The 72089-nt window shown below is 44.6% G+C and overlaps 2 protein-coding genes across 4 annotated transcripts; both read left to right on the top strand.

Annotated features, from left to right (window-relative positions):
• Nucleotides 1–11759: 11759 nt before the first annotated feature.
• LOC123144326 (uncharacterized) lies at nt 11760–19759 on the top strand. 3 transcript variants are annotated; one of them, XM_044563427.1, is made up of 14 exons: nt 11762–12079; nt 12173–12370; nt 12526–12610; nt 13450–13525; nt 13993–14047; nt 14156–14169; nt 14825–14930; nt 15932–16041; nt 16144–16233; nt 16357–16437; nt 16765–17571; nt 18557–18737; nt 18812–19106; nt 19205–19759. In XM_044563427.1, the coding sequence occupies exons 1-12, from the start codon at nt 11899–11901 to the stop codon at nt 18647–18649; spliced, it is 1896 nt and encodes a 631-aa protein (XP_044419362.1). In that variant the 5' UTR covers nt 11762–11898; the 3' UTR covers nt 18650–18737; nt 18812–19106; nt 19205–19759. The 3 variants fall into 3 exon arrangements, with proteins under 3 accessions (XP_044419361.1, XP_044419362.1, XP_044419360.1); XM_044563425.1 differs by having other exon boundaries at nt 13993–14169; XM_044563426.1 differs by having other exon boundaries at nt 11760–12002; nt 13993–14169; nt 18557–19106.
• Nucleotides 19760–34424: 14665 nt separating this feature from the next.
• Nucleotides 34425–35336, top strand: LOC123142550 (ethylene-responsive transcription factor 5-like). Its single transcript, XM_044561417.1, has one exon. The coding sequence runs from the start codon at nt 34425–34427 to the stop codon at nt 35334–35336; it is 912 nt and encodes a 303-aa protein (XP_044417352.1).
• The last annotated feature ends 36753 nt before the right edge of the window (nt 35337–72089 follow it).

Here is a 72089-nt window from a genome sequence, read left to right on the forward strand (position 1 = left end):
TCGATTCAGGTTGATGCAGCGGCCAAGATCAACGAAGATGAGGTGCTCTACTGCGGCGGCGGCGGCGGAGCTCGAGCAGCAGCGGAGTCGCGAGAGGAAGAAGACGACAGAAAGGGGGAGAATGAAGAAAGACCTAAAGGTCGTGCTTATTTATAAGGAAAAGACTGACAGAGAGGGCGCGAGAAACGAGGAGGCCAAACGTGGTTATCCAGCTACTCCGATGCCTCGATTTTCGGGATGGTCATTAAGATAAGGATCCGTTGTGATATGACAGAATAAAAAAGGAATTTAATGGAAGATGACGTCATGGCGGGTTATCATGAATCCAGAAGATGACGTCATGGCGGGTTATAACTTTTGCACAGACAGAAGCCAGAAGGTTTTTTCTTAAGGTATTGAAGATTGACATGAACCGGTTCAAATCAATCTGGGGCCTAATGTTGGGGATATAACTACTGGTGTAACCCGCCCAGGAGGGGCCGGGTTACGCTATGGCAATTCATTATATGAAGCCCAATATCAAGCTTGAAGATGACGGTTCAATAAAGGGCCTAAAGCTCGTAGGCGACTTAAGGCCCGTAGTGATAAACCGTCGTAAGGCATGACTTGTGTTGTAAGGCAAGATTAACTAGTCACCGAGCCGGACACTGTTTATGAGCCGGTCGGGACTCTGTAGGCCGCGGGGCGTCAACCCGTGTATATAAGGGGACGACCCGCCGGTGGCTTAGGGCAAGTAACATCAGATCGGTAGCCAGGCATAGCGGATTCGCTCCCTGGTCATCGAAACCCTAGTAATTCCACCTCAACTGGAGTAGGCTTTTACCTTCACCATAAGGGGCCGAACCAGTATAACCCTCGTGTCCTTTGTCCCGCTTTAACCCCTTTAAGCTTCCTAGTTGCGATGGCTCCATGACTAAGTCCTTTCACGAGGACATCTATCATGACTATTCCACGACAGTTAGTTCATAATCTTTGGTGAAAACTTGAATGCTGGCTTTACATATTTACAACAACAAGAGCAAACAGAGTTTGTAAAAGTTTTTCTTTATCACTTTCAATTTATCAACTGAATTGCTTGAGTACAAGCAAAGGTTTAAGCTTGGGGGAGTTGATACGTCTCCATCGTATCTACTTTTCCAAACACTTTTGCCCTTGTTTTGGACTCTAACTTGCATGATTTGAATGGAACTAACCCGGACTGACGCTGTTTTCAGCAGAATTGCCATGGTGTTATTTATGTGCAGAAACAAAAGTTCTCGGAATGACCTGAAACTCCACGGAGCTTATTTTTGGAAAATATTAAAAATATTGGCGAAAGAATCAAGGCCAGGGGGCCCACCACCTGTCCACGAGGGTGGGGGGCGCGCCCCCTGCCTCGTGGGCCCCCTGGAGCTCCACCGACCTCAGCTCCAACTCCATATATTCGTGTTCGGGGAGAAAAAAATCAGAGAAAAAAGATTCATCGCGTTTTACGATACGGAGCCGCCGCCAAGCCCTAAACTCTCTCGGGAGGGTTGATCTGGAGTCCGTTCGGGGCTCCGGAGAGGGGAATCCGTCGCCGTCGTCATCATCAACCATCATCCATCACCATTTTCATGATGCTCATCGCCGTGCGTGAGTAATTCCATTGTAGGATTGCTGGACGGTGATGGGTTAGATGATATTTATCATGTAATCGAGTTAGTTTTGTTAGGGTTTGATCCCTAGTATCCACTATGTTCTGAGATTGATGTTGCTATGACTTTGCTATGCTTAATGCTTGTCACTAGGGCCCGAGTGCCATGATTTCAGATTTGAACCTATTATGTTTTCATGAATATATGTGAGTTCTTGATCCTATCTTGCACGTCTATATTCACCTACTATGTGTTATGATCCGGCAACCCCGAAGTGACAATAATCGGGACCACTCCCGGTGATGACCATAGTTTGAGGAGTTCATGTATTCACTATGTGTTAATGCTTTGGTCCGGTACTCTATTAAAAGGAGGCCTTAATATCCCTTAGTTTCCATTAGGACCCCGCTGCCACAGGAGGGTAGGACAAAAGATGTCATGCAAGTTCTTTTCCATAAGTATGTATGACTATGTTCGGAATACATGCCTACATTACATTGATGAATTGGAGCTAGTTCTGTGTCACCCTATGTTATGACTATTACATGATGAACCGCATCTGGCATAATTCTCCATCACCGATCCAATGCCTACGAGCTTTTCACATATTGTTCTCCGCTTATTTACTTTTCCATTTCTACTGTTACAATCACTACAAAACCCAAAAATATTACTTTTGTTATCGTTACCATTACTTCCATACTACTTTGCTGCAGATACTAAGTTATCCAGGTGTGGTTGAATTGACAACTCAACTGCTAATACTTGAGAATATTCTTTGGCTCCCCTTGTGTCGAATCAATAAATTTGGGTTGAATACTCTACCCTCGAAAACTATTGCGATCCCCTATACTTGTGGGTTATCAATATTGCTTCTATGTCTTATGGCACAATGTCCGAGAGCACTATTGATGATGATTTTGTTATGCCTATTGCTTGTTGTGATGATTATGATTGGGAAGATAATGATACTTCTTATAATCTTGGAAATCTTTTTGGCATTTGCTTGGAAGAATATGATAATAATGTTTGCTATACTATTGGTGACATTCATGCTATTGATAAGAATGATTGTGATGATATGCAAAACCACAAGCTTGGGGATGCTATGTTTAATGAGTATGATATGTTTGAAGATTTATTTGCTGGAAATAATGCTTGTCCTAAGCTTGGGGATTTTCTTAATGAATATGATCCTTTGATTCCTTCTACTTACGATAAGAAAATTTATTATGATGATAGTATGCCTCCTATTTATGATGATTACATTAATGAAAGTGGGTTTGGAAGAGTGTCAACTCTAGGTAGTAGTGATCCCACTATTTTGAAGGGTGTTGAATCTTATTACAATATTGATGAAAGTGGATTTGGAGAGGTCATGACTTTGTTTAGTGATACATCCACTATTTTGGAAGAGGTTTCAATTGATTATGACAATGAAGTTGCTATCTATGATGATTATTATGATGACATGTATGCCATAAAGAGTAATAAATTTTCTATGATTGTGCATCATTAAAAGAGTGTTGTATGTGATAGTTATATTGTTTAATCCATTCATGATGTTTCTGAAAATTATTATGAGGAAGTAACTTATGCTCTTACATATCTCAACAATATCAAGTTTCTTCTCTTTGTGTTGATTGTTTTGAAGTTGCACTTATTTTGCCTTCCTATGCTAGTTGATTCTTGCTCACATAAGTTGTTTGCTCACAAAATCCCTATGCACAGGAAGTGGGTTAGACCTAAATGTGCTTGCCATATGCTTCATGATTCTCTCTTTATGTTTCAATTCTTATCTTTTATGCGAGCATCATTGAAATCTTCATGCCTAGCTTAAAAGGCATTAGAGAAAAGCGCTTGTTGGGAGACAACCCAACACTTTTACCTACTGTTTTTGTGTGTTCACATGATTATGCTACTGTATTGATCATGTTTTATAGCTTTTGTTTCAATAAAGTGCCAAGTAAAGACTTTGGGATCATGTTGGGTGATAGTTGATTTGACCCTGCTGAAAAACAGAAACTTTTTGCTTACGAAAATAATTCTTATTTTTAACAGAAGAGTGCTTTTGAGTTGATTCTTTTTGCATAAGTTTAATATACAAATTTCTCACGTGTTCCTACTTTTTTCGTAATTTTTGGAGTAGCATAAGTATGGTTTGAGTACAGATTACTACAGACTGTTCTGTTTTTGACAGATTCTGTTTTCAATGCATAGTTTGCTTGTTTTCTAGTTTCTATGGCTTATATTGCTCAATATAAATTGTGGAAATGATATGCTACAGTAGGAATTGTGTGGAAACAATTATGAATCTTTTCTTTGACTGTACCAAAGTGAAATGGTTTGCTCTTTATCATACTAACCTATCTCACGAACTTCCGTTAAGTTTTGCGTGATTGAAGCTTTCAAGTTTTGGGTGAGATGTCGATATGAGCAGAATAAGGAGTGACAAGACCCTAAGCTTGGGGATGCCCAAGGCACCCCAAGTTAATACCCAAGGAATATCCAAGCAACTAAGCTTGGGTATGCCCCGGAAGGCATCCCCTCTTTCGTCTCCAACATTATCGGTAACCTCACTTGAAGCTATGTTTTCATTCGTCACATGATATGTGTTTTACTTGGATCGTCAATTTATTTTGTTAGGATTTGTTTGCTGTTATTTAAAATAATGTTTTGCATCATTCTTTCAATAAAAATGTCAAGTATAGCCTTTGCCATGCTTATTTTGCAAGTCTACATGTTGCTGTTTGAAAACGGAAAGTTTATCGGTGTTGCAAAAATTCCCCAGAAAATTCAGAATGTGATAAAATGCTGAAACTTTTTGCACAATAAGCTCTGATAAATTTTCTACAGTGTGGTAAATTTTCATAATTTTTGGAGTTAGGGAAGTATTGATACTCTTGCATTCTTTACAGACTGTACTGGTTTGGCAGATTGTTGTTATGTTTGCATTGTTTACATATGTTTGCTTGTTTAATGATTCTATTTGAGAATAGGAGTATTAAATATGCAGAGGCATTTAGTATGCAATGTTGAATAATAATTTTAGCAATTTGCTACAGTAGAGAACGATAAAGATTTTGCATTGGTTTATACTAACTTATCTCACGAGTTCTTGTTGAGTTTTGTTGGATGAAGTTTTTAAGATTTAGGGAAACCGTGATATAAAAGGAATTAAGGAGACACAAAAGCTCAAGCTTGGGGATGCCCAAGGCACCCCAAGATAATATTTCAATAAGTCTCAAGCATCTAAGCTTGGGGATGCCCCGGTAGGCATCCCACCTTTCTTCATCAACAATTATCGGTTAGTATCGGTTGAACCTAAGTTTTTGCTTCTTCACATGATGTGTGCTGTTCTTGAAATGTCATTTTTTTCATCTTGCTTGCTGTTTTAATAAAAATACTTAGATATGAAACTTTTAAATAAAAGAGAGTCCTCACATAGCTATCTATTTACTTAACTACTCGCATGATGTTCACTTATATCTTTTTGGAGTAGTTTGTCATTTACTCTTGTGCTTCACTTATATCCTATGAGTAAATTGTTGACTAAATTGAATGTCATGGAGTTGAAATCATTTCATGCCTAGTGGTAGCTTCACATTGGGTTTAGAAAGTGAAACCTTTTGAGGCTTGACAATCACAATATTGGTCATACAAGCAATTCACGAATAATTAGTATAAGGGAGAGAACTTTCACATGCAAATACACTATCATGGAAATCTTTTGTGATTGTGAGCCCCAATCAAAATATTATATGCCAAAATTGTTGACGTTGGACAAGGAAGAAAACGTAATGATTTATGTTTGTTCATATTCACATAGAAGTTATATTGTCATAGATCCTTCAACATGTGGTGCTTGCCCCCCATCTTTGCTAGCCAAAAATTCCGCACCAAGTAGAGATGCTACTTGTGCATCCAAAAACCCTTAAACCCAATTATTATCTTCAAGAGTCCACCATACCTACCTAGGGATTGAGCAAGATCCCTCAAGTAAGTTGTCATCGATGCAATAAGGCAATAAAAATTGCTTCTAGAAGTGTAAGATCATTTAGCGTAAGAGAAAATTGAGCGTTGTACGAACTTGTGATGGTAAAGCAATAAAAGCGACAGACTGCATAATAAAGGTTGCCATCACAAGGGGCAATATAATTCTTTTGCACTAAGGGACTGAGCATACAAACAAATAAGCGCATGACAACCTCTGCTTCCCTCTGCGAAGGGGTTATCTTTTACTTTTCAGTATTTATTTTTATGCAAAGAGTCAAAGTTTTTCTCTCTATTCCTTTTTATTTTTCTCTTTTGGCAAGCATCATGTGGTGAGGAAAGATCTAGGCACATATGTCCAGTTGAATATGGGTAGCATGAGTTATTATTGTTGACATCACCCTTGAGGTGAATACGTTGGGAGGCGAAATCATAAGCCCCTATCTTTCTATGTGTCTAGTTGAAACGTTTTGCTCATGTGTATGTGGTGAGTGTTAGAAATCATAGAAGACTATATGATGATTGAGTATGTGGAGCTCTTACTTAGACTCCGTTGAATAAGTTGAATTGCAATTGCTTGGTGACTAAGAACATAGGTTGTTGGGTTTCAAGTGAGTTCATTGTTCAAACCTTAACATGTGAATTGGTTGCCACTATAACATGGGAAATTTTATGAGAAACAATTGCTGTTATGATGCTAGGAAAAGTGATTGAAATTGGCATTGATCAAACTTATGCACTTTGATAGCATTCACACTTCATAAATTATTTCTTTTATCATTTACCTACTTGAGGACGAGTAGGAATTAAGCTTGGGATGCTGATACGTCTCCAACGTATCTATATTTTATGAAGTATTCATGCTAATATATTATCATTTTTGGATGTTTTACAATCATTTTATAGCAACTTTATATCATTTTTTGGGACTAACCTATTGACCCAGTGCCCAGTGCCAGTTATTGTTTTTTGCTTGTTTTTTACATCACAGGAAATTAATATCAAACGGAGTCCAAACACCGCGAAACTTTTTGTGGATTTTTTTATGGGCCTGAAGACTCCCGATGGACCAGAGCAACATCTGGGGGGTGCCCCGAGGGGGGCACAACCCACCAGGGCGCGCCCAAGTGGGTTGTGCCCACCTCGGTGGCCTCCCGTACCCCTTCTTTGCACTATAAATTCCCAAATATTCCGGAACCCTTCGGGGTTAACCTAGATCAGAAGTTCCGCCGCCGCAAGGCTCTGTAGCCACCGAAAACCAATCTAGACCCATTCCGGCACCCTGCCGGAGGGGGAATCATCTCCGGTGGCCATCTTCATCATCCCGGCGGCCACCACGATGAGGAGGGAGTAGTCCACCCTCGGGGCTGAGGGTTTGTACCAGTAGTTATGTGTTTAATCTCTCTCTCTCTCGTGATCTATATCATGGGCTTTGGTAACATAGATGGATCATATGATGTTTCTCCCCTCTATACTCTTGTTGTGATGAATTGAATCTGTACCCTTTGAAGTTTTGTCTTGTCGGATTGAATATTCAGATATGAGAACACATGATGTATGTCTTGCGGTATGAATACTTGAGGTGACAATGGGGTATCATATTTATTTACTTGATGTATGTTATGGCACTCAACTTGCGGATTCCCGAGGTGACATTGGGGTAATCTATACATAGAGGTTGATGCATGTTTTTATTATCTTTTCTCCGATAGAAACTTTGGTGTCTCTTGCAGTTCTTTGTGTGGATTTAGTATTATGAATATGAATTTGCTTTGTTGTTATTTTAGTACGAACTCTTGATTAGATCGATCGGAAAGAATAGCTTGCGTTATTTAGTACGAACTCTAGGATAGATCGAACGGAAAGAATAGCTTTGAGGTGGTTTCGTACCCTACAAACAATTTGTATCTTTGGTTGTCCGCTAATAGGAACTCGGGAGTGATTCTTTATTGCACTTTGAGGGATAATCATATGATCCAACTATATTAGCACTGTTGAGAGATTGCACTAGTGAAAGTACGAACCCTAGGCCTCATTTTCAAGCATTGCAATACCGTTTTTGTGCCCGTTTACTATTTGCTACCTTGCTGTTTTTATTTATTCAGATTATAAAAATATATTTCTACCATCCATATTACACTTTTATCACCATCTCTTCGCCGAACTAGTGCACCTATACAATTTGCCATTGTATTGGGTGTGTTGGGGACACAAGAGATTTCTTGTATTTGGTTGCAGGGTCGTTTGAGAGAGACCATCTTCATCCTACACCTCCCACGGATTGATAAACCTTAGGTCATCCACTTGAGGGAAAATTGCTACTATCCTACAAAACTCTGCGCTTGGAGGCCCAACACGAGTCTACAAGAATAAAGTTGCGTAGTAGACATCAGGAGGTGGCAGAGAACAAGAAGAAGAGGAAGATGCTAGGTGCAGTTGAGGTTTGCCGGTCAGAGCGCCTGAAGAAGATGAACAACTGAAGATCCCCAAGAAGTGAAGAAGATGGTTAGTTAGGTATGCTGAAAGTATACATATTTTTAGCATATAAGTTATAACTAGAGATGTTTGGTTAGGTGTGCTTGTATAATGTGAGCACATAAGTTAATAGTACTGTCTGCTGGTCTTCTTTTGGTAATGTGATGTGATGGCTGCTGCTGAACTATCTATTTGTGGACAAGTACCATGAAATGCTAAAGTGTTGTTGTCATTGTTGCGACTATGTTGATGTTTTGTTTCTGTGTGTTGACATTGTTACTGTCATTGTTTGTTGTTAGGTATGCTGAAGTGTTACAGTGTTGTAGGAGATATGGTGTTGCTGTTTAACTGAATTTTGTCAGTTAAATGAATTATGAGAGTTATCTATGCCAGTCAAAATTCAGTTAAGCATTTTTGTCTTTTGTCAGTAAACTGTTAGCACCGTAAAAATGCATATGGGGTTGACTAGATTTTGTCAATTAAATGAATTCTTGCAGTTATTATCTATGTCAGTCAAAATTTAGTTAGCCATTTTCCATGACTTTTGTGAGTACACTGTTAGCACTGTAAAATGCATATGTGGTTAGCTGCTAAATAAACAAATTCACTTGACAAACAAAACCATCCAACTGGAAATTCAACATCTAGTACAACATCAGTTCAAACAAAAACGTTCAGCATCTAGTACAACATCAGTTCAATCAAAATCATTCAACATCAGTTCAGTCAAAATCATCCAGCATCCCCTTAAGCTTCCTTATCTTCTCCTTGGTGTTCTCTTTGTGTTTGAACAAGTCACCAATCATGTATTCAAGCTTTCTCTTCTCTTGCTTTAATTTATCCCTCTCTCCAATGACTTGGTCCCTCTCCTGCATGACTTGGTCTCTCTCTTTTCTGCCTTAGCCCTGAATACCTGATGAATGCTTGTTACTGTTTTGTCATTCATCTTCCTCTTCGCAAGCTCTTCCTTAAGATTAGCCATATCAACTTGTGTGCTGCCTAATTGGCTAATTGCCTGCTCCTTCTCAGCCGCCATAGCAGCAAAATCAAGTTTGAAATTGCTAAGCTCTTTTTCCATCTTCTTCTTCTCTTCCATAATCTTCAAGTTTTCCTCAACATTCAGAACATTTTGTCTGAGATTCTGTTTTGTCTCCTCTTCATACATGCCCCATATCCTAGCTAGGCCCATCTTCATAGCATCAGGCCACTCAGGGTCAACCCACTCCACATAGTTGCAGCTAGGTACTTCCTATCAATTTAAAACAAACAAAAATTCAGTTGACTACTCAAGAAATTCAGTTAACTACACATAGCACATGAATGGCATACAAATTCACTACTCAAGAAATAACTAAAATTTGAACTTAACTAGACCTCTTGCTTTATCTGAGCTTTCTAAACTTTTGATAGTGTGACTGAATTTGTACTAACCTTCTGGCCAGAGGCTAGGAACCTCCTGCCAGTATCAATTGATTCAAATGCCACAAGCTTCTCACACAAAGATCCATGCTCACATGTAAAGCTATGCAGATATGTCGCCAGGCCTCTCCATTCCTCACATAATATTGTGGCAGGAGGCTAAAACAAATACAGATTGGATTCAATCCACATATGGAGAAGAGAAACCCTAGCTGCTGGTAACCCTAGAAGGAGATGAGGAGGAGATGACCAACCTTGCTGGTAACCGAGTCGTCTTCAGAAGAGCTAGGGAGATCATCCCACGACACCATGGTTGATGCTGGAGGAAGAGGAGAAGAAGGGGACGAGTGGTGATGGATCTGGTGGTGGAAGAAAAAAGAAGAAGATGAAGCTTGTGGCTGGGGAGGAAGAAAAGGTGGATCTGGTGGTGGTGGACCAAAGGCACACGTAGAATGCAAGTTGTAGGGTGCCAGTGTGCATGGGATGCTCTTTAGTTCTTTTCAGTTCAGAAAAGACAAAGTTAACTGAATATTTTCTAGTTAAGTTCATTTACATTTCATTTCGTTTAAGCTCAGTTAACTGAATCTTTTTCAGTAAAGTTCAGTTACATTTTGGCTATATTGTTCTCCATATCATGATTTGCTGTGTAAACATAAAATTTTCAAATGACAACAAATTGGAAGATTAAACATTGACACTGCAGTCTTCATATTACTTGATAGATCTCTATCCATTACAACCATACAGCTAAAATAATATCATGTTTGCTCAATTAAGAACACCTTCAGCTGAGACACCTACTCATTTATCAACATCTCACTTCTTCATAATTAAAATGAAAGACATCACACAAAGCACCACAACACTAGCCATAACAAGCTTTAGCACTAGTAGGATCTCTCTACCTAATCCAAGAAGCATAGCAACTTGCTGCTTGGTAACAAGGTTCTTCTCACTAGGGCCGTCAAAATTCACTCTGCCTGCAATGCCTCTTCCAGCCAAGGCTCTTCCGGCTAAGTTTCTTCCTACCATTGAGTCAGTCCTCTTCCTCTCAAGCTCTTCCCTTCTGTCCTCGGCTGCACCTATTGCATCTACAGCAACATTACCAACAAGAACTCTAGTTTCAATAAGATGCTGCACATATTCCAGCTCCCAGCGCCAGAAATCACAGGTGACCTACAAGAAAGATACAAGTTAACTGAATCACCTGTTCGTGGGAATTATTTCAAAACAACCAAAGCAATTCAATGTGTGAAAATGACTGAAATAGCTATGTTAATTGTAAAAGTTCAGTTTAACTTGGAACATAGTGACCACAGAAAATGTGTCCAGGATGACTGAAAAACTTCAGTTAACATGAAAATGTTCAGTTACCTACTAAATTTGCAATAGTCACTATTAGTTCAGTTAACTAGTAACTAAAATAAAATAATTAACTACTAAAATTCAGTTTACTAGATAACTGGATTTTTTCAGTAAACTAAGTAACCAGGGCAGATTCATGGCTACTGAGCAGATTCAAGACTTCTAAGTAGATTCATGGCCACTGAACATATATCAGCTAGTAGGGCAGCATCAAACATGAATTGAACAGATCAAGATAGCTTACATTGTGGTGGGTGCACTTGTAGAAAACCCAACCATCGTGCTCATCGGTGCTAGAGCGGTAGCACTTGATAGGGTCGCCACAATCGGGGCATCCGACCAATGGCACCTCAACAGAGCGGCTACGCAGACCAGAGCGCAGACCAGAGCTGGAGCTTGCAGATGACATGTCGACGACGCCGTCGGCGAGGGGGCGGTAGATCCAGGCGACGGCAGCCTAGGCGGTAGTGGCTGCGGCGACGACGGCGACGCCGCCGACGACGGGGGATTTGTGGTGACTAGGGTTCGAGAGGGGAGAGGAGAGGAGAGCGGTCCGACCAGGTATGGCGAGGAGCGAGGGTGGGGGCGGCCAAGTGTTGCTCGTTAGTTTAGGAGCAACGTGCAGTCCAACCAGGCGGGGGAAGGAACGTAAATACATCGATTTTGGAAAAAACACCCCCCAATCGATCGGCCCAGACCAGGTGTTGATGAGTTGGTGATCAACGCACACGTGGACATGCCAGTCAATTGTCAAATCAGCCTGTACGTAAAAAAACCGTAGATTGGACCGTATATGACTATCTGAGACAAATTCAGTGACTGTATTTTAGGTATTTGTAAGTACGAGAACTAAATCGGCCAACGCGAGTACTAGTACCTCCAGTGAATTTTTCTCTTTGTCGGTCCAGACCGATTTGCCAAGGGAAAACCCTCCCCGTTATCTTTCTTCCCCCCTTTCAACTCCGGCGATGCTCCTCCTCTACTGCCGCCCCTTCCCCTCTCCCTGTCCTCCACTCCGCCGCCTCCTACGATGCCGCTGCACCTATTCTTCCGCCTCCTCCTCCATTGCTCCGTATCACCAATCCTTCGCCCGTCGCATGGCCCTCGCAGGCATCCACCCCCACCACCGCATTGGTACGCCGCTCCCCGCCGCCTCCACTTGCTACTTCGAATCCAGTGCCCTCTTACGCGTGTGGGGAAGGAAGAAATACGTATAATATAGTATCAATCAGATTACGAGAAGTGCCTTTTTATCTGGTGCTATCTAGGATTCTTACTTACTGCAGATTCCTGTCTTCTTGCAGCGGTTGGGGTATCGGGTGGGCCGGACTCTACGGCGCTGTGCGTGCTGACGGCGGCTTGGAAGAAGGCGGCGGAGGGCAGGTCCGGGAGGAAGTCCGAGGGATTCGTGGAGGGGCTCTTGGGGGTCGTGGTAGACCATGGGCTGCGGCTCGAGAGCGCCGACGAGGCGCAGCTAGTGCGTGACCGGGTGCACGGCATGGGTAAGCTTATGACATGCAACTTCTGTATTATTATTTTTGAATAAAAGCTGGTTTACAAGAACTTTGGTAGAGCTGCTGATACTTAGGTGTCTCGGGCTGCATTTGCATAAGACATGAAAGTTGATGATTCTTGAGGTGTTACGACTCTGTTGTAGGTGTTATGTGCGAAATTGCCAGATGTGAGTGGCCTAATGGGCGGCCAAACCTAGGGCATCTGCAAGAGGCAGCCCGCGAAATGAGGTACTGTCTGTCCTGTTTTGCCCGTTATTGATATCAGATTATTTTCACTTGATACAAACTCAGTGTTCATGGCTATTTATATGTTGGAGGCATTGAAATATAGAGTTAGTTTGGCCAAATTTTCTTTAAGTTCATTCCGCTGTTCTACTTTACCATGTAATGCTTTGTGTTCTTTGTCAACGATATCCAGATATGAACACATAAGTGTGCTATAGAAGCTCGAGATAAGTAGGATATTCATCACATCAGTACTGTGGTTATATAAAAGGACCTATGTTGGTCGAGCAATCTTCATAGTTGTGGCTTCTGCTAAGACACAATTGTTTTTCTAATCATTTCAGACGGGAACACATTTTTGGCGTCTGCTAAGACATAGTTGTGACTCTCTGCTAAGACACAGTTTGTCCCATTGTCATTTCATAGTTGTGATGGAAATTATTGTTGTGTTGGTTGTGGAATATTCACGTATATGTACCTAAGTGTCTGAACATTCTTTGTGGAGTATTTGCCTATACATGTAACTGAATTTTCTTCAGCATCGTTGACATCCAGAACTGTGGTGGCTAAGTGGCTACCTTTGCCTAGGTCACATGTGTCCTCTTGCCAAGAAAGAATTGAAATACTAAAATTTGACATGTTGTACACTGACCACTAAAATATATAAATCTATTAATATACCACCATGATGGAAATGATACTTGTGTTCTTCGTGGAATATTTGCCTATATGTACCCAGTGTAGTGTATATGTTCTTTCAATTCTGTCTGCCAGTTTGTTCGCAAAAGAACATCTTAGTCCATTTTGATAAAGCCTGACGCAACTTGTTCTTATGAATTCAGGTACCAAAAACTGTTGGACATTTGTATAAAGCAGCAAATAGGGGTGTTGCTTATTGCACACCACTCTGATGACCAGGTCTGTTAAGATGAAGATGTGTTCGTTTTTTGTTTTAATGGTGAAGATGTCCGCACTCACAAAGAATTACTTCTATTAAAGAGCATGAAACTAAATGACAGCTGTCGATATATTCAAAGGCGTGCAGTAATTTTCAAGTTTCTCAGCTTATGCTAGTACAAACCCCACTAGAATTCATAAAAAGTGAGTTAGCTTTAGATATGGCACTATTGTGCATTCATACACCACTCTATCTTGATTTGCCCACTTAGTTGCTAGGGTAAATCTACATGGGCATTTGATTGCATGGATGAATGGTATGGAGTGAAGACATAAAAGCCTTTTAGTTTAATTTTTAACAATGTTCATTGTGATGCCTGAGGATCAGTTAATCTAATGTATAATTGCATCTTTGATGATCTACTTGTCAATCATTGCCACTGCAGACTATATTTTGTATCTGAATGGATTAAGTCTTCCAATTGCAGGCAGAGCTCTTTGTTCTGAGATTATCTCGCAACAGCAGGGTTCTAGGTCTTGCTGGTACAGCCTTTGTGTCCCAATTGTTTGCACCTAATTTAAAATATGATGGACATAATTTTTGTCGTTATGGCATCCTTCTTGTTCGGCCCATGCTTGACTTTTCAAAAGATGACATGTATAAGGTAAGCTTTTGATAACGTCTCATGCTATTTGGAATCAGTAATTCATTTTAGTCCACAACTTTGTGTAAATGGGCTGACAAAGGCCCAATCCTATTCTTATTATAGTTAGGGATGACATGGCACTTGAGCAAAATCAGATTTTGATCATATGATCACATTTTGAAATCGATGGGATTGTTTTCCATTTGAAGTTTCAATGGAGCTTTTTAAATGTCATTGGGCAACTTTTACAAGTTTAGATTAGTATTGATCAAACACATGATTAAATTTTAGGTTAAGTAGGGCTTGAAGTGCCATATCATTATGATGATTAGTTGGTAATCAAATATATTTAGGCCTTTATTGACACACTTATACAGATTTAGGAGGTTTAAATGCCAAGTTTACCAACCCAAGTAACATTTTACCAAGCCTTTTATTTTCAGAGTTTCATAGAGTCAGCCTATCTTTACTGAATGGCATTCTTACCCACATCACTAACAATTCTGAAGGAGAAATGATAACTTGATAAAGTTCATATGGACACTAAAGCTTCTTTTATCTGGTTTTGAAAATAAAGCCTTCCATAGAAAAATCTCTATTGATTTGAGCTGTCAGTTATTTCAAAATGAAAATTTTATGTGCCTTTCACGAATTGGTAAACCGTTCTCCACAGATATGTCAAGGAAGTAATCATTTGTGGGTTGAAGATCCAACAAATAATAGTATGCAGTATGCCAGGAACCGCATTCGAGCATCTTTGAGATGTTTATCCACAGAAGGTTTGCAGTTGCACTTAGCTACCAATATTAATTTGTTTATAGTCCTCGTGTGTTGTTTTCATGATCCTCATGTCTTCTGGTTGTTATCAAAATGCTATATGGTGTGAGGAGGATGCTTGTCATCAGGTGCATAGCTCATTTTTGTATCAATCAACTATGCTGTTGACTTGGAATATGTATTGACAAGCATTGGATAGCTGATTATTGTTTGGCTGAGCATTCATAGTTCCTTACATGTTATGTTAGACATGCTTAATTCCTTGAGGTTTGAGTCTTAGTGTTTTCACACAATTAACTATGATAAGTGTCATACTTGGTTATTGGGACAAACTTGATCCATTGTCCATTGCCCATCCACAATTGTGTAATTCCCTTGAATAGATGAATAATAATGCTCATCGAATGGAGCTTTTTATCTCCTGGAATCAGGATAAATTTTCTGTGTGATTTATTGGGTTTTAATATTTCTTGCTTGGGTCTGATTCTATTTTGAACATGAAATCTTAATATTGTATAGTGAAGCATGTTCTGTGTCTTAATTACACAAAAAATGGAGTCAGTAGGAGGAACACAGTAGTTAAGTTAATCTTACTCGTTTAAGGTGGTTATTCAATCTGTGGTTCAAAAGAGAGCATAATTATGTTTTCATGGTATCTAATTCTTGATAAAGTTGTCTGTGCTAACTAATTCTCCCTCCAAGTCATAATATAGATCGTTAGAGTTGAGCATGATAATTAAGGGAGTGAAATGAGCAGACGGCATTGTCAAATGAGCAGTCGAGCATGCATAATTAATTGCATTATCACCATTCTTACTTTTCTAATTAGAGTTACTTGTGAATTATATGGGAATGGAGACATCGAGTAGAGCTATTAACCAGACACATATGAGGAACATGTTTGAGTTAATCACAAGATTTCTACCTACATATTATGTGTGTGTGCGCGCCGGGGAGGTGCGGTGTTTATATGCATTCATCTGATAAGACCTTTTATCTTCAGGTACCTTTCAGTCAGAACTTCAGAAACTGATATACGCATGCCGGTTGACACGAGCGTGTGTCGACAATGCCTGCAGTATGGCTGTCAAGCAGTCTATCACAATAACGGAGGTCTGCCCTTCTTCTGTACCTGGATTTGAAGTCTCCTAGTACCATGCTATTATTGAATTTCCTGGACTCTTTTCCCCCTTAAAATTCCTTTATTGTTTGCAGTATGGGTATGCTGTCATTGACCTAGAAAAACTTGATGCGCAAAATGTTGATGATCTTTCTCTTTCACAATATTTAGCTTGTGTATTACAGGTACATTTTAAATTCATCATAGTTTGTTTATAGTAACACATATTGTCGAAAGTTTTTCTATTAAAGTTTCTCATCAGATTGTTTGTGGGATGGGATGGGATATTGATATTTAGTTGTTTTTAGTTTGTTTCACAGAGGCACAGGCCAATCCGTGGCAGATCTGCTCGATTGTTCATGGACTACATTCGTAATACACCTTGCAAGGTTCTTTCTTCTTACCTATTTCAGTGTTATCTCACAAACTTCTAAATGAGCTACATATGTTGCTTCCTTACAGTCTCCCTTAAAAAAAGAAGAGTCTCAGCTTGTTATTCTTTAGGCCTATCCTATTGTACCAAAGGATATAATCTAGGGTCCGATATCTTATAATGAAATGAATTATGCAGTAGTAAACAGCACATGTGGATTCTCTTTACGGAAACATTATTGGGCTCTATATGCATTTATGCCTGTCACGATTAGCTATATTCTTCAGCCTCTAGCATAAGAAGATCTTATTGATTCACCGAGTAATACTTCAATCTCCTGCAGGGTGCCCTTACTGTAGCTGGTTGTTACCTTTGTGCTTTTCCGAAGTCTAAAGGTACAAAAGTGCTAGTCTGTTCCTCTGTTGACTCGATGGAGTCATTTTCTGTTGAGATGTCCTACAAGTGTTCCTATGAAGAACAGCCTTCACCAGTACCTGAGATTGATCAGATAGCACGTGAAGCACGCGTACACTCCAACGATTTTTTACAGTGCTCAAGCATACCTTTTGTGAATTATAGTTCTTCTACTGATGTTCTGAATAGAGCAAAGGATCACAATATAATAGGTGATTTTGTGTTAGAAAAACTCCTTTACCTGCAAACAGAAGAGCATCAGAATTTTTTTGCAACAAAACATAAAAATGAAGAACAGTACTTGGAGAAAACAAACTTTCCTGATGTGAAAGTTCTTTTTCTCTGGCCTGGTGAAACATGTCACTTTATGAGCAAGTTCTTGATTACATGGAATGCTTTGGAGGTTGTTTCAAATGGAATATGCTCACAAGACAGTAAAAACCTCCTATGCCAGCATTGTGCAGTGAATCAGGATGGAAGTCTTGCAGTTCGTCACATGTTTGATACCGATTGGTTGTTCCTTGCTGAAGTTTCTAAAATCCGCTCAATGGAAGAGAATCAGAATGTCTCAAAAGTTTCCATTAATAAATTGGAGGATGATGGACTCATGAAGCACTCTAGATATTTACAGTTATCAGCAATGAAAGCTCTTGAGGTCCTGAAATCTATTCCAGCTTCTGCAAGACGAACACTGCCAGTATTGACCAATTCTCAAGGTGACGTACTGAGCATACCAGTAAGTGTCCATTCAAATCCCCTTACATGTCTCCCTGCCTGTAATTTTGACTGATTTCATGATATTCTATTCTAAGAAAAGTTGTCTCATCCATCAATCCTTTGGAGGCCTAGTTCTAGTAGATTACGTATGAATTAATGGATGGCAAGAGAGACGACCTATCTACCTACTTCATGGTTATAATAGAGTAGTGGGGTCTCGTACAAACACGGTTGCTCCAAGGAATATTGGCAGCCACTGATCTGGCATTCTGGCCTGAAAAAGTACAGTTGGTTTTCAAGTTCTGTGGAACCAGAATAGTTGAATGTTTTAAAGCTTTGGGTATTGTTATTTGTTAGAGATTAACATAAAATTACCAGAAGAATTGACCATGTTTCTAAACAAAATCCATTTACTTGATCTGCAACATATTATCTTATTCTTGCTTCTATTACCATGCATAACCTTAACAGAAAATTCAGTAGCTCCATGATTCTGGAGGCCAGCAGATAATCCACACACTTGAGGCTTTGGGTGATATTTGTATGTAGCTTTTCTAGAACTTGCTGACATTCGGTATGATATAGTTGTCAGCTCTATGAAATACAAGTATACATTAGACGGTGAAGGCAGCTTTCTTGGCTCTCCGTATCAGCTAGAGATGACAGTAAAAACATGCAAGACAATGAGTTATTTCTAGCAATTATTGCTTGCATTCCTCTTAAATTGTGTGATGATGATTTAATCAGAAAATGTATAACTAGGGGATGGCATCTGGTACAACTGTGGTAATGCTTTCCCTTGTTACTCTAAGAGACCATCCATTAGCTAAGGCAGTCGTCTCTCTTTTCCAACTCAGCAAAAATCCTATGTGATATCTCTGGGGAAGGATGACATCAGTCCATTGTACAATCCCTTAGTAATGTTGCAATGGTGCATTCATGGGTCAATTTCGGTCAAAGAAGCTTTACTACTCTTGAGCTGATATTCTTACTTTTTTCATTAGAGTATTGGCTTCCAATGTTGCCCAAGCCTGTCAATCAAAGCATTATTCCATCCAAGAGTACCACTTGGTGGGGGATACACTTCATATTTATGATGGCTCGAGCTTTACTTTTGGCAAAAAAAGAGGACTTATCAAGGACATTGAGATATGAGCAACTTCCAGTATTTCAGAAATACTATTGGTAACTTCTCTCACTCGGTCAATTGTGTTTGTGCTTATTTAATCTCAATATATTTTCTTGTCAACCTATTTCAGGTGTTGAATTGCTACTGTCTGAACCTTGGCAACTCTGGGCGTGCTAAATGAATGATTGCACGCCACAGTATTGTGCAGACCGATGGGGAACTTGGACTGCTGTAGAGCATATGCCTGTTCATATTGCAGAGGAAGACCATCTTTTGGCTCAATACCTGTAACTTACGAACGAGTTGCATCGAGATTCAAGGTGTGCAAGAGCTACAAACATATGCTAACCAGCTTGAAATTAGGATGGGAATTGTACTAAATGATAATATCCAGTGGCGGTGATGAATCACTACATCAATTACAGGTGAAGTTGGTCTGATGCGCTTGTATATACTTATCTTCTAAATAAAGTTTAATATATTGTCAGGGACTTCCTTATAATTTATCCACTCTTACAAACAGGGGATTTTGTTCAGACACTTACTGAACGTCAGGATGACAAAGATTGTAGTCTGATGGTCGATTTGTGAATGCGGTTCAGGTTGTTATGGGGCAGTAGCAACTTCAGCTCTAACCTTCGTGGGCTTGTGCTAGGTGTTCTGGGATGAAGCCACTGTCAAAGTGCTGAGAATTTATTGGCGATACCACTGAGAAGTCAGTAAGTCACTGAGGAGGTAATTTGGCTTTGCTAACTGGGAGAGGCATATAGGCCAAATCGTCAAAGATAATTGGAATAGGTTGAAACTACTACTGAGAGAGGCAAGAGTTATCAGTCGGATTCTACTCAACTAAATGTCATGGGTACTAAAACAGCTGCAGTTTTCACCAACGATTGGTGCCAATATATATATTTCATACCCTCAGTTTCTCAACAGTGTTAGGGTTATTGTGATCTGTTGTAGTGGGACACTGATGACCTTAGCCCTAAGGGTGCAAGCGGTGGCCCGCTAGAACCTGCATCGTGCTTTTCAACATGCAGATCCTTGGTGTGTCTAGATTTTTTTTACTAATTCTGCATCTTTTGCCTAGCGAGACCCAATCTTGCATGCCTACTTTTAGCCCTCATACATATCTATCGCTACTGAAGCTTGAGAGTTGAGAAGAAAAACTTTATGGACCAAACATGGGGATGACATCTTTCTATAGAAACCAGTCTTTTTGGAGTTCATATGTTAATTGTGGTGTGCATACAGTTTGCTGATTTATATGATTACTTACTAGGTGCAAGTTGTCGTGCTCATCCACCTTGGGAATTAGATGATGCCCTATGCGTTGCTGCGAGAATAGTGTTAAAATAGATGTATAAATATGTGTTTAGAAACAAGTAAAACTAGTGTCATTGGGCTGCATTTTGAAAACAATAACACCTACGAAGTATGGGCATGATTTATAAAAAGAGACTTTTGAACTAAACTTCACGCGCAAATGTGAAGCATATATATATTGTCCTTGACCATATAAAAATTAATGGAAAAGTTAAAATTCAGATGGACATGCATGACCTTATCCTTAAAAAACACATGAATGACTTGATCAGGTGGCATTATTTGCATGAATATATCAGTAGAAAATTATAACTATACATGCATGACTTGTTGATGCCACAACATTGGATTGATGTTAGGCAACCGACCCCACCTGGGTCTTTCCTCTTCGCCAAAAGCCTATTCTCTTCGGTGATATTGAATAATAAAGTGAAGAGCCATACCCTACACCTTGTGTCCTTTGTGTCTCCCTTATACTTTTCGCATCTAATACTCACGGGTCACACCATAGTCTCAACATGTTATTTGCACAAAGTTCTGCCAAGACTCGAGACGATGAGGAGACCACTTTGATGCCAAAAACCTCTCTTGGGATCTTCTGTAATGTCCCCTCCCCCCTCCCCTCCCGCGACACGCCCGCGCGCTCCGGGGGGAAACCCTAGGCGCCTCCTTCTTCGTCCCCGCCTCCCTTCCCTCCTCCTCGTCGCCGTCGGCGAACGCTGTCGGGCAAAGCCCTGTGGGCGCGGCGGCGGCGGGGCCCTTCTCCCCCCTGCTCGTGGGACACCGACGCGGGGTGGCCTCTTCAAGTGGCGACGCTGGGCGGCCGCGGGGCTTAGCGGCAAGGCGGCGGGCTTGCGGGGCGGCGGGGTGGCCGGCTCGTGGCGGCGCGCCGGCGTCCTGGATCCCGCGCGCAGCGGGACGGCTGCGGTGCTCCCGTCTCGGGAGGTGGCGCGCGGTTGGCCTCCTGCTGGATCCGGCTGGATCTGGCGAGGGGGGCCGGCCGGCGGTGCGTGCTCGGCGGCGCCGGCGGTTGGAGTTCGCCGGACGACGCGGGTAGGGCAGCAGCCGGGCGTGGGCGGCGACGTGGGGAGGTCTGGCGCTTGGTGGTGGCCTCCCGGTGTCGTGGCGGCCTCATGGTGGCTTGGCGGATCTGTCTGCGGCGGCGGCCGGCTTCTCCGGCGTCGGCTTGTCTGCAATCAGACCGTGTCGTCCTTGGCCTCATCTCCTCGTTGCCCGGTCGCTACTCCCATCAAAGGGCTGGCCCTTTCCCAGCTGCGGTCCATCGTTTGTCCCGCGCCCGGTGCAGCAGGACCGAGCTCGTCTCGCGCACAGTGCAGCCGGACCGAACTCGTCTCGCGCACGATGCAGCAGGACTGATCTCTTCCTCCTCACAGTGCTGCAGGACCAAACTCGTCTCGCGCTTCGGGCTGCAGGACGGGTCGATGGATGCTAGTGCTGGCCGACCTATTGGGTCTCGACGCTGGGGGTTGCCTAGGGGTGCGAAAGGTGGGACCTTTCCGCTTGTCTCTTTGGTTGGGGTAGTGGCGTGTCTCGGGGGCGGTGGTGTCAAGGTCTTGGATGCCGGGGCGGCGGCTCTGGTGGTTGTAGCACGGTGCTCTTGGGCAGAGCCCGTGGCTTGGTGTTGCCCGGTGGCCATGTCCGTGTGGGCGGCGTGGCAGCCGAGGTGTGGCGTTCGATGATGGTGAGTGTTGGCCGGGGTGAAAACCTGCTCTATGTTCGGACGGACCGGCGACGGCGAAGCTCGTTCCCTTCTTGAAGGCGTCGTCGGGGCTCTCACTGCCCGTCGTGCGGCTCTGGGGGAAATTCTGATCCTCGGATCGGGCGGTGGCAGCGCTCCGGTATCGTATCCCCCTGAAGGCCGCCTTGGAGTCCACGGTTCGCTGTATGCGACTTCATCTCTTCGTGGTGGCAGTCTAGGGGTGGTGTTGCTGCGCTCAGCGCTTATGTATCCTGCCTTGGGTGTGTGTGATGATGGCGTACGTTTGTACTGGGTGTTGTTGATCTTTGCTTTATATATAAAACGGGGGCGAAAGCCTTTTAGTAAAACGTCTCTTGACGGGACAATCGTCTACACTATGCCGACTATCTTTGCAACAACAAACCAATCTGCATTGAACTTCTGGTTTTCTTTTGTTCTTTTGGTACTTCTTTTTACTTATGTTTATCCGCCAAGAAGTCACCGTCTGCATGCATCATCACTTCCTGGTTTGATGAAACCTAGGTCTCTAGGAAGAAGACCATTTACAATCCAAACTGGATCGATTTAATCAGGGGGCGGCTCCCAGGTCGGAGCTATGTTTTTTTTTTCGAGAAAATTTCCGACCTATTCATCTTCAATCATGGCAGTACAACGAATACCAGAAATAATAAAAATTACATCCAGATCCATAGACCACCTAGCGACGACTACCAGCACTGAAGCGAGCCGAAGGCGCGCCGCCGTCATCGCCCCTCCATCGCCGGAGTCGGGCACAACTTGTTGTAGTAGACAGTCGGGAAGTCGTCGTGCTAAGACCCCGTAGGACCAGCGCACCAGAACAGCAACTGCCGCAGATGAAGAATAACGTAGATCAGGAAGATTCAATCCGAAGACACGCGAACGTAGACGAACAACAACGAGATCCGAGCAAATCCATCAAAGATAGATCCGAGCAAATCCACCAGGTCGGAGCTATGTTGGGGCCAAACCGGGCCTTGGCCCGCCCAGCCCAACAGAAAATAGGGAAGAGTGACAGGAAAATTGAACCTGAAAAACAAGTGATGTGTGTAGTTTCTTAGCATGACCCGCCCAACAATCAGTCCGGAGCTCCGCCACTAGGCGGCTCCATGCAACTTCGGTAATGGATTGTAATGGTTGGGCAGTAAAGTGGTTGTCCGTGGTGGCTAGTAGGAGTAAAATGGGTATCCTCGCCTCAATCTCATTGCCGGAGGTGGACGGCGACCGTGGCTGAGGTGATGACCCCACTTGGAGATGGTGGTGATGGCGGTGGGCGTCCGACTTGGCAAGGGGGCATGCGGTAGATCGGGAGCTCCACGTCTATGTGTTGGCTACGACGCGCCACCTGTCTGGCGCGGTTCAGCGTGCACATGGTTGAATGATCAGGCATGGAAGACTCGAGCTTCGGTGGCAACAGTCAGATTTGTCGAATGAGTTTGGTGCCTCCGCGGTGACTATGTCAGTTATAGGACGGAGGGCGCCCCACGCTTCCGCTAGCGCCACTACCTTCTCTTGTTAATGCCGGGGGTGGCGGGACTCTCCTCCTCGGGAGGTGGTCAGCTAGGTGACTCTGTGGGGCATGTGCTTCTTTGGTCCACGAGTGTCGTGAGAGGCGTGAGGCTCCTTCGGTGGACACGAATGTGGTTCTATGGTGAGTATTGGCTCGTGCAGCTTTCGAAAGAGGATGGTGCTTGGGACAACGTTTCATGTTTGAGGTGAAAACTCTTTGTTCGCTTTTGTTGGTCTGACTTAGTAGCAGTGAACTTACACCATTATCTTGTTGAAGGTGTTGTTTTCATGTCAAGTTTTGACCTTCACTGGCTGGTCTTGGCATTCATGATGAAAATCCTTGTCTTGACCATCTTCGGCCAGATGCGGCGACAATTATGCTAGGGCGTTGTCCCTTTTTGAAGGCGTTGCTGTGAAAGAAGTCTGACTTAGTCGTAGATGTTTTTTTCGTACCTTCTAATAGGTTTGCCATAGTTGGTTGTGTCTTGTATTCTGCATGTTCATGACTTTAGCCTTATTGTTATTTATCAACTTTAACAAAATATATGGTTGTGTTTATACTGGACTGCAGATCGACTTCAAGCTCGAGGATGGCCTCACAACGACAAGTGCAAATTATGTGACCAGGAGCCTGAAACTGCGGATCACATCGTGTTGCTGTGCTCTTACTCAAAAGAGGTTTGGTTCCAGTTCCGGCAGCCAAATGCTGCGTTGTGGGATATTGCTGCCGTGGCCCAATCCATCTGGGAATGCTGGGACAGATTATGCATTGCAAACCGGCCAAAAGAGACAGTAAACGAGGAGATCACATTGGCGGCATACATATAGTGAAACTTATGAAAGGAGCGAAACAGAAGAATTTTCGAGCTGAAGGAATTATCGGCTATTGCTTTTATGGGCCTAATTCAAGAGGATGTTAGATGCTTCAGGGAAGCCTGGAGGGAGAGAGTGTGAGTGTTCTTTGTCGCTTTGTTTTAGTGTGTATGAGTGGCTTTTAGTACGCTGATATAGGAGTGTCAAAACTCGGACTTTCCCCGAAGGGGAATCCGTTCTGTACCCTTTTGCTTCCCCTACTATAATGCAAAGGCAGAGCTTCTGCCATTCACGTCAAAAAAAGATTATTTCTAGGAGTCCCTGCATCAGTAGCATGGGACTAGTGTGGACGTAGAGGAAAAACTTAAGTATGGGAGTGGAACCTGTCTTCCTGTACGACCATCCTGATTCTCTTGATCTATCAATTCTTAAAATTTTGTCATAACCAAGGCACATGGCCTAGATCGAAAAACTTCGCGTTTTGTTGGTCGATGGTCTAGGCCTCTAGGGCTCCTCTACTTGCTACGCAGCTTCCTTTCATCAGGAAGAGACCGGTGTCTCTACTCTGTATTGTTGTGTCCCCCTGATACTGCAGCAACAGCCTGGGACTGTCGTGTGGACGTAGAAAGGCAGCAGCCAGACAGACACTGGGGGGCTGTTTGGATTGTTGCCCACAGCCGCCCGTCCAAAATATTGGCCGTTGACCAGGCTGGTTCCATCGTTTGGATGAGCGCCGATTTTTTGGCTCGCCCCAGCCCACCGTAGCGCTCCTAGTGTATATCTGCGCCAATATTTTGGTGAGGCTCTGGCGGCCAAATCGACCGCCAATTATTTGGCGTGCCCTCCGTTGGCGGGGCTGGCTGGGGTAGAAACCAAACGGCCCCTGGAACCAAATCTGTATCCTCGTGTGCCCCTGTTAGTACAGCAGCAGGCAGCAGCATGGGACTGTCGTCTGGACGTAGAGAGGCAGCAGCCAGACAGACACCGGGATAAATCTGGCCAGACGGACATCTTAAAATGTACCTGGATGAAGAAAATATTCGAATTACCGTGAAGTATAGTGGGCGACGTGCGATGACCACCCGACGAATAGTCAAGTTCCGGACCTATATTTTGCTATAGTATATATACTTGCGGGGCAGAGAGTATTCTGTATGAGCATCTACAGTCACGGTGGGCTAATTCGCCTCCTCAAACTCCAGCGGACACGCCTGGACGCATCTACGAACACTGACCGGGCGCATCCGCAGACACTGACCGGACATGTAACGTGAGCTACTCTACATTATCAAACAACGAGAAAAAAAAATCAGCTGCAAACGGACATAAACAAACTTGACATTATCCAAAAGATCATCTGAGTTCGTCTCCGGACAAGTTCTTAAACATCAACGCTGGGGACTACACTGTCCTGCCGGAGCTGAGCGCGGGCCGGGAGGGTCTAGCTCCAGCGTCCGCGCTGCACCGGCGCGGGAGCTGCGGTGACAATGAAGATCCGGAGCTGCCCCCGGTGTCCATCTTGGACCGCTCCAAGGCAATGCGAAGGGCCAGCTCCTCATCGTAGTCGAGGTCGGAGCCGGAGTGGCTGTCGGAACTCGATATTGCGCCGGATTGAATCGGAATGCGGGAAGGAAGAGGACAGGATGGAGCAAGGGAGGCAAGTGGAGTGAGCTAGGGTTCAGAGCTAGGCGCCGGATTGGGGATTTTGTGGGACAACTGTGGGGGCGGTGATGGGCCGGACCTGTCAAGTAGACGTGTCCGGGCGTGCCCGGGCCGCCCATATCCGCCCTAGATTTGGGCTGGATATGAGGGGCGCTGGATAGCCTGCGCGTTTGAGGCCAGTCTGGGACGCCCGGATGGGTCATTTTTTTATGACTGGTCCGCACGCCCAATCGTTTAAGATGCGTTTGGGGCGCCCGGCTGTAGATGCTCTAACTAAACTTTTTTTTATTGATTGACAAAGCATTTCTTTTATTTTTTTAAGGGAAGGCCATCATGGCTAGCTTTATTGATTGAAAATAGGGATTACATCGTCCACAAGTTTCGAAACGAGAAAGCTCGGAGGCTCATCCGTCCAACTAAGAAAAATCTTATTACAATAACTGTAGTTAGCTAGCACATGCGCCGCTTGGTTACAAGAACGTGGGCAGTACTGAAATTTGACCTTCCCGATCAATGAAGAGAGATCCACACACTCGGCAAAAATAGCTGATGCTTCATCCCACCATCTAGCTTGGCCATCACATGATTCTATCACCATCGTGGAGTCCGATTCTGCTTCAATCCGGGGGAAACCAAGTGAATTTGCAAAAGCCAATCCATCTCTCATCGCAAGGGCCTCGGTGGTAACTACATTAGCTGCATGGGGTATAAATTTGCACTCCGCCGTTAGGAATGTTCCCTTCTCATCCCTAATCATAGCTGCTCTAGCACCTAAACCTTCATCAACATAAAAGGCAGCATCAACATTTAGTTTGATAAACCTGGGTTCTGGTATCCTCCATTTTTCTACAGTAGTATTCACCATCTTCTCATTAGCCATGATGGTAATTATTTGCTATCGCCAATACGGACATCGGCCATTTAAAAGTAGGAGGAGGCGATCCATCGTGAGTGAATTGCCGACGGATCCACCATAGATACCAGCTTCCCACCACTATGACTTGCTTAACATCCAAATTAGGTTTCAGAGGAGCCAGGCTAGGTCCACCGAGGAGTAAATGTTCCAGTATGATAGAACCCGAACGATTCACCGCCCGGGCTTCGGCAATTGTTTCCGAGATGCCTAATCTGCTCCAGAGTTCCCTTGCGTGTATACAATCAAATAACAAATGCTTAATATCCTCCGCACCGTGGTGACAGATTGGGCATGCACCATTTGTACCTACATGTCTGTTAGTAAGGATGGATTTAAGCGGCAATATCCCGTGCAGCGCTCTCCAGCAAAAAATTTGGATTTTACGTGGGATGCAAAGTTTCCAGAGTACACTCCACACTGCCGGTGTGTTCGATCTGTTTGGATGTGTCAGTGCAGTTGCTTGAGCCCCAAAAGTTCGAATCCACTGAATACGGTACGCTGTGCGGACAGAAAAATTCCCTTTCCGATCAGGGTGCCATGCTATAAAGTCATCAAAGGAATTGTAGTTTAACGGGATTTGTAAGATCCTGTTAACATCTACCGGATTTAGGATCGACCGAAACAAGTCTTCATCCCATGAACCGGTGTTGGGGTCGATGAGCTCTTGAACAGTGGAAAGAATAGAGTGGCCTCTCAATGATATCACCTTCCTGTCCGGGCTAGCTGGGATCCACGGGTCCCTCCAAATGTTCACATGCTCTCCTGTCCCAATTCTCCATATGTATCCCAGCTTGAAGGTCTCTAATCCTTTTATGATACTTTGCCAAGTAAACGATGCTCCATTTTTTAAGCTAGCTTGGAGTAGACTCCCATTTGGAAAATATTTTGCTTTGAGCACTCTAGCACACAAAGATTCAGGACATGTGATCAACCTCCAGCACTGTTTTGATAGCATTGCCAAGTTGAAGGAGTATAAATCTCTAAACCCCATGCCCCCTTCACCCTTAGGGTAGCATAATTTCCACCAAGAAAACCAATGCATTTTCTTATATTCCTCATCATCACCCCACCAATACTGGGAAATTAAGTCTGTGATATCCTTACAAACACCTTTGGGTATACTGAAAACAGACATGGCAAAGACTGGGATAGCCTGCGCTACCGCTTTTATGAGAATCTCTTTGCCACCAATAGATAATACCTTCTCCATCCATCCTTTCAGTCTTTCTTTAATTCTTTCAACAAAATGTTTGAAGCAGTCACTTCTATCCGCCCCACCATTGCTGGTAGCCCAAGATATTTATCAGACAATGCTTCAGTATCAATATGTAATTCCTGGCATATTTCAGCCCTTACCACCATAGAAGTGTTAGGACTGAAGAAAACACTTGACTTTGACAAACTTACCAACTGGCCCGAACTCTGGCAGTAGTTTCCAGAACATGCTGTAAGGAAGCTGCATTTAAAACATCTGCTTTCATAAGAATTAGAGAATCGTCAGCAAATAAGAGGTGTGATACCGACGGTGCATTTCTGCACACTCTAACTCCTTTTATGCCACCAGCTTCTTCTTCATACTGCAATAGACTGGATAGGCCTTCCGCGCAGAGAAGGAATAGGTATGGGGAGAGAGGATCCCCTTGTCATATACCCCTAGTAGGGGTAAAATTATCTGTTTCTTGGGAATTGAATCTTACTCTGTAGGAGACAGAGCTAACACAAGCCATCATGAGTTCAATCCATTGACTATGAAAACCCAGAGCCACCATCATGTCATGCACAAACGACCATTCCACCCTGTCATAAGCTTTATGCATGTCCAACTTTACCGCACATAATCCTGTTTGGCCGACCCTTTTATTCTTTATTTTATGCACACATTCATACGCTATCAGGATGTTATCTGTGATCATCCTCCCAGGGACGAAGGCACTTTGGGTGGGAGAAATAATCTCAGGCAAAATGTTTTTCAGACGGAAAGCTAGCATCTTAGAGATTATCTTGTATAAAACATTACAAAGACTTATAGGGCGGAATTGTGTTACCAGCTCGGGAGAATCAGTTTTGGAGATCATGACAATTGTAGTCTCATTCCAATCCGCCGGAATTATTCTGGAATTGATTGCAAGAAGAACCTCCTCTGTTATTTCATCTCCCAAAATATGCCAAAACTTTTTAAAGAATATTGCATGGAGACCATCTGGACCGGGAGCCTTAATATCCCCAATACTGAACACAGCTTTTTTAACATCATCAGCAGTATAAGGTGCCATCAAAAAATTGTTCATCTGATCAGTGACTTTGTGCTGTACTTTGTGTGAAATCTCTGGGTCTGTGTGCTGCACTTCTGACGTGAATAGATGTGTAAAGTAGTTCAATACATGCGAGTTCAGTTCTGGCATACCTTCAAGACAATTGCCTCCAACATCTTTCAGTCTTTTTACAAAATTCCTTTTCCTTCTAGCTGAAGCATATGCCTGGAAAAAATCAGTGTTGTGATCACCACTTGTTAGCCAGGTTGCTCTGGATCTTTGCATTTCCTGTATTTCTTCTAGCTCTAGCAAGTATTCGATTAACTCAGCTAACTCTTTCCTTTGTACATCATTTTCATCGTTCATAGGGCCTGCCATAGCCTTCTCAAGCTCCCTTTGTGCTTTGCGAAGGCGCTTTTTGGCTTCTTTAGGACCCTCTGATCCCAGTCATGGAAGCTAGCATGCATCTTATTGAGTTTTTCATGTATGTTCGTGACAGTGGGATCTGTCCCTGCCTCGCTCCATGCATTCATCACTGTTTCATCAAATCTCTTTTCCCTCAGCCACCGAGCTTCGAATCTTTTGGCATGAATATTGTTTGTTCCACTCGGTGGCTGTACAGACATTTCTTTTATTAACGCATCATGAAGGTTACAAAACACAATGAGTCCTTAAAGGTGTAGGAAAACTCACCCGTGCTGATGGCTGTTTCCCGCTCTTCCCCCTCCTCCCTCCTTCCTCATCACCGGCGGTTCCCTATGATTCTCGGAGCTTGCCCCTTCTTCCCCTCCCTGTTCGATGTGCCGTCTCCAATTTGTATGTGCCTGATTCGTGGATCCGCCCCCCCCTGTGGTTGCAGCTCCCAACAGGTTCGGGGCGCTCGCATCTCGCGCATACGACAACCATTGATGAGAAGGTTGTATGTCATAGACCGGAAGCGGCGCGATGCCTTCTTCACATTTAGCAATTCTCCTTTGGCTGACTAGTTCTGTGGGAGCAGGCTGTTAGAGAGGTGGATGACAGCATTGGTGGTTGACATCGAGGTGCATTCCCTCTAGTTAAAAGTCTGCGAATTGTCCTTCCGACTGGATCAAGCAGTGCCAACCTCCGCACGTGGTTTCCTTATGGAAGGTGTTGGCTCAAAGTTCTACTTCAGGGGGTGACAACCCTAAGTTTTCCCTCTAGAGGGTTAGCCAATATTCGCGTGCAATTGCCGATCCCTTCTTGAAGGTGTTGCGTTGGAATCTTGTGCCCTTTGTTAGGTCACATGTCACCCGATCAATGCCGGGTTTGTTGTAGGATTATGCAGTTGTTGTCACGAGGCATGTCCTCCATAGTTGGTCTCTGGTTTGTCTTTCTCTTTTTAAACCAATTTGTTCAGTTTAATGTTTAACATTTCAATTGTGTCTAATTACATACTATACATGTATGTGTGCATACATCGATCGATGAGGGATCCAGAGTTATCCTCATATTTCAAACATGTAATATGATTGTGCATCATGCAACAAATGGGTTGCAATAATTAAGGAGGGAAATGACATATTTGAATCAGTTTAATTATAATTGATTTTATAAAAAAACTTCTAAATATGGTTTTCAAAATTTTCAAAAATGGGGCTCCAAGGAGGCCGTCCACTATAACTTGACACTCATGTTTAGTAGCCATTCTCACCTTGGGTATGGCTACTTTCCCCTAAGCCATATACTGATATTCTTTTAGCTGAAGGCATACTGATTTTTGACATGTCGAGTATACACAAGTATATCTGTTTTTTAGCTGAAGCCATATACTGATATTTGTTTGGTATCTTCTTTTAAAAACTAGGTATTGCCCGACCTTAGAATAAGGCCCTTAAGTTAAGGTTTAGAGCAAGCATAATAGGAATGTAAAGGCGCCACATGAAGGTAAGCGCAAGCGGAAGTAACGTTTTACAAGGCCAACAATGACCCATCTCGCATCGCAGCGCGTAACATGACGAAAGTTTGTAGCCGCCTCCAGGATGATTGCCGTTGCATGATGGTAGCAGCACCAAGGACCATAGCCGCCCTAGCTCGTATTATCGACCCTTGATGCCGCCTGAAGCTGATTGCATTTGTCACGAAGGTTGTTGATGAGGCTGTCAAGCCAAACACGGTCCCATTGTCTCCTAGAGCTCTCCGTAGCTGCAATAGGATCACAATTTTATAAATTAGATCAGCCGGGTGTTTGAATACAACTCCCTCGATCAGAGCTTTGTTGTGAGCGTTCCATAATGCAAAAGACATGGCACCCATCCCAATCCACGCAATTCTAGCGTCTTTGCCCGACGTGTTGGATATGAGCTGAAAAAGATCGTTGAAACTCGCGGGATTCCAATCATCACATCCGGTCGTCTCGCGGATCACACTCCAGATGAACCGAGCCACAGTACATCGGAAGAGTATGTGGTTACTATCCTCATCCATCCGACAACAAGGGCACTTTCCATCGCCCAGGCCATGTGGTTTCCTAACTTGGTCACCACTGTATTCTATTCCGAGCTAATTGCCATAGAAAGATTTTAACATGCTGAGCTGAAATTTGTTTGGTGAAATGTATATACTGAGACATGTTAAGTTGTTCTTCGTCACGAGATCCGATTGAAAAATACTCTACACTATTGCTTAACTCGATCTTTAATAGTTAACCAGTTAAACAAGTCGTCGCTATCATCGTTGTCATTGGGCGGTCATGTTCGTTAAGATATTTGACTTATTTGTTTGTTCAACAATTATATGTTTGACTTAACTAGATAAAATTGTCAAATCAATAGGAAATCTCATTGTTTTTTTTTTCGGGGTAGGAAATCTCATTCTTGATCTGTCACTAGGGTCAACTGGAATTTATATGTACAGTACCATTGGGGGGGGGGGGGGTACTACTTGGTTGACTTATAAAATATATTACAAGCAGATATGTACACGCGAACCACCTCTGGTTGGATGATTATGTGGACAGTGGTATCCCCAGCCCATCAGGGTTCAAGATCGCATTTATCCTGAAATAAATGAGGCGCCTATGGTGAGTTCGATGATATGCCGGCTCAATCTCTCGGAGGTGCTCATAGGGATAGTGTGTGCGTTCATAGGAGTGAGTGTATGCACATATACAAGAGCGCTTTTGCGTCTGTACTGTTAAAAAAAGCAGATATGTACACGTGTACATGATTGGTTAGTCTCCAGATCCATCCATCAGCAGCTTCTTCTTGGTCCTCCTCCCGTCCCTCCCGAGTCGCCCCCGTGCGGCGGCTGGGAGGCCCCCAGATCCCGTCGCCCCGACTCCCCCTCTCGTCCTCCTCCTCCCTCGCCGCCGCCCGAGGGTGCGGCCAGGCAAAGCCTTGTCGTCGCCGGCGGCGGCGGGGACTAGGTGCCCTCCCGCTCGTGAGGAACTGGCGCGGGCCGGCACCCCGGGCCGGAGCGTGGCGTGCAGCCCGACGTCACGACGGGGGCTGGCGGCGCTCCGGCGATCCCATTCCCCATGGCAAGCGGCTTCAAGATCTGGGGCGCCACGGTCGCCAGGGACGACGGCGGCGTGACCAGATCGGCGACGGCACGACCGGATCTGGGCTTAAGCATGAGCTTGGTCTCCGGGTCACGGTCGGCGCGATGGCGAGTGCGACACGTCGGCATCTTTGTCTGGTCCTTGACAACCCGGGCAACTCCGGGGGAAACCCTAGATCTCCATGGGATCGAGCGATGGAGGTGCTCTTGCGCGTAGCCCCTCTTCAGGTCATCATTTTGGAGTTTGCTACGGTCGAAGGAACCAGCGAGGCCGGCGCCGTACGCCCGGTGGCGCAACTGCCGATGAAAATCGCGGCGACTACGGTCATGGCGGACGATGGCGGCGTCTTTGATGCCGTTTCCTTGTTGAGGCATCGTTGTTGCAGTTGGCGTCATCAGGCTCGGGATGCTCCGGAGGAAACCCTAGATCTGGGTCTTCCGGATCGGACGATGATGGCGTTCTTAGTTGCGCTTTCCCTTATGGGGGCATCGTTTTGGATCAAGTGATGGTTGGAGGTGACAAGAGGAGGAGCGGTGCTTCATCACACACATTGATGGTGTCGGATCTCGATGGCATGGCACTCTGGAGATTAGGCGTCTGATGTGCGATGATGGACTCGCGCAGGAGGTCGACGCTGTCTGGCGTCGTGGTGGCGTCGGCGGCAGCTAGACCGGGCAACGTTCATGCAGCAGTACATCTCTGAAGATGGATTGATGGCAGGTGGTTGCGGCGGCCTCATACCCGGCATGCGTCCTAGTTGCGGAGCACGCCGGACTGGTGGGTGCCCATACCCGGCAGGCGTCCTGGTTGGGACTTCAGGTCTTAGAAGTTAGGTTTGGCTGCGAGGTCTGTTTAGTATTAGACCCAGACTATCAGCATCCCTTCATCAATTGGATAGAAGTAGCGATAATTTTGTTGCCAGACGGTGGCTTTAGTCTTACTGTTGTATGATTTTGTAAGGTTTTGTATGAATAATTAATAAAGTGGCTGCATGCATCGTCCAGATGCAGAGGCCGGGGATCCTCCTCAATTTCTAAAAAAAACACGTGTACATGATTCACATTCCAAATTTACAGACCTTCTAGATGGCCAGGAGAGATAACACGTGTTCATAGAAGTTACCCCGCAAAAGAAAAGGAAAAATAGCTGAGAAGCGGCCTTCTTAATGGCCAGGAGAGATAACCCGCGGGCCGTGGAACTTCGGCGACGGCGCGCGGGGGTGAGGATCGACGTCGACGTCGGCACCGGGGCACGTGAGGAGGCGGCGGCGTGGTTTGGACTTTCCATAGAAGATCGAGTAGGCTGGATACTCCACAGATGTATACTCCTTAAACGTACGTGCCGCATACACTGTAATCTGCAGTTTTAAATCACACATAGTATCTTGGCGATCGATCTGCACTTTAGCAGCCACAGCCGCTTCATGTGCTTGCAAGCTATCTCCGGCCCTCAACTGCTTTCCGCGAAGCGTCGCTGATCTCCTGCGATCATTGTTGCTTTGTCTGGCCAATGTTGGGGAACATATATATAACCTGCACATCTGTCCCAGATGCAGCAGCCGCAGTCGGCATGTGAGCTTCGATCAGCGTCTTTTGTTATACATTTTTCCGTCTAGTGCTTACTGGCTTACTGCTCCGGGTCCGGGGTGATGCATGCATGGTATGGGAAAGGAGAAGCTAGAGAGAAATGGAGAGAATCTGGAAGAGCGTGCAAGAATCAGAGCCAGGATACAAGAATGCGCATACGGATTGTGTCAATCTCCCTCTAAGATCCGCACAATCGTGTAGACGGTGATGGAGGTGGCCTGCCTCCCCTAACTTGACCACATTTTCTTATGCTCAAGTCAAACTCAGTAGCTGTTGTTATTTGCGGCAAGTCGCTCTATATAAGGCTTCGTTACGTTAGTTGCTTAACTAGCTAAATATAGTCGTCCCCAACCGAGCTTAAGTGCATACCTGCCTGATTAAGCAAGAAAGACTAGCCTATAGCCAGGAGTATCAAGTGATGGAACCTAACCACAACGGCTACGACTACGGCTACGGCTACTACGACAACAACAATGGGTCCTATACAAATGATGACAACCCATGCTACTACGGCATGAGCTATGCCACTTCCGAGCCCTCCGCCTATGGCTACCAATACCAGCAGTCCCCTTGTGCCCAGCCCCAGTCCTCCTACGACAACCACCGCTACGCCGCCTACGACATCAGCAACTCCTCCTCCTCCTCTGCGGCCCCGTCCTACGCCGCCGCCGACGACATTGCTCCTTACGCGCAGCAGCAGCAGCCACAGCACCTCCATTTTGGCGGCAGCAGCTATCAGTACGATGGCGCCGGGAGTGCTATGGACATGGACATGGACATGGACATGGACCAGTTCAGCGCGCTCATGGAGGCCACGTCCATCTCACCTGCTGCACCATCCTGGGCGGAGCAGCACGAGGCAAAGAAGGCCAATGCCGAGTCTCCGCAGCTGATCGGCGTGCGGAGGCGGCCGTGGGGCAAGTACGCCGCGGAGATCCGGGACTCCACGCGCAGCGGCGAGCGCGTGTGGCTGGGCACCTTCGACACCCCGGAGGCCGCCGCGCTGGCCTACGACCAGGCGGCCTACACCTCCCGCGGAACCGCGGCCATGCTCAATTTCCCGGTGGAGCGAGTCCGGGAGTCGCTGCGCGTGCTGAAGCTCGGCGAAGCCGCGGCCGCGGGGGAGGACGACTCGCCCGTGCTGGCCCTCAAGAGGCGCCACTGCATCCGGAAGCGCACTCCCAAGGGCAAGGGCCAGGACGGTGACATGAAGAAGAAGCAACCTGCTGCCGCTGCTGCTGCGTCATCGAGCGTGCTGGAGCTGGAGGACCTAGGAGCAGACTACTTGGAAGAGCTGCTGGCGTTGTCCGAGCAGTGGTCGAATGAATGATCCATGACGTTTGCTTGCTGCTCGCTCTCATATCGTCGTTCATGATCGTGTTCTGGTACTAGCCCCGTACGGGCCCATCCTACAACATTGGGCATTTCCATATGTGGGCGTGCGCTCAGATCGCACTCCGGGCGGATTGAGTCGTTTTTTCCTAGTCAAAATTTTATTCATTATTCCATAATAAATTTGTGCGTGTATGTGGTTAGTCGGACATGCACCTGTACTAGCAGCACTAGTTCTAGTAATTCATGTGCTTTCCCTGTTTATGTTCAATCACATTACTAATCCTCCATTCTTAAAAGCGCATCCCCTACTTCTCAACATGCAGCCTCCCACCTCATCAAGTTTGCCATGTCAACATCCACTAGAACTATTTATCATGCATGCACCATACCCACTACACCTTCAGTTGTTACAACATGCAACCTCCATCTCACCAAGTCATGCATGTTTGTCACATCATAATTTGTCACATAATTATCCACATCATGCATCTTAGACAAACTTATGTCATTAGCATGTCATCTTATTCATGTAATATAGAATACTAAAACTGTAAAGCATCGGTGATGCGAGAATCATATGATTTACACTCTTTTCCTTCGTCTATATTTTGCCAAAGTTGTGAATTTGTCTGATCTGATATCGATCCTTTACATTTGATTTATGCATTGTCGTGAATTTGTCGTCCGTCTTATGGTGTGAATACTTATGTGGTCTGAAGTATCCCCAAAGTTATTAGTGCTTCTGGCGGTACATCACATAAATTACCCCCAAAAGTTGTAATATTACCCACCGATGCCACCTGTTAAGTGACAAAAAATGTTTCGCACAGGGGAATCCCCCACCTGAGCTGGCCCCCGGAGTAGGGATCTCTTATACTGCGCTTTGCGCGCTGGGAGAAGACGTAGCACACCCATTTGAGCCGGCCCATGTGCAGGCGGCCTGTTTTTTAATTTTTCATTTTTATTTTCCGTTTTCGAGTTTTTCTCCTTTAAATAATTTGCTACTTCAAAAAAGTTCGAAAAATTAAAAAAGACATTTTTTAATAATTTTTTAAATAAATCATAAATTTTTTGTGGATTCAAAAAATGTTCGTAATTTTTAAAGTATGCTAGAATATTCAAAAAAATGTTAAAGTTTTGAAAACAAATGTTTGGTAAATCAAGAAATGTTCATGATTTTTTTAAGTTCATGTATTAAAAATGTTAATGAAATTGAACAAAATGTTCGCCAAAAGGTTATCGGTGATGCAGCAAAATATTGTCATGGCCTTTGGAGATTATGTTTTTTTCTTCCATTGCAACGCACGGGCTCTTTTGCTAGTTAGAGTAATAAAGCATGAACTACTCATATCCATGTGAAAATATGGCCATTTCTGAACTATCCAAAAAGGGCGGACACAAACCGTGCAACAAAGGCAACCCGACATTCTTCGGTGGCGATGGACAACAAATGGCACATACTCTGCAAAAACCTGCTACGACGCTCTCTTCCTCGGATCCATCTCATCCCCGCATGCCACACTCACCTGGAAGTAGGGATGGCAATGGGGACAATCCCCTATGGGGATACCTACAACATCCCCATCCCCATCTATTCCCTATCAGCCCATCCCCATCCCCGTTTACATGACTGGGGATGAAATTTTCCCATACCCATGCCCCACTGGGGAACGGGGCCCATTAGGGTCCCCATCCCCATAAACAAATACTCATATACATAATATGACACCCTATAATCAACATACATACATGGTGTTTACCTTGTCCTGCTAATGCCTATCTAGGTCGTATTGACTTCTTGGTCATGATGACAGCTGAGGTGAAGATGTGAGATAGGCTTAAGGTTTTTTTAGATTTTTTTTTGTTTTCGCAAGTTTGTTTGTGAATATTTTAAGGTTGACCGCAGTATCACAGTTACTAACTGGGTCCCCGATGGGTATTGGGTCTGGGGAATAGGATATCGTCCCCATCCCCGTTGTACCCTATGGGGAATAAAATAGTTTGGTAAATATCCCCATGGGGATGTTTTTCGCCCATCCCCGCCCCCTAATAGATGAAATCCTCACGGGTTTGGCGGGTATGGGGCCCCGTTGCCATCCCTACCTGGAAGACTTGGGCCCCTCTTAGCGTCAAGTTCTTCATATGGCTGGCCTTGCAAGACCGGTGCTGGACAAACGAGAGACTCGCATGCCACGGACTGCCACACAGTCACGCCTGTGCATTCTGCGATTAGGCCACTGAATCCATGCAGCACCTCTTGATTGGTTGCTCCTTCTCTCGCATGGTGTGGCATGAAGTATTCTCCAGGCTACGGCTTACCAGCAGCATACCTCTCGGCCATGAGCCCTTCTTCGACTGGTGGCAGGCATCCACATCCTCTGCCCCGGCCTCCCTTGTGATCATCGTCGCCTAGACCCTCTGGAAGCATAGAAATGCTTGCACCTTTGACGGCATCCGCCCATCAGTTACCGAGGCCTCTCGTGCCGCTCTGGCCGAGGCAGCAATGTGGGCCACAACTCGCGCAAAAGGACTGCACTCCTTCATTTTTGAACCGCCTTGATCGAACCTTGTAACCGTAACTTTGCGTAGGTCTGGCCACGAGTGTGTGGCTCGGCCAAGCGCATGTAAACTCTTCTCTCTATCAATGAAATGATACGCTTTATGCGTATTCGAGAAAAAATAGGCTGGACAGTCTGTACAAATCCAGAGCGTCAGTTTAAAAAAAACCTATTACACGCGAAGCAAAAGCCGAAGAAGAATCAAGGAGGTCTGGTTTTTTACAAATAGGCCATTGTTTTTTTTCTCAGAATAAAATCTGGATTGTCGAGATTCACACAAACGCTCCGAAAAAATCTGTCCGCACCAACTAGAGTCGATTTTCGAAATCGACTCCAATGTAGCTACAACCAGGACAACAAAACCCCATAAACCCGAAAAATTCAGACATTTCAGTTTTGGAGAGGTTGCTTTTTTATTGGAATGACTGAGATGGTTTTCTTTAAATTGACTATATTTTTCGAGACCTCCAAATAAAACCTGGCAGCCTGGCTTTCCAGAGTTGGTTCGAACAATTAACCTACCCTAAGTTTTTGGTCGGTTAATTATTAATTCTGAACCCGGCATTATTAGCTACCCCGCCCAACGCCGACCTCGCTGCCGCAACACCCATGCCGTCGATCTCTACATCCACGGCTCCTGTGCCAGTTCCTCATGCCAGGAGCTGTACCACGATGCGGATGGAGGTGGCCGTGCAGGCGACCCCGACCTTCCCCAATTTTCGACAAAGTCACTGTGCACGTGACACCCCCCCCCCCCCAATTTTTCGACAAAGTCATCGTGCATGCGACCCCCGCTTCCATGCACGACGACTTAGTTGAAAATCGGCAACGGCCAGCAGCCCAAGCGCTAAAACTTCAGGGCGGGTAGTTGGAGGCCTCCCGTCTACTTTTTCACGTTTGGGGTCATTGCCAATGGATTGCCAAATATGTCAATTTGGAACCAAATTTTGGGTAATGACCCAAACAAATTGGGTCTAGAACCACTTATGGGCAAGCTGTTGGAGCAATTTTGTTTGCCTCCGACACATAAAATAAACGGTTTTTGGGTACTAGGGCAAGATATGGGTTGATTCTTTTGTTTATAGAAGGCAGAATTGTAAATACAAGAATACTACCACTCATTGCGAACAATGAGCGTAGCATGAACAACACACTTCAGTAAGACCAATACAACCACCAACAGCTAAACAAAACTACAAAGCAAAAGCGCATGTCCTAACTAAAAACAACACCACGTCTCGACCAACGCTGGGCACCTTCGAAGACCACGATTTCCCACTGAACTTCGCTTGTCAACGCACCATCCACCCTGAATGTCTAAAAGGAGATGACAAGTGAATGGCAAGACTTGATCAGCTCTGAGAAAGACATCGCCTTAGACACACCTGCCACGGTCGTACATAGTATATCAGGTTGATTCTTTGAGCCAGTCTGATATGGCGAGGATGTTGATTATGCTATGGTCCGTTTGGTGGGTGCGTCGTAAAGCTATTCATGAGTCGACTTTGTGTTTTGTTTGGAGATCTCCTGGGTCTGTGCAGTACCTAGTGGATCGGCTCGCACCAGGACCACAAGGGAGAGAAAGAATGCAGGCTAATGAAAGATTTATGTTGAATGAGGTTTACCTCGTCAGGGTGGTTGGGGTATGTCATTGGGGCTTCAACTGTAGTGTACCTGAGACTCACAGACGAAGCTCATGCATGTAACGGACCGCGGGTTGCCTGGAGGTCAGTTTACCCATGCCATTATGTGATGATTTTGAATGAGATTAAGCACTGAAGATCCTCCATCCAAGAGGCACAAAAACATGGATGTGCGGTCATGTACATCTGGCCATGGGCCGGGCCGGGCCGGGCTTGGGCCGGGCCTGAAAAAGCCCGCGGCAGAAAACTGAGGCCCAGGCCCTCCCAGGCCCTACCATCGGGCCTACTTTTCAAGCCCAAGCCCGGCCCATCTGGTAAAAAGCCCTGAAAAGCCTTTAGGGCCGTGGGCCGGGCCTCTTCCTTAAAATGCCAATATGCCAAGCCCAAGCCCGTCCAGGCCCTGCTGGTGGGCAATGAAATAGAGGTTTCGGACAAAGCATAAACTCCAGTTATATGACAGTTATAAAAGTTTCGCTGCCTTTTATTCTGGACATCCTTCCTAGATTCATATCTCCATGAGATGAAGCGCTCAGGACCTGACAACTAAGATTGAGCTGCAAAAGGCCAGAGCAAGTAAACCTGGAAATTGACACTAAATTTGTGTAAAACAAACTTCAACCCCACCCTGGGAACCCATGCATACTAGTAGAACGCCCGTGCGTTGCTACGGGCTGCAATGCATATAAATAAATAAAAATGATTAAGGTCGTTTGTAAGTTGAAGCTCATTTTTCCTCATACGCCCGGGCATGTACGGGCACCTAGTGGGCTCCCCGAAATTCAAACGTCTCGACAGTCCGGACTCCATCAAATACAGACCTAAAAAACAACCCTAAGACGCACCGGCACCGTTTCCTGTTCCTACCGGACCCTTCCCTTCCACTCGGTTTACCAGAGTACCAGAACATTTCTCAAGTCCTCCTCACCTTCGCCATCGCAACCTCTCTCCTTCAAACCGTACTTTCCCACAAACCGCCAAGGAGTCGCCCAGCAACCGCCCCGCTCTCCGCCCTGACCCCCTCCCCCTGTGTTCGTGCCGATTCGACACCACCAACAAGGGGGGTGGGGGTGGAGGAAGCGTGAGCCGGTTCTACCACCACAAGTGCAGAGCCTCATGCAATGTAAGATTCGGGCCCAAACAATGTCGACACCTTCTCGCTTCGCTCTTGCAGCCACCACATCCCTTCAATTTTTCTCCCCATTCCAAGTGCCTCCTTCTCAAATGCACAACCTTGCAAGGAATTGTATTTGTCCTCCCAAATTCTCAGTCTTCTTACATCTCAAATTGTCTCGGGCTCCAAGTAAATGTGCATCCTCAGATGCACAACCCTGAACAAAACAAGGCATTGTATTTGTCCTCCCATGTTCTCATTCTTCATTCCTCTCAAATTATCTCCACTACACACAATGTGTTGCCTCTTCTTAACGTCCACTAAATCTCCATCATGATTCCTTTTCCTGCCTTGATCACCATCAAAAACAAGAATTCCCATGCATAGAAAAGATATTCTAATAACACTAAAAATATAAAAAATTAACCAAACTTTAATAAATGAATCATCGTATGAATAGAGTACTCACACCTATTATCTAAGTATTTTTTAATATGCTTAATCAATTGTGGATGGACAAAAAACGACTTCCCTTAGCCTTGCAACCATTCCATCCGCTTTGAAGTGAGCTACAGAGCAAAAATCTCGAGTGCCAAACCTAGTTACTTCCTCCTGGGTGCTCATATTATCAATCTACCGAAGCACAACATTTGAAGTCAGTCCAAGGATATTAGTTGGATTTGTCCAGAAACTTATTAAAGTCTTGTTTTTTTGTAAAAATGACTAAGGCCAAATATTAAGTAACACAGGTCCTTACCCATACAAAGAAAAGTACATTTTTATTTGAGTTGTAAAAACAGGAATCCTTGTAACCAAGAAGAAGAAACAATCGTGAGAATGTTCATGTCACTGAATTTGCATTGCCTTTGCCTAGTACCCAACACGGCTTCCAGATTGGCTTTTCCTTATTTTGACGAAGGAAAACATGCTCACTTTTTCCAATGCAGTTAAAATGTTGAACTGTGTAAGCCCATGACCAATGTCAAAAGCTCTCAATAAAAAGGAACATTAGTTCAACAACCTGCAACTTAGATACACTCAAATTATGATCTTTCGGTTCTGAAGTTAGCATTAAGTTTCGAATAATGCTAAAATATGAAAGATAACAGAATTGCAACACATTACTGGACACCAAAAATTTCTGTATTTTTAGACAATAGTATTGAACAAGCACAAAGTTGCATATGTACTGCATAAAAACGAATAAACAAACCATGAGGAAGCAAGCCCCACTGCTGACCTGAGTCACACAGGCGCACCTCCTCCACCCTTGGACGGCTTCCAGCGTCACCGGAGGGACAATGTCCACATCGTTGACATCCTTCTCCACCACCTTACACGCAGCTTTTCCCACACTTCGGTGCGGCCAACACAGACCAGATCCTCTCCGGCCTTTCACCTGAAGCCTGTTGGTGCATACCTTATATGCCTGAGTACTTGTCCGACTTATTTTGCAATGCAATTTATTTGTCAGCTGGTGCATTTGGCTGAGAGAAACCAGCACGTACAAGCTAGCCAAGTTAAGCTAATCATTCTCCCAGTCATCTTCACAATTTTGCTTCATTCGTAGTGGTAACCTCAAGGCTTTGGCATATGCTAATGAGGTGATTGAAGAATCCTGCAATTCTGATACAATATTTTTCCTGTCAGAGCTAATTATGCGCCAAAACATATTGTCAACATTTTTCTTGAACCAAGATCTGTAATCCTTGCTAATTTTTCCTCCTTTTCTTGCATATTCAGAACCCAACCGGCCTAAGTGCAACGTTGACCTTCAGTACACCCTATAGTATTGAGTATAGAACTTCAATACGATATTTAAGAAGAAATGTCAGTTTTTCTCTGTATCTTTAGTGCAATCACTCACGTGACTGTCCCTCGACAAAAATCAATAGGTTTTAGATCCTGCAAGTACAATCTTCTCCTTCAAAAATAGAGCATGTATGTCTGTCAGAAATAAGTACTCCCTCCGTAAAGAAATATAAGAGCGTTTAGACCACTAAAGTAGTTATCTAAATGCTCTTATATTTCTTTACAGAGGGGGTACATAAGGAAGAGAAATATATCCGAGAGAGGATTCCTACTTGGTACATGCCATTATATATGGACACTTCATATGAAGAGTACGCCAAAAAATTAGTAGTTTGTATCTGCAAGGCCAACTCCTTGTTAATTAATTTATAACCCATTTGGCACAGGTCAAAACGATCTTATACCGAGAATATTTCCAGGCAATAACAAGGAAATCTGACCCATATCTGTAGCAGAGGAATATTGATTAATGCTTGCACCCATTTGGTGGTGCCCTGTAGCAGAAGAATAAGGAACTGATAATGTCGGAACCCTCTATCCAAAACTCATCATGTACACCAAAGAAGTCTGCATAGGAACAAGTGGTTGCTTTCCTTGTCCCATCGAGCACAAGAACAAGATTGTGGAGCAGTACGCAAGTAAACTGTTGGGTTAAGGAAATGTGCACAAGCTAGTAAGGCTAGCTTTTTGCAGGAAGCTCGTGAAAACATCAGTCTAAGTATACAAATTCCTTTATAGATCGAAGAACTAACATGCAACACATACCTATATCTAAATTGTGCTGCTCGTCAACTATATTCCTTTGAAAAATACTCTAGCAATTTAAAATTTAATGTATGTCATTCGGTGGAATTTTCTCTTGAAGTCTTCCACAATACATACCATTCATAGTAAATTTTTACATAAAGACCAATTTTAGAGAAAAAGAACATTACTTCTGATAGTACATGAATTAGTATAACACACAATTACCTCTTCAAAAACCTGTATTCTACAAGTTGGAACTTCGAACAGGGAAACCGAGAAAATTCTAGAACATAAACGACCATGAGAAAGTATCCAGCTAGAGATAATAGATGGGAAATACATCAGGCTACTCTTACCTAATTGGTGGAGCGGTGGCTGCCGACCATCACCTAGGGACACACGAGGACGTGAGTCTCAGCTCTCACCTGGAACAACAATTGAAGGAAGAAGTTAGGCAGACACTCATATATGTCATGAACACACACATTTTTTCCCATAAATATTTTCTCACTATCTAGGATCGGATCAAGCACAAAGATCAAAAAAAAAGTGCACAAAAATAGGATCTGAAGCAAAAGAAACCGAAGGCATGGCGCTGAGGGCCCCTGTTGTCTTCTTCGAAAGGAAGACCAATCTGCTGGACGCCGCCGATGCTCTCTGCTCATGGCAGCGCCCAACGACACGACCTCGAAACAAAGGACATAGAAGAAGGGACGTGAAACCAATCATTTCCTTTCGGTCCACATATAAGCTCTGCCAGATGAGACGAGGAGGCAAGCAGGCATGGACATCACGTACCTTGGCGAATCCCTCGGTTGCCACTGGCGCCGGTCTGCCTCTCGAAAAGAAGGACCACCCGCTAGTGGCCGTCATCCAAATCGCGTTCCTGTTCCTTCTTACTGTCGAGGGACTTCGCCTTAGGTGGCCTGCCGTGCGCCTATGCCAGCGTCGTGGAGAAGGCAGTGAGACACCGACGGAACAAGATCAGGGCCCCATCCTAGGCAGGCGGCGCCATCCACGTCGGGCATGAAGAGAGCCGATGGGAAGGAGGGGAGGTGGGGTAGAAGGGGAGAACAGCGGCGGCTAGGGATTGCAGGCAGGGGACGTGCGAGGTGAGTGTTTTTTTCCACCGTTTTTTGTTGTGTTGCCTGCACGGATATATAGGAAAACAAATAGGTGGATTAATTCCTTCCATTGTATCAGTGCTGAGAAAGGAAGCGAGGGACAAAAATCAATCGAGGGGCCTTTAAGAGTAGAGATTAGTTAATTGGATTTTTTTCTTAAAGTCCGATATTTGTTTCCTTAAAATTCATTATATGTTTCCTAAATCAAATTGCATTGATGGGATGGATCGGTTGATTTGGGTAGTCCGTTATTTGTTTCCTTCGTATCCATTATATGTTTCCTAAAGCAAATTGCATTGATGAGATGGATCGGTTGATTTGGGTAAGTTAGTAAAGTTAGATCTGTGGGGTATGGGGATCGGCGTCAGGGCGATCCTGATCGGCGGCAGGGCGCTGTATTTGTGTGCGTGGGTGGGGTTCGGTGGGTGGGCGTGGGGGTGGGGGTAATTTTATGGAAAAAACCGGACGGAAAAAAACCAGTCGAAAAAAAACCAGACGAAAGTGGGGGACTATTCAACCAACTCGTCCATTAGGAGTAGAGATGAGGTCGATTCGCATAGATCTTGCGCAATCTCAAGTCACGGGAAAAGAAGGATTTTGGCTTATTGCTCACAGCAAAGAAAATTCCAACCGAAAAGAAATTCACTATTTGAACAATCGCAACAAACTACGAGTTTCTACTGTTGAGTATAATATTTATTTATAAAATATAGGATAGTGTAGGATTTATTCTACCTTATTTTATAGGCGTTGTTTGGATAGGTCGCATATACAGAATCTGATCTCTATAAACCAGGAAAACGGTTCAACCAAATAAAATCTTGTTTGGCTACAATCACTAATCCTCGTTTATAGGAAACTTGGTTCTTCAAATTCCCGGATTTCATGTTTGTGGAAAATTGACTATTATCCGTTTTTCCACAATCGCGATCGCCATATACGTGATCGTAACAGCTTGCCTCTCCGCCTGGTTGTTTCCCAACAGCTTCGTGGCGTTAGTTGTGTTTTTTGCCGCTCACCTCCAGCCTCGACATGGCCGCCATAAGGGTGGACGGCGTCGAGCACTCCCTTGAGATCTGCTCTTCCTGGTATGGATGCTCCTGGACGGCCAGCGTAGGCGCGGCGAAACTGCGAATGAGCTCGACCCGAGCAGAACGTATGCGATGCCGATGAGGGATGCTCCTGGACGTCCAGCGTCGACGGGCGGCGGACCAGCAGCTCCCCGAGCAGAGCCTATACAGGCCGACGAGGGACGCTTCTGTACGGCCAGCGCCGAAGGGCCGCGAACAGCGTGATGAGCGCAAGCAGCAGCTCTCCTTGAGCAGAGCCTATGGGCGACCAGGGGAAGCCTCCGCGCGTCAAGATGGGAATGGGCCGACCCGGCCTTGGCCTTGGACCCGGCGCCGTGGCCCCGAGGCCAATATGGGCGTGTTTGGTTGCCTGGGTAGCTCCGGCCTACATCGCATGAAGGATCCTGGCTGAGCCTGGCTTGGTTGAGCTGATGCAAAGTTGAATTGAGATGTATGTTTGGTGGACTGTAGGATATTGCTGCACGAGAGGTGTTGTATAAGACAGATGTTGTTTGGTAGGTTACACTAGAAATTCTGAAGAAAAAAACAAGCTCTAGTTTTATTTAGCAGAAATTCCTCAAACAAGTAAAAGAATTTTGAACCAAAAAACAAGTTGCATTAGAGCTTAATTCCATGAATTAGACCTGCTGTTTCGGTCTCAAATTGCAAAGTAGACACAATGACTAGTAGATGACATTTAAAGGGCAATTCACAACCAAATAAGACGACCAGCTAGCAATTAGTACGTCGATTGCAGATGCTAACAAACAGCCGATGAAAAGATTAGCACCAGTCGACATTAAATTCTCAGACTATCCTCGTGAGTACCTGAACATTTTCTTGTTCGTCAACATTCACAGAAAAAACAACGCACAGATTGGATTAGGAATACGAAATACAAGATCTGGAACGTGGTTGACATTGAGCGGCGGCTGGACAGATTGGAAGGGATAGCGGACGGACAGATTGGCACCTCCTGACCAGGGCCTCCGGTTCCCATCCACACCGCTCCGATCGATGGGATGGTAGATCTGGCTGAACAAGGGGCACCTGGAAGGGGGCGTTGTCGGCGGGAGTCCCGCTGCCACCCACCCCGCTCTGGTCGATGGGGTCTGGATCCGGCACAGCAACGGCAGTTGTCAAGGCAACGGTGGCCGCGGAGTTCGACGGCGGATGGTGGGGCTTGAAGGAAATATGCCCTAAATGTAATAATAAAGTTACTATTTATATTTTCTTATATCATGATAAATGTTTATTATTCATGTTAGAATTGTATTAACCGAAAACTTAGTACATTTGTGAATACATAAACAAACAGAATGTCACTAGTATGCCTCTACTTGACTAGCTCGTTGATCAAAGATGGTTAAGTTTTCTAGCCATAGACATGAGTTATCATTTGATTAACGAGATCACATCATTAGAGAATGATGTGATTGACTTGACCCATTCTGTTAACTTAGTACTTGATCGTTTAGTATGTTGTTATTGCTTTCTTCATGACTTATGCATGTTCCTATGACTATGAGATTATGCAACTCCCGAATACCGGAGGACACTTTGTGTGCTACCAAACGTCACAACATAACTGGGTGATTATAAAGGTGCTCTACAGGTGTCTCCAATGGTGCTTGTTGAGTTGGCATAGATCGAGATTAGGATTTCTCACTCCGATTGTCGGAGAGGTATCTCTGGGCCCTCTCGGTAATGCACCTCACTATAAGCCTTGCAAGCAATGTGACTAATGAGTTAGTTGCGGGATGATGCATTACGGAACGAGTAAAGAGACTTGCCGGTAACGAGATTGAACTAGGTATTGAGATACCGACGATCGAATCTCGGGCAAGTAACATACCGATGACAAAGGGAACAACGTATGTTGTTATGCGGTTTGACCGATAAAGATCTTCGTAGAATATGTAGGAGCCAATATGAGCATCCAGGTTCCGCTATTGGTTATTGACCGGAGACGTGTCTCGGTCATGTCTACATAGTTCTCGAACCCGTAGGGTCCGCACGCTTAAAGTTCGGTGACGATTTGTATTACGAGTTTATGTGTTTTGATGTACCGAAGGTAGTTCGGAGTCCCGGATGAGATCGGGGACATGACTAGGAGTCTCGAAATGGTCGAGACGTAAAGATCGATATATTGGACGACTATATTCGGACATCGGAAAGGTTCCGAGTGATTCGGGTATTTTTCGGAGTACTAGAGAGTTACGGGAATTCGTATTGGGCCTTAATGGGCCATACGGGAAAAGAGAGAAAGGCCTCAAAGGGTGGCCGCACCCCTCCCCATGGACTGGTCCGAATTGGACTAGGGAGGGGGGGCGCCCCCTTCCTTCCTTCTCCTTCTCCCTTCCCTTTTTCCTATTCCATGTGGGAGGTGGAATCCTACTAGGACTAGGGAGTCCTATTAGGACTCCACACTTGGGCGCGCCCTATGAGGGCCGGCCTCCTCCTCCCTCCATCCTTTATATACGTGGCCAGGGGGCACCCCATAGACACACAAGTTGATCAGTTGATCTTTTAGCCGTGTGCGGTGCCCCCCTCCATCATAATCCACCTCAGTCATATCGTAGTGGTGCTTAGGCGAAGCCCTGCGTAGGTAGCAACATCATCACCGTCATCACGCTGTCGTGCTGACGGAACTCTCCCGCGAAGCTCTGCTGGATCGGAGTTCGTGGGACGCCATCGAGCTGAACGTGTGCTGAACTCGGAGGTGCCGTACGTTCGGTACTGAGGATCGGTTGACTGTGAAGACGTACGACTACATCAACCGCGTTGTCATAACGCTTCCGCTTTCGGTCTACGAGGGTACGTGGACAACACTCTCCCCTCTCATTGCTATGCATCACCATGATCTTGCGTGTGCGTAGGAATTTTTTTGAAATTACTACGTTCCCCAACAGGGCTAGCATCAGGGAGGAGATTGATGGGGATTCGACCAAACTCCGTCGCGGATTTGGGGACGGCGACGAGCGGCGAGGTGAGAGCTTGAGTGGGGAACGAGAAAGAAATGAGGGGCGAGAGGTGAGGGACGCTCTGACCCCCACGACCGCGAGAGAATCGCACCCCACGCCTGCATTGCGGGTGCAGTAAATTTGCACCAGTTGGGCCTGCATGCGGGAAACGCCCGAATCCTACGTTCCTCTCAGCCTGGTTGAGAGGCCACTGTTTGCATCATTGGCCCAGGCTGAGGACGCCACACAGGAAACCAAACATGCTAGATTTTTCATGCTGGATGCGAGCCAGGTGGGACGCAAGGAACCAAACATGCCCTATGTGAGGCCATGGGTCGGTCCATTTCATCAGATATTTGTGGCCTCGCTGACCCGTTGGGTAGATGAGGCCGACCCAAAATTCAGCAGAATCAACACTGAAAATGATATATGCCTTTGATACAACCAAAACACATAATTATTATTCTGTTAGCCTAATTAATCAAGTGAGGATTCACTCTGCGGCTTCGCCCCTTGTTGTTTGTTGCTGTCCGCCGTGATGGTCGTTGTTTACTGCTTAGCATGGGCCAATGGCTGTTGTTGCTGCCTACTGTAGCAGCTGCGACGTCGCTGTTATTATTGTTGCCTAACGCCGGCCTGCAGCGGTAGTGTTGTCACGCACGCGCACTGTAGGAACTGAGCATCAGATTGGAGATGCACTGCTGCTCAAACACAATGTTCGCCGTAGTCTACAAGATTGCAAAACTCCTACATATATACGCACTAGAATCTACACTGAAGCTACTGCGTACAGCACTGACCGAGAACCAAAAACAGAACCAAAACTTGTGCTCGAGGCAGCAACTAGGGCATAGCTATTTGACTGGGTCGACCCGTCTGATCCATCGGGTCGCACGGTGCCGGCTCCACTGACCCATATATCATTTAGGGCCAACCCACTTGGCCCATTGGTCTCGTCTTTTTGGGTCGGGTCAGTGACCCAGCGGGCCGACCCGGCCCATTCCCATATTGTGATTGTGAGTTCCTCTAGTACTGCTGTGACCAAGTTGCTTCAGAAGCTTTCTGCAACGTTCCCTGTCAAGGACCTTGGCCCTCTACATTATTTCTTGGTATTGAGGTGCTTTCCAATTCCGGGGGAATGACACTTACACAGCACAAGTATGCTTTGGATTTGTTGCAGCGTACAGATATGGCAAATTGTAAAGCAGTTTCAACCCCAATGTGCACTCACGAGAAGCTAGCTCGAGATGTTGGTCATGGACTGAATGAAGAGGAGGCGTTCTGTTGTAGGGTGGAACCCTAAGTGGATATCTTTCACGAATTGGAGGGGAAATCCCCAAGAACACGAAGAACACAAGAGAGGGAAACACTCAAATTGACTAGATCCAATCACACATATGATAGATCCAAGAACACACAAGAGGTCACAATGATCCAAGAACAACAAAGGAAAGATACAAGGTACTAGTTCATCCCAATCCTATGAGGAGAGAGGTCTTGATGATCTTATGATGGGGATCCTTCCCAAGATGGGGGCTTGATATCCACTAGGGATCTTCTCCTAGGAGGTCTTGATCTCCTAGAGGAGTGGTACAAGGAGCAAAGCTCACATAATCATCTCATATACATTGCTATCCCCTAAATGAGCTAGGGAAGGGGTATATATAGTCTAGGGACGAAATAGAGGGAGAGAGGGGGATACAAGGGTAAAAACCCAAAGTGGCACGCAGGCCCTCGGAGTGGTCCGGGCACCCGGAGCAAAGGGGGCCGGGCACCCGGACAGGTCAGGGGCCGGCTGTAGGTGGCCTGGGCACCTGGGGTGGCGCCAGGAGGTTGGAGGCGGGAGGCCGGGCACCTGGACCAGGCAGGCGGCTGGCTGGGCAGGGCCGGGCACCCGGGGTGTGGTGGCCCGGGCACCCGGAGGTGGCAGCAGCTCCAGCGGGAGGAGCCGGGCACCCGGGCGTCGCCTGGGAGGAGGGGGGCCGGGCACCCGGGGTGCCCAGGGGCTTTTCCCACCCCGCGGCTGCAGGCCCGGGCACCCGAGGTCCTCGCGTACGGGCACCCGGGGTATCCAGAGGGTCTCCGGTCCTTCGCGTTCTTCTCCCTCTCCTTCTCCTTGGGTCTCCGGTTGAGCTTGGTGTTTCCTCCGTGCTTCCTCGTGAAAATATCCCAAGTACCTAAGAATGAACAATGTTTCCGTTGAAGGTAGAATCCGCCTTTCATGTGAATCCGAATGAAACTCGAAGAGGAAAGAGTTCACCTCGGTTTCGACGGTGCGTGCGCGAGCTCTCGTCGTAGGTCCTCTCCGTGCTTGCGGTGGCGGTGTGACGTCCATGGGGATGGTCGAGGGATGCTCTGCATCATCTCCCCCCCCCCCTTGGGAGAGATCCGTCCACGGATCGTGATCTTCATCACCATGGGAAATAGAGGGTGTCTCCGTGTAGAAGTGGACAACCACCAAGCACTTGTCATCTTGAAGCTCGAAATGGGCACTCTCCAAAGTCGCACCGTCTTGTGATTCCTTCAAAAGGAGCAGGAATAACAAACACTTGGAAAAACAAATGAGGTTAGCGGAAGTGCAAAACCTATCATTCCCAACAAGTGTATGCATCATGCTCATCATAAGGAAAGACAAGGGAGCATTTCATAGTATGGAGGCATAGGATGTGAGAACAACCAAATACAATAGGTTCAAGTAAACAAGCATGCGTCACAAGTAATATGTCCAAGTCTCCACGATCAATAAGCATAGCAAGTTGGCACGCAATACAAGGTGATATGAGAGATGCAACTAATGGAGACAAGAGACAATGATCATGACAAATCAAGTGAGAGGCATCAACAAATATATCATCAACCCAAGAAAGCGAGTAAGAATGGAACATGGGAGATGCGACAAAGCAAGCAATCATAGTGATCAAGTCACGCAAGCTAGTAGTGCGAAGATGCAACATACTAGGAGGAATCATGGCAAGCATGTAATGTGTGCAAATAGTGGGCATGAATAATGCACATGACATATCGCGAGTACGAGCACAATGCAAGATCATAGTATCATCATAGGAATGGATCACAAAGGAAACATGGCAAGAACAAGCAATATCTCCACCAAGCTTGCAAATACACATAAAAGTAGTAGCATCAATCATCATGTGTAATGCAAAGCATGGGTCACAAATGCATGGCAAAGGCATAGGAAAGAGCATATCATGCAAAGTGATCATGGCAATATGGGCATATAATATGTAATGGACAATAACCCATAGCCAAGTGAGTGCCATGTAGAAGAAATGTGCGAAGTCTTTGCACGAAGAGAGCGGTGGGAAAGACAATCCATGGTAACCCAAGTCGTCATTGCTCTCTAGAGCTCGTTTTGTCAACTCGTGTGATTGCGAGGTTGACAAGTATTCATGGGTACCTGCACAAAAGAGACACAAACCAAAGAAATGGTGTGCGTGGTAAATGTACACATCATCCGTTATGATGTGTATGTGCATGTGTGAGTTAGCACAAGATAAGCATCGCTCAAAGAAATTTGATGCATGGTATAAGAACATGTCATCCATCATGAAAGAGTAGTTGTTATGTATGACACGATGGGGACACAAATTGAGAATGCAAGCATATGGCACATCACTAGCATGTTTATTCATGGGGAGCATATGGTGCACACAAGTATTGGGATCATGCAATGGATAGGATGAATCAAAATCTCCTAACATGTATGAGGAAACTATGGGGGTCTCCTCATGAGCAATAGTGGAAACATCACATGGAGAATATTGACAACATCCAAAACAATGCATCTTTGGAACAATGTGATCATGGCATGGCATAGTAGATAAATTGCGCAAATCATGTAAAGGAAGCATGACAATATCATCACATGAAAAACAAAAGCCAATGACCATCATCTCGTCATCTATGCCATAAGTGCAAATTGGGTTAATTTTAATGGCATATGCATAGTCACTATGAAGAGATTGCAAATAGGACATATGGTTGATCTCATGCATAGCATATGACAAGTCTAGCGGATTGTCAAACATGATGTGACCGAGAGAATTATCACAAGAAATCCTATGTAACATGGCATCGCAACTAATAGACTCCTCATGGCAATCATCAAACTCATCATAAATGGGTAAATCATCGCATGGGGAAGTCGAACTAGCATGAAGCATGACAATAGGTGGATCAACATCATGCAAGCAATCAATGACAGGAATGTCCACTAGTGGGACTATAGTATCACCATCACCTATGTTACCTTGTTCATTCCACTCAAGTGGTGTAGGTGAGGTGGAAAAGACCAAACGGTGGTCATCATCTTCATCGTGATGGAACCATGTGGGGGGTGCATCATATTCCATCATGGCCATCGTCTTGTCCATAGGAAGGACGAAGTCGTCGCGAATCGGCGCGTCATCATAAATGGGACCTAGCACCAAATGAGAAGACACAATAGAGGTAGAGGTCAAGTTGTAAGAAATGCAAATGGCCTCACGTGCCCTATCAACTTCCTCACTCTCTCTATGTGGTGGTGGCTCACTCACTCCCTCAAGGTAGGTGCACTCAATGTCACATATGGTGGAGTCCCTCATCTCACTTAAGTGGTGGGGGTTGTGGCTCTCCTCACATGGGAATTGTGGCAACTCATCATATATGGGGCTAGTGCTGAAGTCACTCTCACTCTCAATATGGTGGCAAAAGTCACTCAAGTCATCATATGTCGCCGTGCTCGAAGGTAAAATCCCATGCTCAACCATCTCGTCGTCGTCGCCGTGGATGAAGGCGGAAGATGGCACATCATCGCTCTCCTCCATGACCGAAAGGAAAATCCCATGCTCGATCATCTCGTCACCGTCGCCATGGAGGAAGGCCGATGTAGGCATACTCGTCGGAGGTAGGCAAAGATTGAAGGAAATATGCCCTAGAGGCAATAATAAATTTATTATTTATTTCCTTATATCATGATAAATGTTTATTATTCATGCTAGAATTGTATTAACCTGAAACATAATACTTGTGTGAATACATAGACAAACAGAGTGTCACTAGTATGCCTCTACTTGACTAGCTCGTTGATCAAAGATGGTTATGTTTCCTAGCCATTGACATGAGTTGTCATTTGATTAACGGGATCACATCATTAGGAGAATGATGTGATTGACATGACCCATTCCGTTAGCTTAGCACTCGATCGTTTAGTATTCTGCTATTGCTTTCTTCATGACTTATACATGTTCCTATGACTATGAGATTATGCAACTCCCGTTTACCGGAGGAACACTTTGTGTGCTACCAAACGTCACAACGTAACTGGGTGATTATAAAGGTGCTCTACAGGTGTCTCCGAAGGTACTTGTTGGGTTGGCGTATTTCGAGATTAGGATTTGTCACTCCGATTGTCGGAGAGGTATCTCTGGGCCCACTCGATAATGCACATCACTATAAGCCTTGCAAGCATTGCAACTAATGAGTTATTTGCGGGATGATGTATTACGGAATGAGTAAAGAGACTTGCCGGTAACGAGATTGAACTAGGTATTAAGATACCGACGATCGAATCTCGGGCAAGTAACACACCGATGACAAAGGGAACAACGTATGTTGTTATGCGGTTTGACCGATAAAGATCTTTGTAGAATATGTAGGAGCCAATATGAGCATCCAGGTTCCGCTATTGGTTATTGACCGGAGACATGTCTCGGTCATGTCTACATAGTTCTCGAACCCGTAGGGTCCGCACGCTTAAAGTTCGATGACGGTTATATTATGAGTTTATGTGTTTTGATGTACCGAAGGTAGTTCGGAGTCAGGGATGTGATCACGGACATGACGAGGAGTCTCGAAATGGTTGAGACATAAAGATTGATATATTGGAAGCCTTTATTTGGATATCGGAAGTGTTCCGGGTGAAATCGGGATTTTACCGGAGTACCGGGGGTTACCGGAACCCCCCCGGGGGTTTAATGGGCCAAGATGGGCCTTAGTGGAGAAGAGGAGGGGCGGCCAGGGCAGGCCGCGCGGCCCCTCCCCCTCTAGTCCGAATTGGACAAGGAGGGGGGGCGGCGCCCCCCTTTCCTTCCTCTCTCCCTCCTCCTTCCCCCTTCTCCTACTCCAACTAGGAAAGGAGGGAGTTATACTCCCGGTGGGAGTAGGACTCCTCCCTGGCGCGCCTCCTCTTGGTCGGCCACCTCTCCCCCCTTGCTCCTTTATATACGGGGGCAGGGGGCACCTCTAGACACAACAATTGATCTCTTAATCTCTTAGCCGTGTGCGGTGCCCCCCTCCACCATAATCCACCTCGATAATATCGTACCAGTGCTTAGGCGAAGCCCTGCGTCGGTAGAACATCATCATCGTCACCACGCCATCGTGCTGACGGAACTCTCCCTCAAAGCTCGGCTGGATAGGAGTTCGAGGGACGTCATCGAGCTGAACGTGTGCTGAACTCGGAGGTGCCGTCCGTTCGGTACTTGATCGGTCGGATCGTGAAGACATACGACTACATCAACGGCGTTGTGCTAACGCTTCCGCTTTCGGTCTATGAGGGTATGTGGACACACTCTCTCATGTCGTTGCTATGCATCACCATGATCTTGCGTGTGCGTAGGATTTTTTTTGAAATTACTACGTTCCCCAACAGTGGCATCCGAGCCAGGTTTTATGCGTAGATGTTATATGCACGAGTAGAACACAACTGAGTTGTGGGCGATATAAGTCATACTGCTTACCAGCATGTCATACTTTGGTTCGGCGGTATTGTTGGATGAAGCAGCCCGGACCGACATTACGCGTACGCTTACACGAGACTGGTTCTACCGACGTGCTTTGCACACAGGTGGCTGGCGGGTGTCAGTTTCTCCAACTTTAGTTGAACCGAGTGTGGCTACGCCCGGTCCTTGAGAAGGTTAAAACAACACTAAGTTGAGAAACTATCGTTGTGGTTTTGATGCGTAGGTAAGAACGGTTCTTGCTCAGCCCATAGCAGCCACGTAAAACTTGCAACGACAAAGTAGAGGACGCCTAACTTGTTTTTGCAGGGCATGTTGTGATGTGATATGGTTAAGGCATGATGCTATATTTTATTGTATGAGATGATCATGTTTTGTAACCGAGTTATCGGCAACTTGCAGGAGCCATATGGTTGTCGCTTTATTGTATGCAATGCAATCGCCCTGTAATGCTTTACTTTATCACTAAGTGGTAGCGATAGTCGTAGAAGCATAAGTTGTCGAGACGACAACGATGCTACGATGGAGATCAAGGTGTCGCGCCGGTGACGATGGTGATCATGACGGTGCTTCGGAGATGGAGATCACAAGCACAAGATGATGATGGCCATATCATATCACTTATATTGATTGCATGTGATGTTTATCTTTTATGCATCTTATCTTGCTTTGATTGACGGTAGCATTATAAGATGATCTCTCACTAAATTATCAAGGTACAAGTGTTCTCCCTGAGTATGCACCGTTGCAAAAGTTCTTCGTGCTGAGACACCACGTGATGATCGGGTGTAATAGGATCTAGGTTCAAATACAACGGGTGCAAAACAGTTGCACACGCGGAATACTCAGGTTAAACTTGACGAGCCTAGCATATGCAGATATGGCCTCGAAACACTGAGACCGAAAGGTCAAGCGTGAATCATATAGTAGATATGATCAACATAGTGATGTTCACCATTGAAACTACTCCATCTCACGTGATGATCGGACATGGTTTAGTTGATTTGGATCACGTGATCACTTGGAGGATTAGAGGAATGTCTATCTAAGTGGGAGTTCTTAAGTAATATGATTAATTGAACTTAAATTTATCATGAACTTAGTACCTGATAGTATTTTGCTTGTCTATGTTGATTGTAGATAGATGGCCCGTGTTGTTGTTCCATTGAATTTTAATGCGTTCCTTGAGAAAGCAAAGTTGAAAGATGCTGGTAGCAATTACACGGACTGGGTCCGTAACTTGAGGATTATCCTCATTGTTGCACAGAAGAATTACGTCCTGGAAGCACCGCTAGGTGCCAGACCTGCTGCAGGAGCAACACCAGATGTTATGAACGTCTGGCAGAGCAAAGCTGATGACTACTCGATAGTTCAGTGTGCCATGCTTTACGGCTTAGAACCAGGACTTCAACGACGTTTTGAACGTCATGGAGCATATGAGATGTTCCAGGAGTTGAAGTTAATATTTCAAGCAAATGCCCGGATTGAGAGATATGAAGTCTCCAATAAGTTCTACAGCTGTAAGATCGAGGAGAATAGTTCTGTCAGCGAGCATATACTCAGAATGTCTGGGTATAACAATCACTTGTTTCAACTGGGAGTTAATCTTCCGGATGATAGCGTCATTGACATAATTCTTCAATCACTGCCACCAAGCTACAAGAGCTTCGTGATGAACTATAACATGCAAGGGATGGATAAGACGATTCCCGAACTCTTCGCAATACTAAAAGTTGCGGAGGTAAAAATCAAGAAGGAGCATCAAGTGTTGATGGTCAACAAGACCACCAGTTTCAAGAAAAAGGGCAAAGGGAAGAAGAAGGGAACTTCAATAAGAACAGCAAACAAGTTGCTGCTCAGGAGAAGAAACCCAAGTCTAGACCAAAGCCTGAGACTGAGTGCTTCTACTGCAAACAGACTGGTCACTGGAAGTGGAACTGCCCCAAGTATTTGGCGGATAAGAAGGATGGCAAGGAGAACAAAGGTATATGTGATATACATGTTATTGATGTGTACCTTACTAATGCTCGCAGTAGCACCTGGGTATTTGATACTGGTTCTGTTGCTAATATTTGCAACTCGAAACAGGGACTACAGATTAAGCGAAGATTGGCTAAGGACGAGGTGACGATGCGCATGGGAAATGGTTCCAAAGTCGATGTGATCGCGGTCGGCACGCAACCTCTACATCTACCTTCGAAATTAGTTTTAGACCTGAATAATTGTTATTTGGTGCCAGCGTTAAGCATGAACATTATATATGGATCTTGTTTGATGCGAGACGGTTATTCATTTAAATCAGAGAATAATGGTTGTTCTATTTATATGAGTAATATCTTTTATGGTCATGCACCCTTGAAGAGTGGTCTATTTTTGTTGAATCTCGATAGTAGTGATACACATATTCATAATATTGAAGCCAAAAGATGCAGAGTTGATAATGATAGTGCAACTTATTTGTGGCACTGCCGTTTAGGTCATATTGGTGTAAAGCGCATGAAGAAACTCCATACTGATGGACTTTTGGAACCACTTGATTATGAATCACTTGGTACTTGCGAACCGTGCCTCATGGGCAAGATGAGTAAAACGCCGTTTGAAGGAAATATGCCCTAGAGGCAATAATAAAGTTATTATTTATTTCCTTATATCATGATAAATGTTTATTATTCATGCTAGAATTGTATTAACCGGAAACATGATACATGTGTGAATACATAGACAAACAGAGTGTCACTAGTATGCCTCTACTTGACTAGCTCGTTGATCAAAGATGGTTATGTTTCCTAGCCATAGACAAAGAGTTGTCATTTGATAAACGGGATCACATCATTAGGAGAATGATGTGGTTGACTTGACCCATTCTGTTAGCTTAGCACTCGATCATTTAGTATGTTGCTATTGCTTTCTTCATGACTTATACATGTTCCTATGACTATGAGATTATGCAACTCCCGTTTACCGGAGGAACACTTTGTGTGCTACCAAACGTCACAACGTAACTGGGTGATTATAAAGGTGCTCTACAGGTTCCTATGACTATGAGATTATGCAACTCCCATTTACCGAAGGTACTTGTTGGGTTGGCGTATTTCGAGATTAGGATTTGTCACTCCGATTGTCGGAGAGGTATCTCTGGGCCCACTCGGTAATGCACATCACTTAAGCCTTGCAAGCATTGCAACTAATGAGTTAGTTGTGGGATAATGTATTACGGAACGAGTAAAGAGACTTACCGGTAACGAGATTGAACTAGGTATTGAGATACCGACGATCGAGTCTCGGGCAAGTAACATACCGATGACAAAGGGAACAACGTATGTTGTTATGCGGTTTGACCGATAAAGATCTTCGTAGAATATGTGGGAGCCAATATGAGCATCCAGGTTCCACTATTGGTTATTGACCAGAGATGTGTCTCGGTCATGTCTACATAGTTCTCGAACCCGTAGGGTCTGCACGCTTAAAGTTCGATGACGGTTATATTATGAGTTTATGTGTTTTGATGTACCGAAGGTTGTTCGGAGTCCCGGATGTGATCACGGACATGACGAGGAGTCTCGAAATGGACGAGACATAAAGATCGATATATTGGACGACTATATTTGGATACCGGAATGGTTCCGGGTGAGATCGGGATAATACCGGAGCTCCGGGAGGTTATCGGAACCCCCTGGGAGGTATATGGGCCTTAATGGGCTTTAGTGGAAAGGAGGGAAAGGAGCAAGGGAGGGAGCGCGCCCCCCAAGCCCAATCCGAATTGGGAAGGGGGCCGCCCCCCTTTCCTTCCTCCCTCCTTCCTCTTCCTTCCCTCTCCCTCTCCAAATAGGAAAAGGAGGAGTCCTACTCCCTGTGGGAGTAGGACTCCCCCCTTGGGCGCGCCTCCTCCCCTTGGCCGACCCTCTCCTCACCCCTTTATATACGGAGGAGAGGGGCACCCCATAGACACAACAATTGATCTCTTGGATCTTTTAGCCGTGTGCGGTGCCCCTCTCCACCATAGTCCACCTCGATAATATCGTAGCGGAGCTTAGGCGAAGCCCTGCGTCGGTAGAACATCATCATCGTCACCACGCCGTCGTGCTGACGGAACTCTCCCTCAAAGCTCGGCTGGATCGGAGTTCGAGGGACGTCATCGAGTTGAACGTGTGCAGAACTCGGAGGTGCCGTGCGTTCGGTACTTGATCGGTCGGATCGTGAAGACGTACGACTACATCAACCGTGTTGTGCTAACGCTTCCGCTTTCGGTCTACGAGGGTACGTGGACACACTCTCCCCTCTCGTTGCTATGCATCACCATGATCTTGCGTGTGCGTAGGAATTTTTTTGAAATTACTTTGTTCCCCAACAGTGGCATCCGAGCCTGGTTTTATGCGTAGATGTTATATGCATGAGTAGAACACAAGTGAGTTGTGGGCGATACAAGTCATACTGCTTACCAGCATGTCATACTTTGGTTCGGCGGTATTGTTGGATGAAGCGGCCCAGACCGACATTACGCGTATGCTTACGCGAGACTGGTTTTACCGCCGTGCTATGCACACAGGTGAAAGATCGTGGATGTCGCCTAGAGGGGGGGGGGGTGAATGGGCGCTTTAAAATAATTATGGTTGAGGCTTGAACAAATGCGGAATAAACCTAGCGGTTAATTTGTCAAGCACAAAACCTACAACAACTAGGCTCACCTATGTGCACCAACAACTTATGCTAAGCAAGAAAAACTACTTAGGTGATAGCAAGATATATGACAAGAAACAATATGGCTATCACAAAGTAAAGTGCATAAGTAGAGGGCTCGGGTAAGAGATAACCGAGGCACGCGGAGACGACGATGTATCCCGAAGTTCACACCCTTGCGGATGCTAATCTCCGTTTGGAGCGGTGTGGAGGCACAATGCTCCCCAAGAAGCCACTAGGGCCACCGTAATCTCCTCACGCCCTCGCACAATGCAAGATGCCGTGATTCCACTAAGGGACCCTTGAGGGCGGTCACCGAACCCGTACAAATGGCAACCCTTGGGGGCGGTCACCGAACCCGTACACTTTGGCAACCCTTGGGGGCGGTCACCGGAACCGGTCAAATTGCTCGGGGCGATCTCCACAACCTAATTGGAGACCCCGACGCTTGCCCGGAGCTTTACACCACAATGATTGAGCTCCGAACACCACCAACCGTCTAGGGCGCCCAAGCACCCAAGAGGAACAAGCTCAAGGGTACCAAGCACCCAAGAGTAATAAGCTTCTCAACTTGTAACTTCCACGTATCACCGTGGAGAACTCAAACCGATGCACCAAATGCAATGGCAAGGGCACACGGAGTGCCCAAGTCCTTCTCTCTCAAATCCCACCGAAGCAACTAATGCTAGGGAGGAAAATGAGAGGAAGAACAAGAAGGAGAACACCAAGAACTCCAAGATCTAGATCCAAGGGGTTCCCCTCACATAGAGGAGAAAGTGATTGGTGGAAATGTGGATCTAGATCTCCTCTCTCTTTTCCCTCAAAAACTAGCAAGAATCCATGGAGGTATTGAGAGTTAGCAAGCTCGAAGAAGGTCAACAATGGGGGAAGAACACGAGCTCAAAGGATAAGGTTCATTGGGGAAGAAGACCCCCTTTTATAGGTGGGGAAAAAATCCAACCGTTATGGTCACAGCCCGCACCGAGCGGTACTACCGCTCCAAGGAGCGGTACTACCGCTAGGGCGGTAGTAGCCCTTTGAAACACAACAGCGAGGAGGCAAAAAAGCCAGAAGAACCGTCGGAGCGGTAGTACCGCTTGACCTCACGGTACTACCGCTAGGGGTAGCGGTAATACTGCTTGCGAGCGGTACTAAAAAATTACATCCGTGCCTACCATCGCTGGACTTGTGACGAGTTTTTGGTCCCGAGCGGAAGTAGCCGTGGTAGTACTGCTCCAAGCGGTAGTACCGCTCCCAAGAGTGGTAGTAAAAAATTACATCCGCTCCTGTCCGCGATAGTACCGCTGCAGCCTTTTCAGAACACCAAAAACTGACACAACTTCTACAAACGGACTCCGAATTCGACGAAACCAAGTTTGTTGGAAAGCTAGCGACAAGGGCTAACACAATACTGATAGAAATACCAATAAGAAGCAAATGAGAAAAGGCCCAAAAGAAAATGGTGAGAACCCTTCCTCAGATAAGACCGGTAAAACCTCCAACATCGAAAACATCAAAGAAGACGCATGCAAACTCCATTTTCGGTGAACTCAAGCTTGTCATCAAGATGACCATAAGCTATAAGACTCACAAAGAGAACCAAATAAGAACCAAGAAACATGATGCAAGGATGCAATGGTTTGAGCTCTCGATGAACGATACGATCAAGCTACTCACTTGAGAGCCCCCCTTGATAGTACGGCTATCGATCCTATAACCAGGTCTCCCAACTACCACCATGAGACCGGTAAAATAGAAAACCTATCAAGGTCAAACCTTTGCCTTGCACATGGTCCACTTGAGCTAGATGATGACGATCTTGACTCCCTCAAGTTGGACCACCTTTCTTGATTGCGTTGGCTCGATGAAGACTAGATGATTACTCCCCCATAGTCCACTATGGGTGAGCCACTCTTCGGCACATCTTCACAAGTCCATTGTCACCACAATGGACGGCAAGCTTCAAGCACTTGATCTCTTCGTGATGCTCCACTTGAACTTGCACACGGCAATCTTCATGACGATCACCACTTGATGTCATCCTCTCCATGGGTTGAGTGATATCTTCCTCTTGACGCAAGCCCATGAACACGTACCTAACCCCACATAGAACTCTCACATAGACCATGGGTTAGTACACAAAGCACAATGGACAATGCTTACCATACCATGGGATCACTTGATCCCTCTCGGTACATCTTCTACGCTTTGTGAGTTGATCAACTTGATTCACTCTTGACTTAGTCTTGATCAACCTAGAATCTTTCCAACTCTCTTCATTTGGATGATGTCTTGAAGGTAAACATGAATGATCACACAATCTTATTCTTCAAGACATGCTTGCAATAAGCTCAACTCTCACATGACCAATCTTTGGATAATTCCTTAATAGCACCTTGGTCAACACAAACTCTCCTTGAAACCAACACATGTACTCCAAGAAAAGCCTATGGAAAAACCTTCAAATATAACTCAAGGCAACCATTAGTCCATAGAGATTGTCGTCAATTACCAAAACCAAACATGGGGGCACCACATGTTCTTTCAATCTCCCCCATTTTGGTAATTGATGACAATCACTTTCAAGAGAGTTTATATAAGGAATTATGCATCACCATGCAATGCAACAACCAATGATGCATGAGTAAGACATGCAAATGCTTAGGAACAAAACCAAAGCAAGAGGAGAGAATTCTCTAAACTTCTCCACAAAACTCTCTGAAACTTCTCCCCCATTGGCATCGATTGCCAAAATGGGAGAAAAGCTTAGAAGGCCAATATAAATTGTGTTCCTCCATAATTTGTGTATTTCTCAAAAGAGAGTGGAATGCAATACACAAGTTTGACGGTAAATACTAGGAGGAAAACAAACTATATTTAGGCCCAAAGTTTACAAAAGAAAGATATGCTACAAAGACATAAGAAAGAGAGAAACAAGCAAACAAGCAATCAAAAGATACCAATTGAAGCAAGCAATCAACGGATATCAATTGAGCCAACTAGACCAATGATCCTACGTGCCACATGAATGAAATAAATTATGATATGAGCAAAGGAGTGTTCTAGAGAAACTAGAGAAGCTCCCCATGATTTGTGCACAATTTAGTTTTGTAACTGGATACAACGAGCACAAAATAGGATCGTCACTCCCCCAAGATCAATAGAACCTCACGACAAGTGCAAGAGAGCAATAGAGTGTTCTAAAGACACTAGTGAAGCTCTCCATGATTTGTGCACTTCTTACAATATTTGCATTAGGATACCGAGTGCACAAAATAGGATCATCACTCCCCGAAAATCAATATAAACTCACAACAAGTGCAAGTGAGCATATAGGAAAAAAGCCTAGCACTTGCAACAAACAAATGGTTGAGCAACATATAAAAGAGGCAACTTAAGAGTAGGCTCAACCAAAATGATGTGTGTGAGTCATGGCAAAGCACTTGAGAAGACTAATGTATGAATGAGCATTAAGCATCAACATAGTCTTGGATAGTGGAGATACAAGGTGCATGGCATGTCCTCCCCACACACACCAAGCAAAAGGGTTCACAAGCACACTAAAAATGCAAAATGAATAACCAACACTTGTGACAACCCATGGTGAAGATAGAAGATGAAAGCCTCATCAAGACGAGGGATACCAATTAAGATGGCAAAAGCCTCATAGAGATAAGCATGAGGAAAATAATCTTCACCACACAGGAGTGCATCAAGATGCAACGAGATAAGACATACACTCAAGGCAAAAGATTTCACGGAGCCACCAAAGAAATAACAAGAAAGACAAGGTGGACGTGAAAGAAAGGATATCATCTAGAGATGTAATTTCTCTCAAGTGTATAAGGTTCTAGGTAGACGAGATCATGATGATATATATCTACAAAGAAGGATGTACACCCAAAATAGTTACAACACAAAGGAACAAGATATCCAAAAGGAAGTCATAGATATACCAATAAGATATTTGCTTGGAAGCATAGCACATGGCTAGATATGGTCTTATTGTACATAAATGAATTCCTACCACACAACCATCAAAGACATAACAACTAGCAACAAGAGATCATTGTTGGGATGCTTTGAGAAAGGAAACAACTATCACAAGAGAGAATGAATAACATGCCATGATACAACCTACACAAGGTTGATGCAAGAAATGTGTGCATGAAGTATATGAAGATACTTGTTACCGAGTTAACATTGGAAGGATGTAGTAGATACCAATTGAAGGTACAAAGTAGTTCATTGATCATCCTAGCTTGACTCCAAAAAGCACATGGTGACAACACCTTCCTTGTGAGTGAGCCGAGCATCCAATGCATCTCCAATTGTTCCTAGAACAACAACACAAACAAAATGGTACCCAAACTCATTGGGACCAAAGAGTTAGAAACACCAACAATACATAGGACAAACTCCACATAAATATGTGCATATAGATATGAAAATGAAATTCATGCACATCTCATCCAATTTGAGACTTGGTGGAGTTTCCCCTATATATTGGGTCAAAGAGAGAAAGCATGCCACGGAAACTACATGAAGTTAATATGCATGCTCAAGACTTTCAAGAACCGATACCAAAATACAAGGAAATACCAAGTGAAAAGAATACCAAATGGAGAAATCATCACTTGGAAGATATCATTAAAAGATACATCAAGGAATGAGATATCCATTGGAACCCACAAAATGATATCAAACTCCCAAAAGAGAGGATGGTTCCAAACAAACCAAGCTCTCTACAAAGTTTCATGATGGCACAAGTACCAAAAAGAAACGGCTTGCCGTCCACCAACACACACTTAAAATGGATCACAAGTTTAGTGTTTTATAGAAAATAGGATAGCCCCCCACGAGTTATGCATTATAGAGAATTTGCATTTGAATACAAAATGCACAAGGTAGGATCACCACGTTCACTATATCAAGGAAAACACTAGACAAGATCAAGAAAACAACAAGATCCTCAAGTGGCACGGAAGGCAATGGGAGTTGACACAAAGTTGGCAAGAGATAAGGCAAATAAAAAGCAAACGCCAACGTGAAGATGATCAATAATTTCTACCACACATAAGTGAGTACCAATTGTCAAAAGACAAGAAGTATTTGGAAATAATTCCCGGTGGTAGATAGCAAGGATATCCGACATCATCTTCACACCAAACACAAGCAAATTGCAACTTGTAGAGCTAACATGCCACGTAGGAACAAGATAATTTACAATATCAATTCTAGGTGACAATATCTCAAATGTACACATTTTCTAGGCTAGTAATATACATAGCATATTACTCCCCCATAATGTGATACCAATTAAAGAAAACTTAACAAGAGGCAAAAAGAGGATCCAACAAGAGATAATTAATGGACTATTTAGAATTTGAATTTCTCATGAGAAGACATACCACATAGTGACTAGATAAGCTTGCAATATCAATACTAGGTGGTATTCCTCATGTAAACACATTTATGGGACCGTGAGGTGCACAAAGCACATCACTCCCCCAAAATGGGATGTTCCATTAATCTCTCACAAGAGCCAACTAACATACAAACAAGATGCGCAAAGGCTCAACACACTACACACACGTACATGATGTGCAAACCAACACACACATACTTGGTTACTCAAGATAAGCAAATTGGAGGCACAACATATACAACCACATGCAAGGAACAAAACCAAAACATGCAAAGGGGCAAGTAACTTTAGATGTAAACAATTTAAGTACAAGTTACCAGAAGGAGGCACATTGGATCTAGAATAGAAACTTGATAACCCAATTGACTTGGCTTGAGACAATAAGAATGATGAAGTCCCCTTAAATCTTCATAATGTAGCCAAGTCTCCAATGCCCTCCAACAACACCTATTGATCAAGTTTGAGCTAGTTGGTCCCCAACCAAGTTGGGTCCTAAGAGGTTAGTCACAGTAGACTTGGCTACCCAAATGGTTCTTTTCTTGACACCACTTTGAGCACCAACAAATTTGGCAAACACATGGCCAACATTATCCTTCCCAAGAGAATAGATATCATCGCTTTATTGTATGCAATGCAATCGCCCTGTAATTGCTTTACTTTATCACTAAGCGGTAGTGATAGTCGTAGAAGCAATAGTTGGCGAGACGACAACGAAGCTACGATGGAGATCAAGGTGTCGCGTCGGTGACGATGGTGATCATGACGGTGCTTCGGAGATGGAGATCACAAGCACAAGATGATGATGGCCATATCATATCACTTATATTGATTGCATGTGATGTTTATCTTTTATGCATCTTATTTGCATTATAAGATGATCTCTCACTAAATTTCAAGATAAAAGTGTTCTCCCTGAGTATGCACCGTTGCCAAAGTTCGTCGTGCCCAGACACCACGTGATGATCGGGTGTGATAAGCTCTACGTCCATCTACAACGAGTGCAATCCAGTTTTGCACACGCAGAATACTCAGGTTAAACTTGACGAGCCTAGCATATGCAGATATGGCCTCGGAACACTGAGACCAAAAGGTCGAGCGTGAATCATATAGTAGATATGATCAACATAGTGATGTTCACCATTGAAAACTACTCCATCTCACGTGATGATAGGACATGGTTTAGTTGATTTGGATCACGTGATCACTTAGATGATTAGAGGGATGTCTATCTAAGTGGGAGTTCTTAAGTCATATGATTAATTGAACTTTAATTTATCATGAACTTAGTCCTAGTAGTATTAGCATATCTATGTTGTAGATCAATAGCTCGCGTTTAGCTCCCCTGTTTTATTTTGATATGTTCCTAGAGAAAACTAAGTTGAAAGATGTTAGTAGCAATGATGCGGATTGGATCCGTGATCTGAGGATTATCCTCATTGCTGCACAAAAGAATTATGTCCTTGATGCACCGCTAGGTGACAGACCAATTGCAAGAGCAGATGCAGACATTATGAACGTTTGGCAAGCTCGATATGATGACTACTTGATAGTTTAGTGCACCATGCTTTACGGCTTAGAACCAGGACTTCAAAAATGTTTTGAACACCACGGAGCATATAAGATGTTCCAAGAGTTGAAATTGGTATTTCATACTGATGTCCGTGTCGAGAGGTATGAGACCTCTGACAGTGCCTATAAGATGGAGGAGAATAGCTCAACTAGTGAGCATGTCCTCAGATTGTCTGAGTACTACAATTGCTTGAATCAAGTGGGAGTTAATCTTCAGATAAGATAGTAATTGACAAAGTTCTCTAGTCACTATCACCAAGTTACTAGAACTTCGTGATGAACTATAATATGCAAGGGATGACGAAAGTAATTCCCGAGGTCTTCGCGATGCTGAAATCGACGAAGGTAGAAATCAAGAAAGAGCATCAAGTGTTGATGGTTGACAAGACCACCAATTTCAAGAAAAGGGCAAAGGGAAGAAGGGGAACTTCAAGAAGAATGGCAAGCAAGTTGCTGCTCAAGTGAAGAAACCCAAGTCTGGACCTAAGCCTGAGACTGAGTGCTTCTACTACAAAGGGACTGGTCACTGGAAGCGGAACTGCCCCAAGTATTTGGCGGATAAGAAGGATGGCAAAGTGAACAAAGGTATATTTGATATACATGTTATTGATGTGTACTTTACTAGTGTTTATAGCAACCCCTCAGTATTTGATACTAGTTCAGTTGCTAAAGAGTAGTAACTCGAAACGGGAGTTGCAGAATGAACAGAAACTAGTTAAGGGTGAGGTGACGATGCGTGTTGGAAGTAGTTCCAAGATTGATATGATCATCATCGCACACTCCCTGTACTTTCGAGATTAGTGTTGAACCTAAATAAGTGTTATTTGGTGTTTGCGTTGAGCATGAATATGATTTGATGATGTCTATTGCAATACGATTATTCATTTAAGTTAGAGAATAATTGTTATTCTGTTTACATGAATAAAACCTTCTATGGTCATACACCCAATAAAAATGGTTTGTTGGATCTCGATAGTAGTGATACACATATTCATAATATTGAAGCCAAAAGATGCAGAGTTGATAATGATAGTGCAACTTATTTGTGGCACTGCCGTTTAGGTCATATTGGTGTAAAGCACATGAAGAAACTCCATTCTGATGGAATTTTGGAATCACTTGATTATGAATCACTTGATACTTGCGAACCATGCCTCAAGGGCAAGATGACTAAAACGCCGTTCTCCGGAACAATGGAGTAAGCAACTGACTTATTGGAAATAATACATACTGATGTATGCGATCCGATGAGTGTTGAGGCTCGCGGCGGGTATCGTTATTTTCTGACCTTCACAGATGATTTAAGCAGATATGGGTATATCTACTTAATGAAACATAAGTCTGAAACATTTGAAAAGTTCAAAAATTTCAGAGTGAAGTGGAAAATCATCGTAACAAGAAAAATAAAGTTTCTACGATCTGATCATGGAGGAGAATATTTGAGTTACGAGTTTGGTCTTCATTTGAAACAATGCGGAATAGTTTCGCAACTCACGCCACCCGGAACACCACAGCGTAATGGTGTGTCCGAACGTCGTAATCGTACTTTACTAGATATGGTGCGATCTATGATGTCTCTTACTGATTTACCGCTATCATTTTGGGGTTATGCATTAGAGACAGCTGCATTCACATTAAATAGGGCACCATCTAAATCCGTTGAGACGACACCTTATGAACTATGGTTTGGCAAGAAACCAAAGTTGTCGTTTCTTAAAGTTTGGGGCTGCGATGCTTATGTGAAAAAGTTTCATCCTGATAAGCTCAAACCCAAATCAGAGAAATGTGTCTTCATAGGATACCCAAAGGAGACAGTTGGGTACACCTTCTATCACAGATCCGAAGGCAAGACATTCGTTGCTAAGAATGGATCCTTTCTAGAGAAGGAGTTTCTCTCGAAAGAAGTGAGTGGGAGGAAAGTAGAACTTGATGTGGTAACTGTACCTGCTCCCTTATTGGAAACTAGTTCATCACAGAAATCTGTTCCTGTGACTCCTACACCAATTAGCGAGGAAGCTAGTGATGATGATCATGTAACTTTAGATCAAGTTACTACCGAACATCGTAGGTCAACCAGAGTGAGATCTGCACCAGAGTGGTATGGTAATCCTATTCTGGAGGTCATGTTACTTGACCATGACGAACCTACGAACTATGAGGAAGCGATGATGAGCCCAGATTCCGCAAAATGGCTTGAGGCCATGAAATCTGAGATGGGATCCATGTATGAGAACAAAGTATGGACTTTGATTGACTTGCCCAATGATCGGCGAGCCATTGAGATTAAATGGATCTTCAAGAGGAAGACGGACGCTGATAGTAGTGTTACTATCTACAAAGCTAGAATTGTCGCAAAAAGGTTTTCGACAAGTTCAAGGTGTTGACTACGATGAGAGTTTCTCACTCGTATCTATGCTTAAGTCTGTCCGAATCATGTTAGCAATTGCCGCATTTTATGAAATCTGGCAAATGGATAAACAAAACTGCATTCCTTAATGGATTTATTAAGAGTTGTATATGATGCAACCAGAAGGTTTTGTCAATCCTAAAGGTGCTAACAAAATATGCAAGCTCCAGCGATCCATCTATGGACTGGTGCAAGCATCTCGGAGTTGGAATATACGTTTTGATAAGTTGATCAAAGCATATAGTTTTATACAGACTTGCGGTGAAGCCTGTATTTACAAGAAAGTGAGTGGGAGCACTACAGCATTTCTGATAAGTATATGTGAATGACATATTGTTGATCGGAAATAATGTAGAATTATTCTGCAAAGCATAAAGGAGTGTTTGAAAGGAGTTTTTCAAAGAAAGACCTCGGTGAAGCTGCTTACATATTGAGCATCAAGATCTATAGAGATAGATCAAGACGCTTGATAAGTTTTTTCAATGAGTACATACCTTGACAAGATTTTGAAGTAGTTCAAAAATGGAACAGTCAAAGAAAGAGTTCTTGCCTGTGTTACAAGGTGTGAAATTGAGTAAGACTCAAAGCCCGACCACGGCAGAAGATAGAAAGAGAATGAAAGTCATTCCCTATGCCTTAGCCATAGGTTCTATAAAGTATGCCATGCTGTGTACCAGATCTATTGTATACCCTACACTAAGTTTGGCAAGGGAGTACAATAGTGATCTAGAAGTAGATCGCTGAACAGCGGTAAAAATTATCCTTAGTGGAATAAGGATATGTTTCTCGATTATGGAGGTGACAAAAGGTTCATCGTAAACAGTTACGTCGATGCAAGCTTTGACACCGATCTGGATGACTCTAAGTCTCGATCTAGATACATATTGAAAGTGGGAGCTATTAGCTAGAGTAGCTCCGTGCAGAGCATTGTAAACATAGAAATTTGCAGAATACTTACGGATCTGAATGTGACAGACCCGTTGACTAAAATTATCTCACAAGCAAAACATGATCACACCTTAGTACTCTTTGGGTGTTAATCACATAGCAATGTGAAATAGATTACTGACTCTAGTAAACCCTTTGGGTGTTGGTCACATGTCGATGTGAACTATGGGTGTTAACCACATAAAGATGTGAACCATTGATGTTAAATCACATGGCGATGTGAACTAGATTATTGACTCTAGTGCAAATGGGAGACTGAAGGAAATATGCCCTAGAGGCAATAATAAAGTTATTATTTATTTCCTTATATCATGATAAATTTTTATTATTCATGCTAGAATTGTATTAACCGGAAACATGATACATGTGTGAATACATAGACAAACAGAGTGTCACTAGTATGCCTCTACTTGACTAGCTCGTTGATCAAAGATGGTTATGTTTCCTAGCCATAGACAAAGAGTTGTCATTTGATTAACGGGATCACCTCATTAGGAGAATGATGTGATTGACTTTACCCATTCCGTTAGCTTAGCACTCGATCGTTTAGTATGTTGCTATTGCTTTCTTCATGACTTATACATGTTCCTATGACTATGAGATTATGCAACTCTCGTTTACCGGAGGAACACTTTGTGTGCTACCAAACATCACAACGTAACTGGGTGATTATAAAGGTGCTCTACAGGTGTCTCCGAAGGTACTTGTTGGGTTGGTGTATTTAGAGATTAGGATTTGTCACTCCGATTGTCGGAGAGGTATCTCTGGGCCCACTCGGTAATGCACATCACTTAGGCCTTGCAAGCATTGCAACTAATGATTTAGTTGTGGGATGATGTATTACGGAACGAGTAAAGAGACTTGCCGGTAACGAGATTGAACTAGGTATTGAGATACCGACGATCGAATCTCGGGCAAGTAACATACTGACGACAAAGGGAACAACGTATGTTGTTATGCGGTTTGACCGATAAAGATCTTCATAGAATATGTGGGAGCCAATATGAGCATCCAGGTTCCGCTATTGGTTATTGACCGGAGACGTGTCTCGGTCATGTCTACATAGTTCTCGAACCCGTAGGGTCCGCACGCTTAAAGTTCGATGACGGTTATATTATGAGTTTATGTGTTTTGATGTACTGAAGGTTGTTCGGAGTCCCGGATGTGATCACGGACATGACGAGGAGTCTCGAAATGGTCGAGACGTAAAGATCGATATATTGGACAACTATATTTGGATACCGGAATGGTTCCGGGTGAGATCGGGATAATACGGGAGCTCCGGGAGGTTATCGGAACCCCCGGGGAGGTATATGGGCCTTAATGGGCTTTAGTGGTAAGGAGGGGAAAGGAGCAAGGGAGGGGGCGCCCCCCCCCAAGCCCAATCCGAATTGGGAAGGGGGCCAGGCCCCCCTTTCCTTCCTCCCTCCTTCCTCTTCCTTCCCTCTCCCTCTCCAAATAGGAAAAGGAGGAGTCCTACTCCCGGTGGGAGTAGGACTCCCCCCTTGGGCGCGCCTCCTCCCCTTGGCCGGCCCTCTCCTTCCCCCTTTATATACGGAGGAGAGGGGCACCCCATAGACACAACAATTGATCTCTTGGATCTTTTAGCCGTGTGCGGTGCCCCTCTCCACCATAGTCCACCTCGATAATATCGTAGCGGTGCTTAGGCGAAGCCCTGCGTCGGTAGAACATCATCATCGTCACCACGCCGTCGTGCTGATGGAACTCTCCCTCAAAGCTCGGCTGGATCGGTGTTCGAGGGACATCATCGAGTTGAACGTGTGCAGAACTCGGAGGTGTCGTGCGTTCGGTACTTGATCGGTTGTAACGACCTGACCAGAAATCGGTCAAGTCTCTGTGTAGCTGTACCATCCCAAGATCATGCTGGCACACACAGTACATTGATGCAAAGATTCAAAGTTCAATCACACCTGAATTTATTACACGATTC

This window comes from Triticum aestivum, chromosome 6D (assembly GCF_018294505.1).
Source record: "Triticum aestivum cultivar Chinese Spring chromosome 6D, IWGSC CS RefSeq v2.1, whole genome shotgun sequence".
NCBI lineage: Eukaryota > Viridiplantae > Streptophyta > Magnoliopsida > Poales > Poaceae > Triticum > Triticum aestivum.

What these genes read in the sequence shown, in the direction of transcription:
- LOC123144326 (XM_044563425.1), top strand. Translation starts at nt 11,899, where the DNA reads ATGCCGCTGCACCTATTCTTCCGCCTCCTCCTCCATTGCTCCGTATCA. An exon ending in CACACCACTCTGATGACCAG is followed by an intron (nt 13,526 to 13,992) that starts GTCTGTTAAGAT and finishes TTCCAATTGCAG; the next exon opens with GCAGAGCTCTTTGTTCTGAG. An exon ending in CAAAAGATGACATGTATAAG is followed by an intron (nt 14,170 to 14,824) that starts GTAAGCTTTTGA and finishes CGTTCTCCACAG; the next exon opens with ATATGTCAAGGAAGTAATCA.
- LOC123142550 (XM_044561417.1), top strand. Translation starts at nt 34,425, where the DNA reads ATGGAACCTAACCACAACGGCTACGACTACGGCTACGGCTACTACGAC.